The sequence below is a fragment of the Oculina patagonica genome, chromosome 13 (genome assembly GCF_052425735.1).
Source record: "Oculina patagonica isolate OP01 chromosome 13, crgOcupat, whole genome shotgun sequence".
Taxonomy (NCBI): Eukaryota; Metazoa; Cnidaria; class Anthozoa; order Scleractinia; family Oculinidae; genus Oculina; species Oculina patagonica.
Genome location: NC_135770.1, coordinates 17878380 through 17948871, shown reverse-complemented (window position 1 = coordinate 17948871; position 70492 = coordinate 17878380). Strand labels below are relative to the sequence as shown.

The 70492-nt window shown below is 39.7% G+C and overlaps 7 protein-coding genes and 2 long non-coding RNA genes across 12 annotated transcripts in view; 5 read left to right on the top strand and 4 right to left on the bottom strand.

The window, feature by feature from the left end:
* The window catches only part of LOC144635774 (uncharacterized), a 10192-nt gene extending 8008 nt beyond the window's left edge, over positions 1 to 2184 (bottom strand). Inside the window, exon 1 of one of the 2 annotated variants that reach the window (XM_078494858.1) lies at positions 2033 to 2184. In XM_078494858.1, coding sequence (XP_078350984.1) covers positions 2033 to 2084 — 52 coding nt within the window. In that variant the 5' untranslated portion in view covers positions 2085 to 2184. Of the gene's footprint in view, positions 1 to 138; positions 254 to 2032 lie in introns of those variants that run through there. The other variant, XM_078494859.1, reaches the window with a different exon arrangement.
* Positions 2185 to 10971: 8787 nt separating this feature from the next.
* Positions 10972 to 12187, bottom strand: LOC144636122 (putative G-protein coupled receptor 45). Its single transcript, XM_078495254.1, has one exon. It carries the CDS (start codon positions 12185 to 12187, stop codon positions 11246 to 11248), a length of 942 nt encoding a protein of 313 aa, XP_078351380.1. The 3' UTR covers positions 10972 to 11245.
* Positions 12188 to 18728: 6541 nt separating this feature from the next.
* Positions 18729 to 20145, bottom strand: LOC144635414 (adenosine receptor A2a-like). The gene has a single exon (XM_078494525.1). The coding sequence runs from the start codon at positions 19959 to 19961 to the stop codon at positions 19020 to 19022; it is 942 nt and encodes a 313-aa protein (XP_078350651.1). The 5' UTR covers positions 19962 to 20145; the 3' UTR covers positions 18729 to 19019.
* Positions 20146 to 22801: 2656 nt separating this feature from the next.
* LOC144634399 (uncharacterized) lies at positions 22802 to 24837 on the top strand. The gene is made up of 2 exons (XR_013567193.1): positions 22802 to 22897; positions 22945 to 24837. It is a non-coding gene; the product is annotated as an uncharacterized LOC144634399 (long non-coding RNA).
* Positions 24838 to 24932: 95 nt separating this feature from the next.
* Positions 24933 to 26786, bottom strand: LOC144634398 (uncharacterized). The gene is made up of 3 exons (XR_013567192.1): positions 26159 to 26786; positions 25630 to 25709; positions 24933 to 25027 (listed from the first exon to the last, which is right to left on the bottom strand). It is a non-coding gene; the product is annotated as an uncharacterized LOC144634398 (long non-coding RNA).
* A 4278-nt stretch (positions 26787 to 31064) lies between these two features.
* On the top strand, positions 31065 to 44187 carry LOC144634613 (uncharacterized). Of its 2 annotated transcripts, none has more exons than XM_078493628.1 (7): positions 31065 to 31201; positions 34524 to 34776; positions 39429 to 39514; positions 39830 to 39868; positions 40539 to 40631; positions 42624 to 42716; positions 43324 to 44187. In XM_078493628.1, exons 2-7 carry the CDS (start codon positions 34545 to 34547, stop codon positions 43951 to 43953), a joined length of 1173 nt encoding a protein of 390 aa, XP_078349754.1. In that variant the 5' UTR covers positions 31065 to 31201; positions 34524 to 34544; the 3' UTR covers positions 43954 to 44187. The 2 variants fall into 2 exon arrangements, with proteins under 2 accessions (XP_078349754.1, XP_078349755.1); XM_078493629.1 differs by lacking the exon at positions 31065 to 31201 and adding an exon at positions 31873 to 31949.
* Positions 44188 to 51569: 7382 nt separating this feature from the next.
* On the top strand, positions 51570 to 53614 carry LOC144634652 (adenosine receptor A3-like). The gene has a single exon (XM_078493674.1). It carries the CDS (start codon positions 52568 to 52570, stop codon positions 53519 to 53521), a length of 954 nt encoding a protein of 317 aa, XP_078349800.1. The 5' UTR covers positions 51570 to 52567; the 3' UTR covers positions 53522 to 53614.
* Positions 53615 to 57732: 4118 nt separating this feature from the next.
* On the top strand, positions 57733 to 59469 carry LOC144635513 (melanocyte-stimulating hormone receptor-like). Its single transcript, XM_078494612.1, has one exon. The coding sequence runs from the start codon at positions 57733 to 57735 to the stop codon at positions 58675 to 58677; it is 945 nt and encodes a 314-aa protein (XP_078350738.1). The 3' UTR covers positions 58678 to 59469.
* Positions 59470 to 60162: 693 nt separating this feature from the next.
* LOC144634714 (uncharacterized) lies at positions 60163 to 64462 on the top strand. 2 transcript variants are annotated; one of them, XM_078493751.1, is made up of 3 exons: positions 60163 to 60260; positions 62701 to 62963; positions 63501 to 64462. In XM_078493751.1, the coding sequence occupies exons 1-3, from the start codon at positions 60209 to 60211 to the stop codon at positions 63594 to 63596; spliced, it is 411 nt and encodes a 136-aa protein (XP_078349877.1). In that variant the 5' UTR covers positions 60163 to 60208; the 3' UTR covers positions 63597 to 64462. The 2 variants fall into 2 exon arrangements, with proteins under 2 accessions (XP_078349877.1, XP_078349878.1); XM_078493752.1 differs by having other exon boundaries at positions 62701 to 62968; positions 63495 to 64462.
* Positions 64463 to 70492: the final 6030 nt, after the last annotated feature.

The window sequence follows — 70492 nt, the reverse complement described above, 5'->3', positions numbered from 1 at the left end:
GTCAGGTACCAAAACAATCAAAGCTCTTATATTTTAAACCAAGAACAAAGCTACTATAACAACATGGCCGACCACGAGGAACGTGTTGTCTGAGATGCCCTGCGACCGCAGGAAGTTCAATACTTCATGTAAGCGTACTCGTTACAGAAACCTTTCATTATGTTTGCTTCTCAAACTGACGGTTGCAACATGTACTTACTTCAGCAAAACAGCCTCCACAACTTGCAAAGGCTTTGAAAGCGAGCGTCTATATAGCAGATATTAACCAGTAAGGTTTCACCATAAACATAGTTGGCAAATCAAGGCACGCCAGCGTCACAAACAGAAACACAGATTACTAATAAAAAAACTCGCGATGCAATTTCCAGAAAACGAAACTGGCGAAGGCAACGGGATTCCTTTCACACAAATGCTTGGCTTCTCAATCGGAGAAAGCCAAAATTAATACTGATCAATTATGACTTCGTACAAAGAGCAGTAAGGCATCTTCACTGGAAACGTCACAAATGAAATAGCTTTTCAATGAAAAGTTTCACTATTCTGAATAGAAAATGTGAATCTTTTCATTGGTTAAAATAATCACGCGACTATCATATGTTATCACAAGACAGTCTTATGACGTTGGACACAATAGCAAAGTGATGACTCATTTTCCTTGGGGAAAGTCCCTTGATTGACCTCCTTTTTTTCCAAGAATATCACGCAACGAAATTCGAGTCTGATGTCATATGGTTCTCCAATATAAATTTCCAAATATGAATTCCAATATAGTTTTCAAAAAAATGAACTCGAAAAATGATTTATAATTTTTTATTCCAAATCTCAATATTCAGAGCTGAAATCCACTCACTGCAAAATGATCTCGTATTTTTTATCAAATATAAAATGCGCTTGTATTTCTGAGAATTTAGTCAAACAATGGATTCTAAGAAAAGTTTCACTATTCTGAATAGAAAATGTGAATCTTTTTATTGGTTAAAATAATCACGCGACTATCATATGTTATCACAAGACAGTCTTATGACCTTGAACACAATAGCAAAGTGATGACTCATTTTCCTTGGGGAAAGTCCCTTGATTGACCTCCTTTTTTTCCAAGAATATCACGCAACGAAATTCGAGTCTGATGTCATATGGTTCTCCAATATAAATTTCCAAATATGAATTCCAATATAGTTTTCAAAAAAATAAATTTGAAAAATGATTTATAATTTTGTATTCCAAATCTCAATATTCAGAGCTGAAATCCACTCACTGCAAAATGATCTCGTATTTTTTATCAAATATAAAATGCGCTTGTATTTCTGAGAATTTAGTCGCACGATGGATTCTACGAATTGACTCAAAATAGATTTCAAAAAATGAAAGTTGGGGAGTTTGAGATCATTCGATAAAATGCGCTGCTATTTCTAAGTATCTTTTCTAAGAATGTGTTCTGATATGAAAAATGATTTAACTCAATATTGAAAAATGCACTGGTATTTTAAATCGAATATAATAATGCGTTTGTACCCCCAACTCCTATACTACTGTTGAACTTCATCCCAAGACGGTGAAATTCAATGTCGTGTTATACATGACATATATTTACCAGTGTATATTATCTACCTCAACCGTAAGACTGATTTTCGATGGATCTGCTATTTGGTCATTTCACGTGTCGATTTCATCAATAACAGCATCTATTTCTAGCTGTTGGGAGATTTTTGTTAACGAAATCGTTTAATAAAAAGGCAAATAAACGATCGTAACCTCGATTAAGGGCGATTGATTAATATTGATTTCATACCCAATTTTCCATTTTGGCGACGATTTTTCTTAAAATGAATCATGTTTCGGCCAGACGCTGAACTAAGTCCATTGATCTTAACTGCACACTTATTTTGGACAATTTTTAAGTTCGGAATTTGATGATGGCTCTCGAGTTGGTCGACTTGATCGGCTTTCACAGCAACCACTTTGTCGGAATATTAAGCAGATTTTAACCTGCTTAACTGCAATTGATTGGAGTAAAACAAACCCATAAACTTACCAGTCGAAAGAACTGCAGAAAAAACGAGAACGCTCAGCAGGAAACCTTTCATTATGTTTGCTTCTCAAATTGATGGTTGTAACTTGTATTTTCTTCAGCAAAGCAGCGATCACAACAGGCAAAGGCTTTGAAAATGAGCGTATATATAACAGATATTAACCAATAAGGTTTAACCATAAAAATAATTAGCCAATCAAGGCACGCCAGCGTCAGAAACGTAAACAAAGGTGCCCCAAGGTGAGCCTTCTCGCAGGCTACCAACTGAATAAACAAACACGCGAGCGATGCAATAGCGAAGCAAAGTGATGACACATTTTTCTGGGGAAAAGTCCCCTGATTGACTTCCTTTTTTTCCAAGAATATCACGCAACAAAATTCGAGTCTGATTTCATATGGTTTTCCAATATAAATTTCCAAATATGAATTCCAATATAGTTTTCAAAAAAATGAATTCGAAAAATGATTTATAACTTTGTATTCCAAATCTCAATATTCAGAGCTGAAATCCACTCACTGCAAAATGATCTCGTATTTTTTATCAAATATAAAATGCGCTTGTATTTCTGAGAATTTAGTCACACAATGGATTCCAAGAAAAGTTTCACTATTCTGAATAGAAAATGTGAATCTTTTAATTGGTTAAAATAATCACGCGACTATCATATGTTATCACAAGACAGTCTTATGACCTTGTGTGATATAAATGTGTCAAATAAGACTCTACCCTCCCTAGCTAGTCATTATGTGCTGCTGTATGTCACGTGACGAAGCACGAGGAATAAACACATTTCACTTGTCAGCCATCTTGACTGTTCTGTTATTTTACATGGTGTCAGAAAGAGCAGCGAAATCCCATGCCGAATCAAGCCATCTGGCTGTCAGTTGGCCGAATTTAGTACGCAGGATTCCAGTCGATTGTGTTTGTTCTACGACAGACGTGAAATACAACGACAATGGCGAAATACAAGAGTCCGGAGATGTCGTGGACCGTGCAAGACTTGCATCAAGAATGGCGTCGTTTCAGTAGACAAGCCAAGTGCATCTTCGAAGGTCCGTTGCACGACAAAGACGAAAGCGTCAAAGTCAGCTACCTCAAGCTGTGGGTCGGCGATAAAGGGTTGGATGTATTCGAAGGATTTGCGTTCGCTAAACCCGAAGACGCGGCAAAATTGGCCGTGGTAGTGAAGAAATTTGAAGAGTACTGCGCGCCACGAAAAAACCACGTCATGGCTGCCTTGAAGTTCAGTGAAAGACGCCAGGGAGACAATGAGAGTTTCGAATCGTTTGTGACAGATCTTAAAAATTCTAGTAAAGGATTGTGGCTACCAAGAAGAGGAGCGAATGGTGCGAGATGCGATCGTTTTCCGTTGTAAACATCCCAAAGTGCGAGAGAAGTGCCTCGACTTAGCCGACGAGTTGACATGCGAGAAAGCCATTGAAATCGGTCGAAATCACGAAACGAATCTTAGCAGTCTGAAAAAGCTCGCCAGCGACGAAGATCCAACCGTAAATGCACTTCGTAAAGATAAACGCCCACCGTGGAATCGTCGACAGCGCTCCGACAAAAACAAAAGGAAGCCACCTACAGAGGAGATCGATGACACGAAGGACTGTGAATCGAAACCCAGGAAACCGACAGATAAATGCGGACGTTGTGGTTATGACAAAGCTCACAAGAAATGTCCAGCAATGGGACAGCAGTGCGGATATTGCAAGAAGGTGAATCATTATGCAAAATTCTGTATGACAAAACAAGTGCACAAGCTACAAGAAGCAGTGGATTCTGAGCAAGAAACGGAAGAGGACTCGGACCAAGAAGAAAGCGAAGAGGATCCATCTCTGTTTGTGTACTCGGTTGAGTCAAGCTGTGTTACTGAAGATGAGCAATTTTACGAAGAAGTTGAAGTAGAGGGTACTCGAGTTCGCTTCCAGCTGGATAGCGGTGCAAAAGCCAATGTCATGTCACTGAAGACTTTCAACAGCCTCAAGTTTAAACCCCCTCCACGTCTGAAGAAAACAAACACTGTGTTAATCTCCTTTTCCAAACACAAGCTGAAACCTTGTGGAGAAGTGGTGTTAAACACAAGATACAAGGATAGGGTCGTAGATGTCAAGTTCTTTATTGTGGACCCTGAAGTGGAGTCAGTCCTTAGCGGAAACACCTGCGTCAATCTTGGCCTGCTGAAGAGAGTTTATCACTTGACCACCCCAAAACCACCAGAGAGGAGAGTGGAGTTAGATGACTACCCAGAATTGTTCAAAGGCTTAGGATGCTTGCCTGGCACGTATCACATCCAGCTGGCTGAAGGTGCTACCCCTGTTGTACATGCTCCGAGAAAGGTTCCAGTGCCTCAGAGAGAGAAAGTTATTGAAGAACTAAAAAGGATGGAAAAGCTGGGAGTTATTGTGCGACAAGAGGAACCAACTGAATGGGTCAACTCGCTTGTTGTAGTTCAGAAGCCCAACGGTGCAGTGAGACTGTGTATTGATCCTAGAGATCTAAATGCTGCCATGAAGAGGTCCCACTACCCAATGAAGACCGTTGATGAAGTAGCCACCCGCCTTCAAGGTGCCAATACTTTCAGCATTCTAGATGCAAAAAGTGGCTTTTGGCAGTTGAAGTTAGATGAAGAGTCTTCATGTCTTTGTACCTTTAACACCCCAATTGGTCGATACAGGTTCACAAGACTACCCTTTGGTGTGAAATGTGCCCCAGAGATCTTCCAAAGGACCATGGACCAAATGGTCGAAGACCTGGATGGTGTCGAAGTCATTATGGATGATGTGATCATCGCTGGAGATGAGTCTACACACGATGAGCGATTACAGAAATTTCTAGAAAGAGCATCAAGAAAGGGTTTAAAGCTCAACAAAGAAAAATGCAAGATTCGTCAGAAAGAAGTACCATATGTAGGACATCTCCTTACTGCAGAGGGCCTGAAGATTGATCCCCAGATCGAAGATAAAAGCAATCCAGGAAATGCCAGAACCAGAAAGCAAGGAAGATGTGAAACGGCTTCTTGGCTTTATACAGTTTCTGAGCCGGTATCTACCCGGGTTATCCACCGTGGATGCTCCTTTGAGAGAGCTCGAGAAGTCAGATGTATTGTTCCACTGGGATCATCCGCAGAAAGAGAGCTTTAAGAAGATCAAGGAACTTGTGTCACAAGCTCCGGTGCTACAATATTACGATGTCACAAAGCCAGTGACCATTCAGTGTGATGCAAGCGGAAAGGGGCTTGGAGCAGTGTTGTTACAAGACAACAAACCCGTGTGTTATGCATCCCGTGCACTAACTGACACAGAAACGAGGTATGCACCAATTGAATCTGAAATGTTAGCAGTTGTCTTTGCCTGTCGCAAGTTCCATCAGTACATCTATGGCAGAAGTGTGGTAGTTGAGACGGATCACAAGCCACTGCAGGCGATAAGTTCCAAACCATTGTCACAAGTACCGCTGAGACTTCAGAAAATGATCCTCAATGTGCGTGGGTATGATGTGGAGATACGATACATCCCTGGTTGTAGACAAGTCCTGGCTGACACCTTGAGTCGAGCATCTGTGCAGGATGATGACTGCAAAGCTTATGAAGAATTCCAAGAAATAAATGTGGTTCTGTCAGTCTCGGATGAAAGATGTGAAGAGTTCCAGAATGAGACCAAGAGAGACCCAGAGCTACTGTCAGTTCTTACCATGGTGCAAAATGGATGGCCAGACACGAAAACCGAAGTCCCCACAGAGGCAAGACCCTACTGGACATTCCGAGATGAACTTGCCGCAGCAGACGGACTGCTTTTCAAAGGGACACGCCTTATTGTACCAAAGGTACTAAGACCTGAAATGCTCCGCCAGATCCACAAGAGTCATCTTGGAATAGCCAAATGCAGACAGCGAGCCAGAGAAGTACTATTTTGGCCGGGAATGTCAGTGGAAATTGAGCAAATGGTCACCAATTGTAGTGTGTGGGCTGACTATGCCAAGAAACAGCCCTCAGAACCATTTAAGCCCTCCGTGCCACCATCACTTCCTTGGAAGAAGATAGGAACCGACCTATTTGAATTTCGTGGAGAACATTATTTACTTTCTGTGTGCTACCGTAGCAAATTCCTTGAAGTTGCAAAACTGGAATCTTTAAGAAGTGGTGCTGTGATAGAGGAGTTGAAAAGGCAGTTTGGAGTCCATGGGATCCCAGCAGAAGTTGTCTCGGATAATGGCTCCCAGTTCAGCAGTATGGAGTTCCAGGATTTTGCCAAAGATTATGGCTTTAAGCATACTACCACCTCACCGCATTACCCACAGGCTAATGGGGAAGTAGAGAGAGCAGTTCAAACTGTCAAGAAGTTGTGGCGAAAGAATGATGACAAGCATCTGGCTTTGTTGGATTATCGAACAACACCATTACCAGACATTGAGCTGTCTCCAGCACAACTACTCATGGGTCGTCGGCTGAGGAATAAGTTGCCCATGAAAGAAAGTTTACTCCAGCCTGCAAGCAACGACCAGTACAAAGTCTCCAGGTATCTAGAGAAGACCAAAGAAATTCAGAAAAAGTACCATGACCGTCACGCAAGCAAGGACCTGAAGGAACTTCAGCCCGGAACCAAAGTGCGCATGCAGCCTTGGACGGCTGCCAAGGAATGGAAGCCAGCTACTGTAGTCCAACATCACCACACACCAAGATCCTATGTAGTTCAAGGTGAAAATGGCAGGAAGTATCGCCGCAACAGGCAGCATTTAAGAGTTTGCCCAGCTCCAGGACATGCTAGCTTGGATGCAGAACTATCTTTGGCAGCAGACCATACTGTAGTCCAGAATAAGGAGCTACCCAGAGGGGAACCAGACCAAACCACAATTGCACCTGCACCGCCAGATATTACATCCCCTGAGCCGCATCCAGAACCAACAAAGGAGAACAGTGCAGGTCCATATGTCACCCGCAGTGGCAGACCAGTAGTAAAACCCAACCGGCTTGATCTATTGACTGGTCTGAGATAGGAAAGACTCTGTTTAGTTGTTCATTTATTTTACTTTAAGCCAAGGACAGTGACATTATTTTCTTTTTCGTATTTTCTTTACAGTTTTTTCATTTTGTAACTATTTTTATTTACAACAGTTATATTTCTTTCATTTAAAGGGAAGGATGTGATATAAATGTGTCAAATAAGACTCTACCCTCCCTAGCTAGTCATTATGTGCTGCTGTATGTCACGTGACGAAGCACGAGGAATAAACACATTTCACTTGTCAGCCATCTTGACTGCTCTGTTATTTTACACCTTGAACACAATAGCAAAGTGATGACACATTTTTTTCTGGGGAAAGTCCCCTGATTGACTTCCTTTTTTTCCAAGAATATCACGCAACGAAATTCGAGTCTGATTTCATATGGTTTTCCAATATAAATTTCCAAATATGAATTCCAACATAGTTTTCAAAAAAATGAATTCGAAAAATGATTTATAATTTTGTATTCCAAATCTCAATATTCAGAGCTTAAATCCACTCATTGCAAAATGATCTCGTATTTTTTTTTTATCAAATATAAAATGCGCTTGTATTTCTGAGAATTTAGTCACACAATGGATTCTAAGAATTGACTCAAAATAGATTTCAAAAAATGGAAGTTGGGGAGTTTGAGAACATTCGATAAAAATGCGTTGCTATTTCTAAGTATCTTTTCTAAGAATGTGATCTGAGGCGAGCGAGTGACGTCATGACTCAGACAAGACTCAGACAAACAAACCAGAATGGCGGACGATTTTCCTTTAACACTTTCTAAAATAAAACTTAATTTAAACGAAAACTTCCCCTAGTTTCCTTCTATTTCTCTCAAAACACGCTGATGTTTTCTGAGCCTCGTTGGGGGCATAATCATTTGCGTTCTATTTTTAGCCCATTGGATACTGAATTAAAAAAACTCTTTTTGTTGTCCCATTTCAGACCGCCTGGTGCTATATACCCTTGAGAATAATTGCTTTCAACTTCAAACAAATTCACGTGAAAATGAGTGAATTTCCAGATGGAAGAAAGAGCAACTATCTGGAGAATATCACCTGATCTGAAATGGGCAATTTACATACGTAGCTAAAAAGTTCTGATAACGCTTCGCAGGACACTTTCATATTAGAGACATTTAGCTACAGGCTTTTTACTTTAACGGCAAACCGCAATCGGCAGTTTAAGGTTAGTTGTTTGGCGTTTGAGGTATATTGAACTCTATTGGTTTAGCTGGACGTTCTTCAATCTCGAGCAAATTCGCGTAGAAAACAAGTTAACTTAAAGGAAATATGACTTGTCAAATTCTAAAATTCAAAATTACTAATGATCCGGCCTAACACCGATTTCTTTATCGACGGTTGTTAAAGGCGGCACGAAGAAAAGCACACAAACTGCTCGTCAAGATCCACGGCAAAATCAAAATTTATTTTTCTTTTCACGATATACAATTCTCTCAAAAACTGCTCTGTTTTGTTACGGTATCTGTGAAGAAGTAGCTTACCTTAACGCTCACATCCTTCTTGAAATTTGACCGGTTCGCCTTCAAAACATTCGTCCCTTGCACTGAAAGTTTTCTGAAAAATATACGGTGAGATTCCGAGAATTTACTTGCGAGCTTTCCGCCGCCATATTGGATTTGCGACATATACAAGTGCTTGTTTTTCAAAAGAAGAGAAAATGCTCAATCTGCACCCTTTCAACTTGAATTTTTTCTCTGTGTCTAGAAAAATGACTACTTCGGATATCTATAGCGTCAATACGTAAGATAACTAAAAATAAAAGAGAAGAAACCTTGAGGGAAATCACCAACGTGAAAAGCTACCTCTTGCCGTCGAAAACGTGTGACCTCGCTATTCCTAGAAAACGAAACTGGCAAACTGCAACATGATTTCTTTCACAAAAACGCTTCACTTCTCGATCGAAGAAAGCTGGTTAAAAATTAAATTAAGTTTCCCAGACAAAGAGGGTCAAAAAAATTGTGTTCTGCTTTTCTGTTCAAATTTTAACACAAAAGGAAATTAAATGGTGCGGTAACACCATCATCATTTCCTTTTAAGGGTGAAAATCATACCACTCGTGACATAAAATTGCCAACTACATGTACTCGCCGACCGCTAAATTACTTGCGTGAAGCAAGCAGCAATTTGGTCCTGTAATAAAGAAAAGACAATAACAGAACCGTAAAAAACAGCAATTTGCGCACAAAAGAAGTGACTTCGGTAGACCAGTGCTAGAAAAAAAAGCACATGGATGTCCACTGCGCATCCTAAATCTTCCATTCGCGCATAACCACAATTCTTTGCACCTTTTATCGTTTCGTAAGGAAAGTGACTGAATGCCGCTATTATGTGATTTTTTGTCAACTAGAGAGCTTTCTCGTTCGTTCAAAAAAAAACACAAAAAACCAATACTAAACATTTTCTGCATTTCACTGCCTGCCTCCTACCTTTCCTTTCTTATGACCTTCATAGCCCCTAACTTTTAAAAGTTTTAGTCGCGCTAAACTGGGAAGTTTGTGTGTGGAGCTGAACCTGTGTTTTATTCTTTAAGCCATATTGACTATTTCCTCTCTTTTGCTCCTAAGTCCGTGAGGACGAACGCGACAGCGAGCGCGATATACGAGCGGCGAAGACGCGAGTTGCAAATAGCGCGAACGTCGGATAAAGAACGTCGTCTGATGATTTGTTCTGATAATAAGCAACTTTTTAACGAAATTTACAATCGATTATGGATTTGAAATTGTGGCAATCTTTCCAGAAGCAGTAGTACCCGTGATAATAAATAATACCCGTGAGTGGCAATGCCTGTTTCCCGCCAAGAAGGGAGTCGTAAATCGCTGTTGTATGGACTGAATAAGCAATTAAAACAACCTCTTTTTTTAAAAACCATCCGTTTGGTGAACATCCTTCTATGATTTATTTGTTTAGAGGTTTACCGGTGCAAACAAAACCACACGGGATGTCGAGCCGTCAGGCCAGTGACTACAAACGTTTGGAGTCTCCTCCAACATTCCAGGTGGGTTTATTGAGCCGGTGAACCCATAGAATTTGTGGCATTTGCTTTTATGGAATAATCATGGAAAATGTTTGTCAAAGAAAATGATAATAAGCAACTTTTTAACGAAATTTACAATCGATTATGGATTTGAAATTGTGGCAATCTTTCCAGAAGCAGTAGTACCCGTGATAATAAATAATACCCGTGAGTGGCAATGCCTGTTTCCCGCCAAGAAGGGAGTCGTAAATCGCTGTTGTATGGACTGAATAAGCAATTAAAACAACCTCTTTTTTAAAAACCATCCGTTTGGTGAACATCCTTCTATGATTTATTTGTTTAGAGGTTTACCGGTGCAAACAAAACCACACGGGATGTCGAGCCGTCAGGCCAGTGACTACAAACGTTTGGAGTCTCCTCCAACATTCCAGGTGGGTTTATTGAGCCGGTGAACCCATAGAATTTGTGGCATTTGCTTTTATGGAATAATCATGGAAAATGTTTGTCAAAGAATAGAACGATTCTCATAAAAACACCTGTAAACTAAGGACACAGAGTCAACAAATTTAATAAGATGTTCCTTTTGGGCAAAACAACGACTGTACGTGCCATCGAAAAGGTCAAGAAAGTTCTGTTAACAAACCCAAACAGACAACATGTCGTTCAATACAGCAGGTGATAATCTTAATTATTTCATGATTGGCACATTTTCTTTTGTTATTCAACAACCTTTATTTAACTTTTAAAAGAAAGACTATGTTGTTTACGGTCGGAGCCGAGGTACCGCTAATTAGACAGCTTTTGTCCTGCTGGAAACGGGCTTTATATAATGGTCCCTCATGAATAATATCATAAAATAAGTCAGATAAATACCTCGAACGTCGGCATTAATCCATATACATCCCGAGGGCCGTAAATACCTCCGTTCTCGGTATTTATCTCTTACTTAAAATACAGAATATTTTGCTCACTAACATTTTCTACCTTGCTTCTAAAGTGTTGTTTCTTCGTGTTGTAACATATATGTCATGAAAATAATGGCGTCCAAACAAACGATTTTTTTAGTATTTCATTTATCATTGGTGTATTTCGCTGTAACCCTACCAGTCCTTAGTTAATGTGTGTTAATCTAAGGCACTAATTTCCATCAAATGTCTTTCTTAATTTTTTTAGCTCATTCTACTTTGTTAGGCAAAACAGATGTATAAATCGACAATAAACTAACTCGATAAACAGCAAAGTGCTTCTCTGATTGTCTGCTTTACTGCTTGTCTTACTTCGCTGATTTTCCAGCAGTAAAGAAACGGGTTTAATGATGAGTTTAAGTACACCAAAGTTGTTGTCATGAACAAAGCAAGATTATTTGATGAAGATAGCTTCCTATAGCTGAAAGCTCCAACTAAAATATGTGGTAAATAACATACAATTAATGTCAACTGTACCCACAGTGCACTTGACACTGCCTTTCTGTATCGCGCTATGTTCAGTGGAATTGCTTGGCTCGGTTGTTGTTGTTGTTGAAAATGATTTTGTACTTGAATCTGATGATGCCGTAGGGTTAGGAAAATCATTGAGTACGAGACGATTGACGTTACAATACAACATGAAGTAACTATACGACCATACCACCTGATTATTTGGTGATTTCCAAGATACGATGTTCCAGCGACAAAGGAAAGAACCCAAAAGGTAACTACAATCACATATGTTCCCTTCATAGTTACAATTTGTCTGTATCTCTGCCGTAACAACAGAGCGAGAAGTCTGTCCACGCTTATTGCAGTCACTATAAGCAAACTCACGGAACATAGGATATAACTTGCTATGTAATCTGTGGCTAGTGTGCGGCGACAAAGATCCCTGTTTTCATGAGCTAGCGACATCAGCGAGATAGCATAGACGGGCTGTGCAATAAGACCAACGCAGAGATCAGTTGTTGCCAGACAACGAAGCAACAGTTTGGACGGCGGATGAAGGGAAGTCTCCTTTCGAAGAGCCACAAGGATAAGAGCATTTCCAAGCAAGGCAGTAATTGATAGAAAAATGTTGAATGATGAAATATATATCACTTGTTCTTGTATTCCACTGGTGTAACTGGCCGAGCATCTTACTTGTTCACGTGTCTCAGTGTGTTTTCCACTTCCAGTAAAGTTAGCCATCATTTGTTATTGTTATGCACTAAAAGTGTCTATAGAATCCACCAGGGATAACACAAGCGGACTGAAGCTTTATGCTCTGAATTAACTTGGTGGTTTCATAACAGTGAATAATACTTCCACCTTCAGAGCTGCCTTTTATGTCTTGATACATGTCAAAATTGTCATTCTACTACAAATTAACTTCCTAAAATGATTTGAAGGAAGACGGGTGCTTTACGACGGAAGCATTGCTCAAGGCCATTTGTTTATTCGATTTAATAAATAACGGAAAGAAATAGATGATTTGAATCTAGGAATATGACAAATTTTTCGAGTGTCATCATAAGGTTGAGAATAGACTTGCGTAGGTTTTTTTGGTAGAAACGGTTATTTGCCGTCGCGAAGCTTTGCAATAAATTGAAAAACAAAGCCCCCCCCCCCCCTTTTGCATTTTTACTTTCGTGAGTGGCTTACAACTCAGCTCCCTTTTGGTTTGGTGAGGTGGGCGTGTTCGGTAGCACAACATTATCGAACTTATTTTTTATTATTTAGATATAATTTAATGTTACTAAATTTGGCAGCGAAAATGTGAATTTGAAAAGTTTGAATTGCTGCCCCTTCAAATATTTGCCTAACGACCTATAGTTATTGCTTATGTGCGGGGGAACTTTTGTGTCTGAGTCAGCTCAATGAGAGTTACTTCAGGAAAATTAAAATTATTCACGACTAAGAAAATTTGAGGGTTTTCCAACACTGTCAACTAGATTTCCATCTAAAAAAGAGGCAGTCCGAATCGATCGATTCGTCGAATGGATAACTTTATCCACGATCCAAAAAGTGGACTTGACGATCGAACAATCGCATCTCATTAGAGGGACTTGGAAATGTTTTAAGATATACTTGTGGCAGGGCCCCCCGTGAACGTTTGTCGATTCGGTCGATTAATCAAATGGATAATTTTATTCACGATGCGACAAGTGGAGTTGTCGATCGGAGAATTGCATCTCATTAGCGGGACATGCCGGTGTCACAGCGGATATGGATCCTCATCGCGGATTTGGACCTCTTCCCTACCAAACAAGTTTTGTTTTCATCACGTTTAGTAAATTATTTCCATTTGCAAGCTTTTCTTTCAACATTCCCTCGATTCACAACGCAAAATTCGTTACTAAAGATGAAGACGAATGCATATTTCGTTACAATTCTGCCATGTTTATGAAAGTTATTTTTTTTATGCCTGGTTGAAGTCCAGCTCCGATTGGTTCACGACCGCGTTTAAGACGTTCTGGGGAGAGGGAGCGTGTGACGTCAAATCCAGAACGACGCTCAGTCAGTTCTCTTCAATTCTCTCTTTTATATCGAAGACTTTCTGGGTGCTTTCTGCAGCCAAATTCTTATGATTGGGGCCCCGAAATCACCTCAATTCTACAGAATATGAGAATGAGAATGTTTTTCTTCTCATCTGATTTGCGGATGAGTTTTGACTGGGAATGAATAGTGTAACTATTTTATACCTGCCATAGAAAATACGCCTTCTAAATTTCGTCGAGAATACAACCGCAGCGCAACGGCTTTCCTGTATTCTGATTGGCTGTATTTTCTATGGCATGGTATAAATCAGAGTAAACCTGTTTCGGGGTGACAAGTGAATCTAGTAAGATTCCAGTCTCTGTCAAAACACCCAGTCTTGACACCGAGTTTTATAGTTAAGGCGATGTTTCATGGGAATGCAGAGAATAACGCCTCGATTGACTTGAAATCTTAGGCAGACTAGCGTGGAGTGCCAGCGACAGATAGTACGAAGACATACGAATGAATCGAGTGGCCGATCGAGGATGCTATACAAATAACAACCACTGTAGGTACAAAACCAACAAGAGATCAAGAGATGCCAGACTAGTAATTTAAACGGCGGATGGATGAAGGTAAGGGATCCTTTCGAAGGGCAACCAGGATCAGAGCATTTCCATTGAATGCAGTAACGGACAGAAAAATGTCGACAGTTGAAATATTCACAGACTGTTTGTTAATTTCATCTACCAAACTAGCCGAGCATAGCTGTTGTTCACGTGTTTCAGTCCGTTTTTCACCTCCAGTAAAGTTTTCCATCGCCATTGTTCTGCACTAAGGGTATCTACACAATACACCTAGCATAACTAAATTGAACTAAAGTTTCATGCTTTTATTAGTTTTCATGGTGGTTTCGTGACAATGAATAAAATCTCCTCCTTCAGAGCTGTTTCATTATGTTTTGAAACATGTCGAACGCGATGTTATTGCAAAGTAACTTACCGAAATTATTCGAAGAAAGATTGCAGATGTCTTACGACAGAAGCGTTTGCTTTAGACCAGAATTTCATTTGATTAAGCAACGAAAAAAAAAAGAAATTTGAACGGAGGAATAAGAAAACTTTGTCGAGGGTGATAATTCGGTTGAGAGCATTCTTGAATAGGTTCAAGACTCAAGTACATAAGATTAGCGTATTGCAAGAGTTTATTTCTTTGGTATAATTAAACGGTTATTTGTCGTGAAATGCCGAGTTTGTTTTGTTATATATGTTCTTTTTTTGGAATTTCATTTTGTTATACTTCTTGTTTCATTCTTTCACCCGCTGTGATTATTCAAGACTGCAACCAGTCTCTATGTTGCCCTTGTATGATATTTTACAGACTACTTATTCAGTCCAAAAAACACGTTTTCTTTTTTTTTTTTTTTTTTTTTTTTTTTCCCTCTTCTTTTCCTCTTCCGGGTTTTTAACCCCCCCCCCCCCCCCCCCCCCCCCCCCCCCCCCCCCCCCCCCCATTACATATAAAACATCCACTATATAAAAAAACAAAAACTCTCTCACCCGGGGGGCTCGGTATGGAGGGTTACCCTCCTACCAGGGACAACTCTCCTCCATATAAACAGGCCCTAAGACTCACTTTATGGCAGAAAAACAGTTTACTCCCGGGAACACAGCTCACTGCATGTCCCCTGGGTGCCAGAGGGTTTTTTTTTTCTTTTTTTGCGGGAAAGACACTATTTGGCTTCGCCGCTCTTTGTCGCCGCAAAAAAAAACCCTCTGGCACCCAGGGTACACTGCATGGGCACGCTTCAAAAATAATACTCAGGGGAAGGGAAAGGGAAAGAAGAAATTGCAGTTCCGCCTTTTCTCGAATTCGCCCCCACTAACTGCCCTGTTTCCAGTTAATCTAAACAATTCAAAAACATAAAAATTCAGTTCAGAACATGCCCTGGGTTTCCGAGGATGACAGGGACGCAGTTTCGACAACTTTATGCTAGATGCTCCATTATTTGGCAATACAACGACTAATCGTGCCGTCAAAAAGGATCTAGAAAGATCTGTTTTCTCATTAAGCAATCACTTAAATAGGTAGCATGTCGTTTAATACAGCAAGTGGAATAAACGAGAACTTCTGCAATATTCGCTGTTCAGCCGGAAATCAGAAATAAACAATTTGTATAATACTGAAAATAGTGGCGTCCAAACAAATACATTTTTCGTATCTCCTTTATCATTCGGTTATTTCAATTGTTACACTGGCTGCGGTCACATCAAGGCTACTAACTATAATACGTATTTTTTCTTGTTTGCTTTAACTATAGATAGAAAATTTACGCTTCGGTGATCCAAAACAATCCAGACTAAGTAAGGGTTATTTAGAACGAGGGAATATGCGATTTATTCACCCAGGGCGCAGCCCGAGGTGAATAAATCACATATTCCCGAGGTGCCTAAAAATAACCGGCTTATTTTTCACATGGGCGAGGTATCAACAGTGGCTTAAAACAATAATAATACGCTGAAGAAAAACAAATGTTTTTTTTCTCGACACACACTTAACAACGGGAGAAAGGTTCCGAAAAGACGCACTGGGGTTTCCACTTTGTTAAATTTTATAATAAACAGGTTATTTTTTCGTTTTTGATATGCCGATCAAAACAATCAATATGCGTGCCAAACTAGCTTTACAAAAGATTAAAGATTCCGAAAGTACGCATTGGGATTTTGTAATTGCCTAATAGTACCGACAACTTTGTAACCACCTTTTTTCACCAATTAACTGCAAAGTTGGTAGAAGTGAGTGAGTCTGCGAAGGAAAGTTCTAATTTTTCGACAAATCCAGGCAATAACTTGGAGCCTGCTATCCTCTAAGAATCGGGAAGAGGTCTACGAAAACGCTCAGTTTAATTAGCATTGAGGAGGCGACAAAAGGGTTGTTTAGCTTTAACCAGGTGGAAACAAATGGGAAGAAAACGTCGAAGAGGCTAGAGAGATCATCGTTGACGATGAGAAATTAAAAGAGCTGCCGGCCAGGAAGAGTGAAGGATCCCGAAGAAGACAAAAAAGGTAACCTTTAGGCGTTTGAATGTTTGGAGTGTGTTAGCAACCGAACAGAATAAACTGCTTCGGAATTCTGAAAAAGCAAACGTCGAGGCACGAGTTCCGGAACGCATTTCTCATGTTTTCAATTGAGCAATTGCTCAGTAGTATTTAAAATAAAATGTAACAACAGTCAAGGTAAAATGAATGTAACGTTATTAAAGTAAAGTTGTGGTTTTGTTTGTAATGCGAGGCTTGTGGATTTGCTACTAGGGGAATATTATCGTAATATTTCCCTAGGGGGTTATCAACTCTAATATTCCCCTGGTGGAATATTAGAATATTAGCCCCGCTCTCCCCTGTTACAATCAAAGCCGCTCCCAGCTTTTCAGACAGTTGTTAATTAACGGGGTTTATTCAATTACCAGCCTGGAAGAACAAAGGAAAACGAGCCATGTGAAAAATAACTAAAGTTCTACCCAAGCAGGGTTCATGGGTTAGTGTTAAGTTTACAAACGATCACCCAATCAGAATGTGACTTTTCTTTTCGCACGATGAGATGATGAAATGAGATGAACATATATAAATATGCAAAATATAAATTATGCGTGAAGCAAGGGGAAAAGGAAAAACAACAAACAAAACAATTACATATAGCAATATAAAATGTAAAATATACGGCGGATATAGCCACTGTAGGCACCAATAAAGCTTGAATTATTCGGCGTCTAGCATCCGTTAAAAGTTTCACCTTATACTTCTTTAAAATTTTCTACGATGCTTTGCTGCACGGAAATAAGAAATAAGAAGTGGTAAACTGCGGTGGTGTGACCTTAGAGTCGACCGAAAGCACCAACTACAGCTAGGTGTGACGTCACTTAACTTGAGACTGATATCAGTCCGTAGCAAATGCGTATTGTGAACTTAAGGACCAATTTCCATAAAATATCTTTCTAAATTCTGTTACCTCTACTTTGGCAGGAAAAAAGGTGTATAACTCGACAATAAACTAACTCGATAAACAGCAAAGTGCGTCTCTGATTGTCTGCTTTACTGCTTGTTTTACTTCGCTGATCTTCCAGCAGTAAAGGAACGGGTTTAATGACGAGTTTAAGTACACTAGAGTTGCTGTTATGAACAAAGCAAGATTTTTCGATGGAGATAGCCTGTTATAGCTGAAAGCTCCAACTATACCATACGGTAAATAACACGCAACTAATGTCAACTGCACCCACAGTGCACTGGACACTGCCTTTCTGTATCGCGCTATGTTCAGTGGAACTGCTTGGCTCGGTTGTTGTTGTTTCTGAACAGGATCTTGTACTTGAGTCTGATGATGCCGTAGGGTAAGAAAAATCTTTAAATACGAGACAATCGAGGTTACCACACAAAATAAAATAATTATACGACCAACCCAGATGGTTATTTGGTGATCAACAAGGTAAGATAGCTGCAGCAACAGAAGAAACCACCCAAAAGCTAACTACAATCACATTTGTTCGCTTCATAGTTACTACTTGTCTGTATCTCAGTCGCAACAACAGGGCGAGAAGTCTGTCCACGCTTATTGCAGTCAGTGTAAGCAAAGACACAGAACATAGAAGATAACTTGTTATGTAAGCTGCGGCTAGTGTGTGGTGACAAAGATCTCTGTTGTCGTGAGCTAGTGACATCAGCGAGATAGTCACCAAGACTACAACAATACTCTTTCGAAAAAGCCAATCAAGTGGAAAATGGTTTACTATTGCGCGAATTTTAAAACTGAGCTTTTAAGCCTGGTTTTCACAAGCGACACAAGCACAAGCACAATAATAACAGCTTTTATTTCTCCGTGAAAACGGCTTCGACTCAAGCAAAAGCACAAGCGCATTGTATTTGGATGTTTGCGGAAAGCATAAGGATCAAAATTTGTCTATTTTGCGCGATCGCGCTTGTGCTATGATCACAGTTTACTCCCGGGAACACAGCTCACTGCATGGGCACACTTCAAAAAAAATTATCAGGGAAAGAAGAAACTGCAGTTTTGCCTTTCCTTCGGGCCCCCACTAACTGCCCTGTTTCCAATCGTTAATCTAAACAATTCAAAACTATAAACATTCAGTTCAGAACATGCCATGGGTTTCCTAGGATGACAGGGACGCATTTTTGACAAATTATATTGGATGCTCCATTATTTGGCAATACAACGACTAAACGTGCCATCAAAAAGGTCTAGAAAGTTCTGTTTTCTCATTAAGCAAACGCTTTAATAATTAGCATGTTGTTTACACAGCAGGTGAAATATACAAGAGTTTCGCAATATTTGCTGTTCAGCTGGGAAACAGAAATGAGTAATTTGAATAATATTGAAAATGTTGGCGTCCAAACAAATACATTTTTCGTGTCTCATTTATCATTCGGCTATTTCAATCAGTCTGTAAATAATGCGTATTGTAAACTAAGGCACCAATTTCCATTAAGTATCTTTTTCAATTTTGTAAGCTCTACTTTGGCAGGTCTCCGAGGCAGAGGTATAAATCGGCAATGAACTAAGTCGATAAACAGCAAAATGCGTCTCTAATTGTCTGCTTTACTGCTTGTTTTACTTCGCTGATCTTCCAGCAGTAAAGAAACGGGTTTAATGATGAGTTTAAGTACACTAGAGTTGCTGTTATGAACAAAGCAAGATTTTTCGATGGAGATAGTGTGTTATAGCTGAAAGCTCCAACTATACCATACGGTAAATAACACGCAACTAATGTCAACTGCACCCACAGTGCACTGGACACTGCCTTTCTGTATCGCGCTATGTTCAGTGGAATTGCTTGGCTCGGTTGTTGTTGTCGAACATTGTCTTGTAGTTGAGTTTGATGATGACGTAGGCTAAGGAAAATCTTTGCGTACGAGGCAATCGAAGTTACTACACAAAATAAAATGCCTAAACGGCCGTACCAGATGGTTATCTGATGATTTTCAAGGTAAGTTACCGCACCGATAGAAGAAACAACCCAAAAGCTAACTACAATCACATTTGTTCGCTTCAAACTAACAACTTGTCTGTATCTCTGCCGTAACAACAGGGCAAGAAGTCTGTCCACGCTTATTGCAGTCAGTGTAAGTAAAGACACAGAACATAGGAGATAACTTGCTATGTAAGCTGCAGCTAGCATGTGGCGACAAAGATCCCTTTTTTCGTGAGCTAGCGACATCAGCGAGATAGCATAGACGGGCTGTTGAATAAGACCAACGCAGAGATCAGTTGTTGCCAGACAACGAAGCAACAGTTTGGACGGCGGATGAAGAGAAGTCTCCTTTCGAAGGGCCACTAGGATCAGAGCATTTCCAAGAAATGCAGTTATGGAAAGAAAAATGTTGAATGATGAAATATATAGCAACTGTTCCTGTATTCCCTCCGTTAAACTAGCTGAGCAAAGCTTGTGTTCTAGTGTTTCAATCTTGTTTCCACCTCTAGTAACGTTTGCAGTTACCATTCTTCTGTACTAAGGAGATTTACACAATTCAACCAGGATCACTCAATCGGACTGATGTTTTTTATGCTCTGAATTTACATGTCGGTTTCACCACAGTGAATGATCACTACCTTCGTAGTTGCCTTTCGTATCTTGAAACATGACAACCGTCATGCACATGTTATCGCATGTTAATTACCCGAAGCTATTATCTAACAGGTGATTATGATAACAAATGAACATGCTTCACAGGATGTTTATATATATATATATATATATTTTTTTTTTGCTTTATTTATTAGGAGAATATGAAACACTTCTCCTGACCATACTTAACACGGTTTGCCACAGTTCACCACATTGATTTCAGAACCTGAATCTACTTTAAATTGGAAACGCTTTTATAAGAGTTGGTTCATTTAGTAATATTAAAGGTTCTTCATGAATCAATAATGAGGCGAAATTTGCATGATAAAGAAAAGAAGATCGACAATGCTATTAACCTGTCAAATCAACAACTAATAAAGGCCCATTTACACAGGCGATTGTTTGTGGTGTTGTTTGGGGCGATTTACTCGGCGATTCAAAATCACGCGTGTAAACAAACTAGCGGCGATTTCGTGGCGATTTATTTTATCTTTTGATGTAATTTCAAAACATTTGATACCTCACCTTTTTCGGATATTTTGCTTGTTTACAAGTAAAATAGATGATATGATGCTTCACGAGCAAATGTTTGATAGTTTAGCCACCTCTGCAAATAGAGCAAGCGCAGGCTGGTAAACGCAACCAATCAGGCAGAAACTGAATCTAAATGACGTCGCTTCATAACTTCAGCAGGAAAACGCACACCCCATGTCGTGTGCGACCAACACAGTGTTGGACGAAATTGTTTGATCGTTTAGCGATTTGGAATTCCCGCGTAAAACACCGCAAAAATCGCAGCAAAAAGCGTCTGTGTAAACGGGTCTTTAATGTTGCTTAAAAAAGAGCAAGGAAGCTCTGGTAAGTTATTAAAGCTGATTTCTAATTAATCCATACTGCGAAGTCATGCGGTTCGCTTTGCATTCTTGTTTTGAATTCGTTGAGACGTCACAGTTCGGTAATTGTCTACATGAACGTTTTGAGTCCACTATTACTGGTCGTTTCGTCGGTTTGGCATACCGTCGACGTTCTTCTTGTTTTGCCTTGGCGTTAATGATTAAGAAAATGTAGTTTTTTCCCAGATATATCGTATCAAGAAAGTTGGCTCTACTTCGATAACAATAGACTTTGTTTTCCAAACTGAAAATGATGGGGTAAACTTGATTTTCAGAACAAGCCACCACCATTATGCAAATGTTTATCTCTTTGAACCTCGCATTTAATTATTTATTCTCAATTTACCCTTGATAATGGCGTCATGATGTCGCCGAAACGTCGGGCAATAATATCGTTTGTGTTTACCTGTTTGTGTATAACCAAATCACTGTTAATACGAAGTTTAGTTTAAATAAATTAATTTTGTTCGAGCTTTCACTTCTGCTTTGTCGTCGTTTAACACTTCTAGAAACGTCACTTACACGGTATGAACTTTTTCTGCTGAGAAAATTTGCGACTGAAAGACGGAATAAACTCACAGCAATAAGAAATAAACTCTCATCTGACAGAACATCACGGCAAGGGATTAGAATTAGACTTTTTACGGTCAAAGAAAATCAACTTACGGCAATAGATAATCAGTAAATCCATGGCATAATAAAACCAACTCAAGGGGAACAAAATAAAATGAACTGACATGCAAGCTTAAGCTTAAATGTACTACATATTAAAGCGACTGAAAGCGGCAAAGTATTTACGGATAGATCTAAACCTTGCCGATCGAATCTATCGAAACTACGTTCAGAAAGTAAGAAGAACATGAAATTTTCTGTCATAAAATCAGGCTCAGCAATTCAATACAGGTTGTTACCTTGCATCAGGGTCCTGTCTCTTTCTTCAGAGGACTTGTTTTATGCAGTGGCAAGCTTCGTTTCAACACTAACATTTGCTAAAGTTATTGTATTATTAATGATGACAACCGTAGATTCCGTCCGCAAACAACAGAAACAAGCAAACTGGAATTGCATAGAAATATCATTCGCAATTGTCTCGTGTCTCTACGTAAATCTTTTTTTGTTTTCCACAAATTCACGGAATATAGATGACTTTTAAGGACATCGTGCGAGAAATATTTCATTATAACGAAAGTTCTCTGTCGCTCCTCTTACTACTCACGGATTCATTCACCCTACACAGTGAACACCGTGCAACAAAGTTCCCCGCGTTTTCATACCATAATTTCGTTTAGATCTAACTGAAACGTCCACATTATTCAGTCGATAGAAGATAAGGTCAATTGCTTGTTTTACGGTTACAAAAAATGCGATCAGAGACCAATAAAATTAAAATTTAACCGTGTAGCGATCAAACGAGACCCACGTTTTTTGCGTAAAGGCGCATCGATGTTTCGATACACTCACACATGAAAAAAAGACAAACAAAATAGAGCAGTTGGATAATAAACCTCTCAGATGTTTTGCTGTCTATATTTTGTCTTGCCCTACGAGCATTATTTGCTGTTTTTAATTTCGTTAATCCGTGCGTAGGTACGTACGTACGTACGCGACTCCCAAAATTTTTCGGTTCAATGGATTCCCATTTGCTTACCTATGGAAGCTCCGCTCGCGCGCACCTTCGGCGCGCACGGGAGCTTCGCTATAAAAGTTAAAAATAAAAGGATATAACAATATAAGAGATATTTAGTAAACAAAGCCCTTCAGGCGGCTGGTATATTGGAGGATAATGCTCGAGGTTGAAAGATTGTCCGAAAAATGAACAGAATTTGTTATCCCTAGATTTAATACAGTCACATATGGCAAACATACGATCAGATACGTTGGGCCTAAGATATGGAACATAATACCAAAGGACATTAGGTGTTTACCAACACTGTCATCTTTTAAGAAAAACATTCGTAAGCTAGACTTAGATATTTTAATGAATGATAATTGCTGCGCTAATTGTATTCTATGTAGTTCTTAATGTAAGTTCTTAGCTTGTATTTTAACTGTATATATTGAAAATATTTTATCTTGTATTTTAACTTGTATATATTGTAAATATTTTAACCAATTTTAACCGATTTTAGCATTTATTAGGATATTTCGATTTTGTTTTTTTTTTCTTTTACTTTAAAGTGTCCCCATTTAGTGGTTTTATTACTGCTATTTTAGTTTTTGACACTCAAATAAAGGTTTTATTATTATTATTATTATTATTATTATTATTATTATTATTATTATTATTATTACAAGTAAAACCGGTAAAAACAATATATAATTATATATTCCATAGAAAACAGGAAAATGTGAAAAGGTTAAAAAATAGATTAGTCTGAATAAATCTGCAGCTTACAGTACTTTTATAAGTAAATGCCTACATTGTGCGGTTCCAGAAAATTTGATACTCACCCCAAGGATGGTCAATGGAAATTCCGAAGGGGAGGGAGGGCGCAATAGCCCAAATTTTTAAAATAAAGTATGAAGCTAAACTGAAAGTTCCAGGGGGTCGGAAGGGTCCAATCTTGGGGTAGGTATGGATATTTTTGGAACCACACATTATAATTAAACTGCCATTAAGGTCTGGACACACTAGGCGACACGTCGCTGCAACACGCCGCGGCGACAGTCGCCTAGTGTGACATGCGACAAACTGTGTCGCTGCAACAGAATTTTGTCCCTGCGACGTGTTGCACGAATTCAAACTGGTTTGAGAGCGCGTCATGTATTTTCGCCATATTGAATATGGAAAACTAGTTTGCATTCCCCCTCTTCCAAATTAGCTGTTTGTGCACCAAACAAACACCTTGTTGCAGCGACTTAGTTGTAAGCAGTACACATGGAGCGACTTGTCGCCGCGACCTGTCAAGTCGCATAAGTTGTCCCGACCTTTACACTATTGAAGACACTTAAGCCTGTGCTAGAGTAAATTTATGGTCTGCGATAATAATTTCGTAAATTCTCTGTAATTTCATTATTTTTATTGAAACAAAGGAGCAATTGTAGAATACCCCGCCATTATTCATCTGCTCCCGTGGTCCACAGTCCGCAGTGAAATTTTGTTGTTAAGTTATATTTCACTCATAACGCAGTCCGCAGTCATGCAGTCCATTGATCAAAATTGGATTTAATTGTTATAATTGCCTGCCACCGCGGTCCACAGTCCCATAGTGTTTTATTTGAAAATAATACAAAGTCTGCTAATCGCCTGCCACCAGGGCCCGTAGTCCCGTAGTCGATTCTAAGAAATGCTAGTAAATGTTATAATCGCCTGCCACCCTGGTCCGCAGTCCCGTAGTGGATTTAAGAACAGTAGATATCCTGAACACAATATAAAGGCTAACCGCAAGCAACCAAATCGCAGTCCGTAGTGTACCCAGAATTCTACATGTTAACAATATATAGTGTTGCCCTTACAAATATAGATAGCTAACCGTGAACAGGCTAACCAAAGTGCATTTTAGGCTAACCGAAATGAATAAGTAGGCCTCTCTAAACACAAAACATTCTGTCCCATATGTTCACTATGGGACTGCGGACCACGGTGGCAGACAAGAAATGCGTGACTACGCAGTGGCAGGCAATCTAAACACCAAACTTTTTGTGACGGACCGTGGACCGTGGACTGCGGTGACATTAAAATCAGTTCAGCATGAAATAATTTTTGATATTTGTATGGTGACTGCGGACTGCGGTGGCAGTCATTTCAGTTATGCAAAAAAGTGCCGGGGTAATCTACAATCATGCCAAAACAAAATAGTTTTGTCATGAACCCAGAATGGTTTCAAAACTTACATGTAATAAAGTGTCAGTATTCACATGTAGCCTTATTGGGTTCTGGGATGTTCATATTACATATAAAATAGCTATAAATGTCACTAAAGTATATTCAGGTTTAAACTGGCAACATGTGGGAATCAATCATGTGACAATTTTATTACATTAACACAATGTGTATTTTTGAGTTCATTTTGACTAAGAGAAATGTCATTGCACTCTTCAAGTCACCTGTAAATAGAAACAAAACAAACAAAAACTGTTTATTTTGATGAAATTGCTATTTTTCCAGCATGCAGACTGTATATTGAATGGCCTTTTTCAGTGTGTGAAAAAAAAAAACTGACTGCTTTCATGTTGGGCTAGTGGATTCAATAATTTTTTCCACTTGCTAGATAGCCAAATGACATTTATGGATTTTTATTTGTTGTTGTTGATCTTTCCAGAGAAACATGGGACTTTGGGCAAGCATATAATGGTTTACACCTTGCACAGTCTACCTGGGTCAGGCCAGGAAGAAATCAATTTTCTTTGCACCCTTCCTTTCATTAATCATAATTTTGCAGAAAAAAATGTCAGTCTTCATCTGAATTTTTTACATTGCTAGCTGTAGTTTAAAATGCTACTGAAGGCCATCCAACAACTGAAAATACATGCCTTAAAAAAATGTCAAACAGCTTTTTTATAACATAGGCAAATGTCTGGTCAAAAAGTAGATCTTTTAAAAATGTCTCAGGTAGTGAATGTGTGAAGAGAGGAGGATGGAAATTGCTGAGATTGGCTGAAGAGATCAATAACTGCCTGAACTTGTTATAATCCATAGTTTAACTCACCAGCAATTCAGAAAGTCCTCAGTTCAGAATTCTGTAAATCCTGTTTACAAATTAGACATTCTAATAATCCCACAAATTACCTGTATACAACAAAATGCAAAAGAAACGTCAATCTATGTCTGGCAATACAATACACATCATGGAAAGATAGAAATTTAAACTTCAGAAATGTTCTCATTTATTTCTTTGCGGCCGGAAATTACCGCATGGTCAATATTTTGACAAACATTTCCTCACGTATAAATAATAAAAGGATGCGATTCTTATTAAATTGAAGTAGCTTAACATTCAGATGACAAATATAAATAACAATTAAGTTACATGCCTCGACGAACTGAGTGACATTACTATGACACTATCGCCTCAAAATCTACAAGATCTTTTCGGCTTTAATTCCAGTGAGCTAAGACCAGCTTAGTTTTAGTACGATTCTATCTTTAGCACTTTTATTAATCTTCACATAAACGCCGAAGACATAAGCTTAAGCCAGTCTTCAAAATGAAATTATAGTACAATGAGAAACGCTTACCTGAAGTCTCTGTTAGAAATGTTTGTGCGAAAAGCTTCCACCGTTCCTCCTCATTCCATATTCTTCTCCAGTATCGGGAATACAAATAAAGGATATCGAATACCCTTTGTTTCGGGACTCGTGATCGCGTCAAGAAGAAAGAACATTGACAAAACTATCCTATAGAACTCGAAATTGCAAAATCAAAACACTAGATCGACGCCATTTTGAAAATGCGCCCGCAATACGGACCGCGGGGAATCCGCAAGCAGGGGGGACTAGGGGGGACACAGCTTAAACTCTCCCCAAGCGCCACTCCTTTGTCTGAAAGAAATTACATTCAACCTCGCTCAAAGCAATTACAATGAAAAGAAACTGATCACGCTATAATAAAGAGCATACACTCAAGCCTTTGGCAAAATTTTCTTTTATTTCAAATGCAAATGGTCGTTGAGTAGGAAGCCAACAAACTTTTCAATTGTATTTTTTACTACCGTACTTTTTCACGAAAAAGTAATAATGGCCATTTTTCAAAACACTATTTAAAAAACTACAACTTTGCTAAAAAAGATCCTAAGAGAGAGGTTCTAGTAAAGTTTTCAAGCGAATTTAAAAATGTGATCCGTTCTGGTCACGTGACCGATGACGTCATAACAATGGGATTAATTAAGAACTACTTTACATATAATTATCTACCAACATGTAATTTCTTATTACCTCGCATTTAATGCAACGCCAGATACGCACTTGTACCCAGACTCCCATTTTTTGAAAATTGTGCATAGCTACCTTAATTTTGATATTTTGTTCGGTACCTGGGCAGTCCGAAATGCCTCACACCAATGTGCTTCAAGCTGCAATGACTGCTTTTTTAGTAATAAACTATTTTCGTCACAGTGAGCAAAAACGAACTTCTGAGCAAAGTCACGTGACTAATGACGTCATCAACCTACGACTTATACAATAAGTAGTTTATGGTAAGAGTTATTTCTATACGACGTACTACTCCTGCTGACTTCAAACTGACCAAGTTATTTGGCATTGACGATTTTTCAGTTGCAAAGGATTTTGGGAAGGTTTTTATTATAATTATATATTGTTTTTATAATTATTATTATTGTTGGCCGTGAAGCGAAGCTTCGAGGGCAACTGTGAAATTTTGAGGACAATCTTTCAGCCAAGGGCATTATCTTCCAATATACCAGCAAGTCAGATAGCGGTTTATTTATTTTATAACCTTCCGATTAATTTTTACAACGCGCTTTATCGCCAGTAAATTAGAAAACACCTACACTTATAATCACGGCGTAACTGCGGTTGAAATGGATGCAAGTTGATTAGTTGATGTGATATTTTTAACACTGTGATTTGGATAAAAAGTTAGAACTAAAAAAGTGACTTTTCTCGCTTGTTTTGTACTTCTCTAACAAATCGGGCAACGGATATGAAATTGGACGCGGTATATTTAGTAAATAAACCCCTTCAGGCGGTTGGTATATTGGAGGATAATGCCCGAGGCTGCTAGATTGTCGAAAAATGAACAGTTGGCCGAGAAGCAAAGCTTCGAGGGCAACTGTGAAATTTTGAGCACAATCTTTCAGCCAAGGGCATTATCCTCCAATATATCAGCAAGCCAGAAAGGGGTTTATTTATTTTATAACCCTCGGATTAATTTCTACAACGCACTTTATCGCCAGTAAATTTACGTAATAAACCTGGCGTAACTGTGGTTGAAACAAATGTAAATTGATTGTTTACGTGACTTTTTAACTCTGTGATTTAATTAAAAGTTAGAATTAAATAAGGAGACTTCATTCGTTTGTTTTGTGCTTGCCTACAAAATCGCGCGACGGATATTAAATCGGACGGGGTATATTGGCTGATACCCGTCGTCCGATTTTGTACCACGTGATGCGTTTTGTCCAATAAGCACGCGCGAAAATTAATCGGTGGGTTATAATGTCTGATACCCGCGTCCGATTGATTACAACGTGATGCGTTTTGCCCAATAAGCGCGCGCAAAAATTAATCGGTGGGTTATGAGTGTAAATACCTTGCAGAGGGACTGGTAAACTGTACAAACGCAAAGGAAAACCATCGAATGCATCTATCTATGTCTCTATCTATGTCTGTTTAGAAATAAAATCGATGGAGAAACAATCAGGATATTAAACTGCAAGACTTAATATAGTCACTGTTTTGTATTTTTGCATTCTCCGGCAAGACCGGTCGAAATAACTTATGCTGACAAATATATATTTGGCAATGACTGAAAAACAGTAACATTGATTCGTTGTTTATTGCAACGGTTATTGGATTCGGCGGTAAGAAAGTCGATAACAAAAACAAAAGCTCGTTTAAATAACGCCCACCTGCGCTAACGATCCGTCGTGTTTTTGGTAATTAAGCTGTCACTAAAGCTATTTTAGTCAATAAATCGCCACTCTCGTGGCCAAATTATTCCATCTTGGTTATCTCACTTTTAATCTGGGTTGTCTTCCGATAAACAACTGGCGGCTAACAATTAAAAGTTCTCGTAGGCATCTACATAAATAATAGCCTCGGAAGAGTTTTGTAAATGGAGATTAGCGTTAATAAATAACATTTTTTCCTTTGATAAAATAATAGACATTAAAAGCATCGATAATTTTAAAGTAAAATGAAACGGTACCGCTGGAAGTATTATTTCCGAAACCCAAATTACTAAGATTATATTGTCATTAATAATATACATCAAAAAATTTCTCGAATCTGATTGGCTTTGAGAAATGCAGTTTTAGTAAATTCGAAGCAGAAATGAGGAAATTCAGTGCAAAAAAAAGAAATTAAAAAACAAACGCGGCATCCTGATTGGTTGATAAACAAAGGCAACCACAGAGAGCCAATCAAACGCTTCCACGCGATTTGAATGGCGCGAAGTTTGGATCTGCTTCGAGATGATGCGAGTAAAAAAATGGCTGGCGTTTTGAGCACAGTAGAGGACCAGAAGACAGCTCGAAATACCATAGGACTGAAAAGCACTGGTTTTTGGTTCTCGTTTTGGAATAAATGGTTTCCTAAGAAGGAAATTGACGACGAAATCGAAATTACAAGCCGACTAAGCTTCACGCTTTGCTTGAGCAAATTTATTTACGCCGAATTCAAAAACAACAAACACATTTTCGAAGATTATGGACCAGATAGCCTCAAAGTTATGCTAACATCGCTTGAAAGACACTGTACTTAGAGAAAAGACCTTCTAGGCTTTCTGTTGTACGAGACAGAGAATTGTTTCGTCCAAGGAAGTGTTGAAATGAAAAGCAAAACAGATTCACTTGGCTGACCGTCGAGTTGAAAGCGCTCAAGCAAAGCTTGACAAGTAGAAGCAGAAGAGAAAATCTCTGGAAGAGGTAAAACCCAGAATCTTTTATGCAGACATTTCGTTTGACTGTTTAGCCAGATTTTTCGACTAAAAAACTTTTATAACATTAAGGAACCTGTACGTTGTTTGGGCTTTGACCTTGTTTTGAATAAACGCATGATGATATTTGCCGAGTTCGAATAAATTGTTTTTGAACGAGATTTGCGTGTGTTGTTTTCTCGCAATTTTTTATACATATTATTAATAAGTAATCACATGAATTTTCTCGTGCAATTTAGGATAAATAAGCGCTGGTAAATTTTTCAAAGACTACAAATTGCACTCGCCATACGGGCTCGTGCAATTTTGCTAGCCTTTGAAAAATTTACTCGTGCTTATTTCTCCCAAATTGCACTCGAAATCATGTGATTACCTATACAAAAATATGTGGTGACACAAAATTTCTGCCGGTTCAAGCAAGTTTTTCCATGTTTCGCGAAAACGTTGCCGAAAATAAAGATTACAGCAAAATTGTCTTCCGTGAAAATTTTCTCCACAGTGGAAATATCAGTATACATCAGAATCATCTTACATTTGCATAAGAAAAAATGTGTAAAAGCTCAATTAAATGTCTCCGTTCGATTTTTTTTTTGAGAATATCATTGTGCAGGAAACGAAAATGCTTACGATAATTTGGGGGATAATGGATCAAATGAAACAAAGTAGTCAACCACTCTAAAACAAGATTGTAATATATTGACACTTATTTTTAAACGTTTTACACCCGCATGAAGTTCCACCTGTATTTTGACGGTTACTCAAATAAAAACGTTTTGTAATTGCAATTGAAAAAGACTTTCCCTGCAAGAAATTTTTAAACGCGGCAAACTTTGCCAATCACAAAAATTAGTTCCGCAAAATACAAAAACATGGGCAATCCGCAAAATTAAACTGCCGCAAAAATTGAGTGACACACGGTAAATGAAAATGTTACATGGTAAAAGAATCATTTGCACGGTAAATGTTTTCAACATGCAGTTGACGTATCCTTCCTCTTTTCAAAAATACTACAAAATGAAGCCTTGTTGTACTCACTATTAAATCATCCACGTTACACTTTTTAGATTGTAAAATAAATGTTAAATATTCAGTAACTTCGCCTTTTGCGTTAAAGTTTTCTTGCAATCAAACGCTTGGCTCTCAAAATGAATAGACGTCGTACCGTGAGTGAGATAAACTTTCTGTGAGGAAAAAAATATTGGACAGCAAACAGCTGTTGTATAATGGCCCCAACGTCAACGAATAATTTGCATTTGGGTATATTCAGTAACCAATAGCTAATTATATCGTCAATCACATTGAGAAAGCTACAAGTTGACTGTCCTTTTTGTGATCAACAATTGATATCTTCCACCTTAAAACCTATCGAAAAAAGGAGCGTTGAGTGGCTTAAACCATCTGGCGTAGTATTGCGACCCCCTTAAGGTTTTGCTTACCCGCCAGCCGTCAATATATTTCGTGGTATTGCTGTCTCACATGTCTGGCCTGTGACTTGATCTAAAATTGAAACTGACGTTGCAGTGCTGAATTGGGTTCCGCTCACGTACACAATAAATCGGCGGTAACTTTTATCTCTTGCCGTTTGCACAGTTCGGACAAATTTTACTGTACACTAATTCATCTCTACGGATTAGCGGGAGCTTGGTGAAGACAAAGAAAAGCAGGTAATTGTTTGGAATTACTTCAAAACAGTCAGTTTGTAAGCGCGCTTGCTGGCGATAGACAAGGTAATCCTATCTTTCGGAACAAGTTTAAAATTAATTTTGGTCAAGCTGCGCAGTTTTGTCTTTGCTCAGAACTCCGGAAAAAACTCGTTTTGATACATGATATGGACTTCTTTTAGTTTCTGTGAAAAAAACACTCTGTTTAAAGTCGAAATTTAATTTAGACGGAATCCGCCAGGACTTCGAGTATTATATTACTTGGACAAAATTATGTAAACACTATTAAATCTTATGGCAAACTTCTGTGTTACTGTTTCAAATTAAAAAAAAAATCATTTCTAACAACACTAAACATCGAAAAAGAATTTCGATGTTCCACTGAATTCCACTGAACCGCTTTAAAAACAGGTACGTGTGAGATTTCACCTACAGCTTGTGAACTTTAAAATTCATTTTCTCAGTAACTCTGTTACTCGATTTCTGTCCAACTTAGGTGCGTTTCTTTGGAAAAATCCAAATCCGGATTCTTGTTTTCAAAAACGGATTTTGTGTTTCGTCACTTTAATCAGTCCGAAAATGGATTAATCAGGGATTAGTGATCTGAAAACTCCACTCTCAGACTGGATATACATCAGACCAAATCTAAATCCGGATTTTTAGGATTCGTGATCCGTGCGTTTCTTTGGGAAAGGATTCGAAAAAAGTGCATTGGTCTTGCGGTATTAGCTGTAAAAACACTGTCAATACGGTAAGTTTTCTAGCGTCTATTTTGATTAACTTACAAACTGATTCATTTTAAAAGTTAAAGGTAGCTGGATCAGTGTGGAGTGCCAATTTAAACTGGATGCAAGCTTTCTAGAACAGTCACTGTATGCCTTCGGAAGCTGTATTCTTCTAAAATCTTCACAAGTGTAGTTCGCATTGATCGTGTTTCCGCAGAATTCTTCACTATCAGGTGCGTTCTCGCCACATAATGCTTCAAGCTACAGAAGAACTGCTTCGGCAAGTGATTTTTCCGAATGCTTTTGTATGCTGAAATAATTTTGGCTAGGATTCCTTCGATATAAGACGATAAATTCGTACTGACATTTTATGTTCTGTGCGAACAGCGTTTACAGCTGTGTTTATGAGGTTGTCTTGGCAAAAATCCATTTTCGGATCCTTCGTTTCTTTGGTAGCAAAGTATCTAGCGTGATTCAAGATTAAAAATCCAATTTTGGATTGTCCCAAAGAAACGCATCCTAAAAGTAATATTTCTCGATTTCCTGATGTATTCTGTCTTAACTCGTTCAACAAAACGTCAATTAACTGCGGTATTGCCGTCTCAAAATCGCAATTAGTTTATAAAATAACCTCCAGTTTAATTGTCAGCTTTCTTCAGTTTTTCTTTCTATTTGAAATGCCAAAAAAACACGAGCTTCACGGTGTTAATCGTTTTTTAGAGAAACAAATTATTCTACGGGCCGGGCTTGCACTGGCTGAGACTGCAGCGACTCAATACAAAACAACAAAACGATAAGATATTTTTCTTTCATAATCAGTTAGTGAATAAACGAACGCTAACAAGTTAAGACGATCTTATCATCAACAATTCATCTTTCGCTGACTAAGGTACAGTAAATTTTCACTGTCTCAGATAACTCGAACAATGAATATGGAAGCCGTTCGAATTTGCGAACTGAAATTTCATCTCATGCAGCCGTTTTTGAGCTTTCTAAGTGGTACTCGGCTATCTCTTCACTCCTTAACTAGAACTGAGATAAAACGTCAGCCTTTCAAAATCAGAGAATAATTTAGACGAAATTTAGTACGTCCAGACCTTTTTTGTCCCAAAACAGTGTGTTGCCATGCATATGAAATACTAAGCATACCTTTTCAGAATACAACGGATTTGTTTTGCAGTAGGCATTCTTAATGTGATTTTTCGCTACTTAAACTTTAACCCGTTTAGTACCGTGAAAATATTTGCTGTTTTACAATAATTTTTCGTCGAGACGGTAGACATGATAGACAATGTTCGTAAGGAAAACTAAATTATCAACTTTTCCATTGCGGTCGTTCGAGATTTGTCACGATTTTGTTAGTCTTTTTTCTGATGTGCAAATTCTTTTCCAAATTAAAGGATACCCAAGAAACAATAGTTTTGTAAGGTGTGAAGAATTTGGAAGCGTAAGCAAATCACTTCGCCAGAAAATTCTTTTTCTCGCGCGGGTTTTGATGTTTTCTTTACATTTCCACCGGCCCGGCAATGTTATAAAACAATTGGTTCATGCTTTAGCGTGCACTATTTAAACAAAAGAGTGTTTGTGTCGAGAAACTATCGGCTGAAAGTTGCCCCACGGAAATTTAATGCTCTTAAAATAGTTTTAAGAACATTAAATTTCCAAGGGACAACGTTAACTATCAAACTGATAGTTCCGAGACAGAAACCCTCTATCGTTTTTATTGTTCACCGCTAAATTTTCTTTCGCGCGCCCATTCAAAAACGAACATCGTGAATAAGTTTTTACTTTTTAGAATCAAAGACTCAATTAAAAGCCGAAATTTTGTAAATGAAACAAAACCAGACAATAAACCCACTAAAATAATGCAGTAAATTTGGTGGGGTTTTTGGTCTGTAGGGCCCGCTTGTTTACAACAAATTTTACGGACGGCCACTATAATCCGGGTATTTTTCTCGGACGGGCACTATGGGCTGAAAGTGCCCTCCACGGATGAACACTATCGCGTCAAGTGATAAATTTAAACCAATCAAAATTGGAGAAAATTTAGTGGTAAAATTAGCAACAAAATGACCTGGAGGGGAATGGAAAAAGGTTCGAGTTAGCGGGAGGTTCGAGTTATTGAGGGTTCGAGTTATCGGGATTCAACCGTTTAACGAGTTGTGGTGCACTTGAGAAGTCTTGAGATCACTCAAGAAGCTGAAGTTGCTCTCAGCTATCGCCTCGAGCCACTCTTACGGTTTTTTCGTGCTCTCCAAACTTACCGCGTGTACTGTACAGTGTACTATCTCCATAGTGCACGCATGAGCATGAACCAATTGTTTTAAAATTGGTGGTTATTAAAACGTCTTTTTCGAATGTTTTCGATAACTCGTATGGAATGGAACAGTATCGAACTTTTAGTCATAATCCATTAACAGAGTAGTAAACCGCTCAAGAACAAGGCATTATTGCAATAAATTGACATTAACGTTGACACTTTTCAACATCTGTTAGCTGAGTCATTGCACCAGGTGACAGGTACGTAATCCCATACATAAGCTATATGGGCATGTGCCGCTGTAAAAGGTAAGATTTTGAAGCAGTAACGTTTGGAATAGGAATTCTTCATAAACCTGGCCATGGAAGATGATAAAGGGACTTCTGTCAAAACCAAGCCCCTGAACCAGGAAAAACAAGGAGGGAACGCCACAGAGAAGGAAGTTAGCCGGGCAAACGCTGCACAAGGATCAAATCGAACCTTGTTGGTGCTGGTAATCATTATGTGCTTAATTTCTCTCGCGGTTCTTCTGCTGACATTATTGATGCTGTTCGGGAAAATCGGAGATGGATGTGACTGCTCCTTAGAAGAAGGTATAAATGACATTAAAAGTACTTACAAGTTTATGTAAAGTTATTTAAATCATTTCTGTATTTCTTTGCCGGCGGATATCAGTCACTGCCTTTAAATGTAGGTAGGCGGGATGATTGCAATAAGCCAGAATAAGCTTCAGATTTTTTATCGGGAATTGCTTTGTTTTCGAGTTGGCTCAACAATTCCCTAATTCACAGCAAGGCACGCGGCAGCAAAAATCATTGCACTGAAAAATATTGCACTACCTTGAAATTCATATGAAAGAAGTTTGATACAAAATTGTTGCATAATTTTCGAAAAATGTTGCAAAATGCAATTTTGGAGTTTTGAGCAGGTTTTTGAGCATTTTATAATGATTACAGAACGAAAAACGGTGTTCGTCGATGAATGCGTCGATTTTAACGTGTAGTCTGTCGAGTTCAATTTTTGTTCCTTGAAATTTGTACACTTTTTATTTATCATCATCATTTTCATTTTTATCTTTTATTATAATATAGATAGGAGTCTACGCGCGCTCTGATTGGCTAAAAACCTATGTTTTATAAAACATAGAAAAATCATGTTTTATTGTTTTTAGTCAGCTTTTCTCGAGCGCTTCGCGCGTCGTTGACTGGCTATAACCACTCGTATACAACAAAGGCGAATGGAATAATTGTTTTATTAAATTCCTTTTTAAGTATAAATCCACTAGACATTTCATTTTGATGTAAACGAAGTGAGGCGGGAAAAATTGTGGCGCGGTGTTCACTCCAGTTTGAGTTGAATGAAATTCGCAAGGAAAGCGAGCGATAGAGTTTTCTTTCGAAGATTTTCTTCGACAATCTCCTCTTTAATCGTCTATTCATGCTGGAACTTGATTTTGACAACAATTAAGGTTTACGGGAAGATCCGAAGCAATAGCTTTTTTGGAAATTATATGCCTTGTTCAAGTCGAACGAAGCAAGGGACGGATGTCATCGAGACTACTATATTATGCTGAGACGAGATTGCACTCAGAGTCGGTGAAGTTTATTGAAGTTCAAAAGACAAGATCAAGATTGAAAGGTAACAAACTTACCTGAAATGCTTAGCCTTATTTTACGTCGAACACTGAATGAAATTGTGTCAGTTTTCTGGTCTTCCCGTAAACTATTTTTTGCTTTTCATCTTCGTTTACTCGCTCTTGTTGTACATATTTTTAATTAAATTTTTCACTCGCGGTGTCTAAAATCTATATCATAAAGCAAATATAGAAGACTAAGCCATGTTTTATTCGGTCATAAAACACTCCGGGCATTTGAGAACACTCAAGAAATGTAGAAAACATTCGCCTGCGGCTCATGTTTTCTACATTTCCCTCGTGTTCTCAAATGCCCGTCGTGTTTTATGACAGTATAAAACATGGCTTAGGCTTCTTTATTTGTTAATCAAAAACCCTTTACCCCTTTTTAGTACAGAATTCACTATTGTGATGGTTTGGTGGGCTGTCGTCTGCTAAACCCCTAAAGCTGTAAAGCGCTAAAGCACTATAGTGTAAACTTTTAATTGCCTAATTAATTAATTAATATCAATTAATTATTCCTTGTGGAGGGGGTGGGGGTGGGGAGCACCTGACCGTACACCCCAGGTAAAACGTGGAACATATCTAGGTTACTTTCATATGAAGATTTCAAAGGTATATATTTGTCTCAGAAAACTCTTTGCTCTCTTTGTCGTACTATTCTTTCTAGAGCAAAGTACTTTGCGCCAAACGTATAGTCTATTTACGATACTTACAATTGAAGAGCTCAAAGGTATATATTTGTTTTAGAAAGCACTATGCTCTCCTTGTGGTACTATTTTTTCTGGAACAAAATACTTTGGCTATACGCATGCGCAGATTAATGTGCGTCTCGAACATCGCGTGTTTCTTCCTGCGAAAGGATTCCTGTGGACTCAATGGCGCCAAGTTAAAACCGCAATTTAATTGAATTAGACACTAATGCGCTTACGGCAGTTCATGTGAACTAATTCTTGATATGGCAACGCTGTTTCTTAGAAAAGGTGATCTAGCAACTATAATCATTGACAAAACCTTGGCGCAGTTGCTGTTTTGTCTAACTTGGAACACGAAAAAGTTAAGTAATTTCCCCTCTCCCCCTTTGCAATGTTGCGTAGCATGCAAAAAAATAATGCTTTCAATTGCTGGTTACTTTTGTTCACAAACTGAAACGCACTGCACGGGAAGTTTTGTCATATTGTACTATCCAACATTGAAACGGGGGAATGGGGGTGGGTGGGCCAACGACTTTTGTCCCTGATTGTAGCATGATTCAGAAAAAACATTTCTTACATTAATTAATAATATCTGATCTGTGTTATAATCGATGTTGCCCTGTTTGCAGAAAATAAATCACGTTACCATGTCAACACGTTACATACGTTTTCGATAAAAACAAGAGAATCAAGTTACACATGTTTTCGATAAAAACAAAAGTATCATGTAACATAGGTTTGTTCAGAACAGGAAAAGTATCTCGTTTGCTGTTTCAATATCAAACTGAAATTCAAACTAACGAAAATTAAAATATCAGGGACGTGTTTAGAAATCTTGTATCAAAGCCTAACGACGTGTGTTTTTCAATGCGGTAGGATCCTTGTAGAACCCGTGGCGTAGCTTAACATTCAGATGACAAATATAAATTACAATTACATGCCTCGACGAACTGAGTGAAATTAATTACTATGATACTATCGCCTCAAAATCTACAAGATCTATTTTTTTTTATCTCCGAGCTCGGCTTTAATTCCAGTTAGCTAAGTTTTAGCACGATTCTATCTTTAGCACTTTTATAAATCTTCACATAAACGCCGAAGACATAAGCTTAAGCCAGTCTTCAAAATAAAATTATAGTACAATGAGAAACGCTTACCTCAGGTCACTCTAAGTTTCTGTTAGAAATGTTTGCGATAAGCTTTCACCGTTTCTTCTCATTTCATATTCTTCTTTATCGGGATACAAATAAAGGATATTGCATACCCTTTTTTGGGGGGACTCGTGATCGCGTCAAGAAGAAAGAACATTAACAAAACTATCCTACATAACTCAAAATCACTACATTAGATCGCCATCGACGCCATTTTGAAAATTCTCTTGTCATGAGCCCGAAATACGGAGCACGGGGAATCCGCTAGCAGGGAGGGGAAGGGGGCCGCAGCTTAACTTCTCCCCAGGCGCCACTCCTTTCGTCTGAAACAAAATAAAATCCATCCTCGCCAAAAGCAATTAAAATGAAAAGAAACTGACAACGCTATCATAAGAGAATACACTCAAGCCTTTGGCAAAATTTTCTTTTATTTCGAATGCAAATGGTTGTTGAGTAGGAAGCCAACAAACTTTTCAATTGTATTTTTTACTGTCGTACTTTTGCAGGAAAAAGTCATAATGGCCATTTATTAAAAACACTTTTAAAAAACTACAACTTCGCTCAAAAAGATCCTAAAAGAGAGGTTCTAGTAAAGTTTTCAAGCGAATTTAAAAATGTGATCCGTTCTGGTCAGGTGACCGATGACGTCATAACAATGGGATTGATTAAAATTTACTTAACATATAAGTATCTACCAACATATAATTTCTTTTTACCTCACATTTAATGCAACGCCAGATACGCACTTGTACCCAGACGCCCGTTTTTTGAAAATTGTACATAGCTCCCTTAATATTTATATTTTGTTCGGTACCTGGGCAGTCCGAAATGCCTCACACCAATGTGCTTCAAACTGCAATACTACTTACTTACTTACTTAGGCCCATCGCTCCAGGTGGAGCATAGGCCATTGACAACAGCTCGCCAGCGAGCTCGACCTTGGGCTTTCCGCACAACATCTTGCCAAGCGAAACCCATTAACTTTAGCTCTGCTTCCGTGTCGCGACGCCAGCTGTTTTTGGGGCGACCTCTCCTTCTTTTCCCCTGGGGGTTCCAAGTCAAGGACTGGCGCGTGATGTTGTTTGGTTCTTTCCGGAGGGTATGGCCAATCCAGCCCCATTTTCTCTTTAGAATCTGCCTGCCAATTGGTTCTTGATCTCCTCGCTGCCATAGCTCCTCGTTGCGAACTGCAATGACTGCTTTTTCATTAACAAACTAATTTCGTCACAGTAAGTAAAAACGAACTTCTGAGCAAAGTCACGTGACTAATGAAGTCATCGACCTACGACTAATAGAAGAAGTAGTTTATGGTAAGAGTTATTTCTATACGACGTACTACTCCTGCTGACTTCAAACTGACCAAGTTATTTGCCATTGACGATTTTTCAGTTGCAAAGGATTTTGGGAAGGTTTTTATTATAATTATATATTGTTTTTATAGTTATAATTATTATATTTATCATCTTGCCGTGTTAAAAGTACTGATGTGAGTGGATTTAACTCGGTGATATTTCTGCGGTCTTTATGACATCCGAATACACTAATAAAAGACTAGATAAATAAATTTTGTTTCTGCCTCTTATTTGATAGTTATTATTTAACATAGGTTTGAGTTTTGCTGTGCCGTTAGTTTCAAGATCAATTTGGCTGAAAGGAATTCAGGACCTCTAGTACGTCAATTTGTTAAATAAATGTAGAAAGACGGGTTTTAAAACGCGCACCCTAACAGGTCGTCTTCTTACGGTTAAGTCTCTTTCTATTTTTAGCTTCTTCAAACTCCCCTAAAAGTCTGGCAACGGATTCAGCCCTTAAGGAGAATATCACAAACCTTCAATTGGATTTGGTCAGTTTGGTAAGAATAGTGATTAAAATATACTAACCAATTTTTCCGTTATAATCATAGCATACAATCACAAATGGATAAATTGCTCTTGACAGAAAAGAATGGGACAGTAAGCCCTAATATGACTTTTGCAAGCTAGCTATAGCTAGTTTTGCTTTCATGAAACTTTGATAGTTGTGCAGTTTGCAGGTTTTTGACTCCACAAAATGCCCTTACTGCAAAAGTACAAATCTGCATTTTGTGCCCGACAGCGTGAAATGTGGGGGGGGGGGGGGTACCATCCCTTTTATAGTAGAACTTCTTGTTCCTTTTCTTTGTTTACAGATAAAACGCATTGAAGACCTCGAAAAATTTGAAATTAAGGTACAATTTTCATGATAGCTATATCTATTTGAAGAGCATCCTTTACTTTCCTTATAAAATGCGATTTGTCGTAGTTAGGTTTGCCTTTACCAACTGGCTGACCGACTTGCCGACCCTACACAAAATCAAGATTCACTCACTTTTTAAAGTACTGACAGCCCCTTACTAATAATCGCCTTGAGTGTAAAAGTCAGCGTAGTACCTGAACGTGCCCTCTTGTCTTGTTCACCGCATAAAGCCTGAAACTGGGATCTTGGTGTCCCGCGCGAAGCTTGGAGCAAAAGCAGACAAGAGAGCGCATTCGGTGTCGTCAATAATAGGAGCAGACTCCAGTCCTAAAAGAGCAAGAATGCAAAGGGAGTAGGCTGTGTGCAGTGCGAATGTGACTTAATAAACAAAGCACAATACTGATTTTCAGTTATGAAGAAGTATATACAGCCTAGTAAAATAATCGCAATATTTGAAACTTCTTGTCAAACTTCCCTGGAAAAATTAAGGGATTACTACAACAATATGCCAGTTGAATATCACATGCTCCAAAGACTGATCCAGAACATGTATACCAAAGAGTCGTTGTACTCACTTGCCATTTATTTATAATACATTCATAGCAATCTAGTTTTGTGTGTGTTCGTGACTTACTGAGTTTTCTGATTTCCATCAATTACAGACAGAGGCTGGGTACAATGCTCTTCGAAATTATCTTAACATGACAAGGAGCGAGCTGTTGCTGATCACGGATAACATAACTCTCCCATTAAGGGTTCGTTAACAAGTCTTTTTTGATGTACCTGTTTGTCTGTTTAATTTGTTTGTTTGCTAGTTTTTTTGCCTAGCAGTTTTCAGAGAGAAATTTGTCAGGCATTTACATTTATAATTGTCCCAGTGCTCAATTAAGGTCAGGACGTATTTTGTCCTTGTTATCTGTCATCCATACATGACAAATATTAAGAGGGTCCTGCTCTTAGAATCGCCTGTACATATCAAGTATCGATTTTCTCACTTTGTCGACTCCCTCGTCTGGTCCCGGCCTGCCTCCAACTTTCCATCCAGAGTTCTCGTCCCTTGACAATATCCAACACTCCCCCCCATACACACTTTCCCACCAATCTTTCTCCCTTCCATCTCCTCCACTCCTCTACCCCCCCTTCCCCCTCCCATCTAACCACCTCCCTCCCCCTCCTCCCTCTGTCCATACTGTCCCTCTTCTCCCTCTCTTTCTCCCTCTCCCTACATAGAATCACTTCTCTTATCTTAGTCCCCTTCCCTCTCCTCTCTCCTGCTTTCTCCTTCTCCCTCCCCTAGCTTCTCTCCCACACCCTCTCCCCCCCCCTCCCCTCGCGACTCTCCCCTCACCCCCTCTCCTCCGCAATCTAGCCCTCATTTCCTTCTCCTCTTTCGGCGCTTCCCCTTCCTCTCTCCTCCCCTCCGCTCCTGTGCTTCTCCCTCCTCGGCGTCCGTCCTCCTCACGCTCCCGGGGTCGGCCTTTCGGTCGGGGGTCTTTTGTCGGGGCGGGGGGCCCCCCCCCCCCGGTTCGTTGGCCCCGCTCTCTGGGGCCTTGCTCTTTCTCTTCTCCCTCCTGTCCGGGGTGGCTGGCCGGGGCGCCCTCCCGCTTCCGGGGGGCCTGCGGCCTTGTCTGCTGCGCTCGCGGGCTTTGGGGGGGGCGGCACCCTTGCCGGCGCCTCGGGCCGCCCGCGCTGGGCCCCGTCGCGCCAGGGCGCGGCCATCCCGTCGTGCCGCGGCTGTGGCACGGCGTTGGTGTGCGCGCACGGGGTTTCGGGCGGCTGCGTCATGTCGTCTTCTGGAGGCTCAGAGCAGCGAGGCGGGGGCGCGCTCTGGGCGGCATCCTGGCATTTTGTTTCTGGGGTCGTGCGAGTCTGTTGGCCTCGCTTGCGTGGTGGTCCCCACCTCTGTGTGTGGCGTTGGGCATGTGGGGCTTCTGTGTTGTGTAGCCGTGTGGGCTTCTGTTGGGGGTCTCCCGCGGCAGATATTGGGGGGGAGGATGAATTCCTGTGTCGCACCTCGGGACTGGGGGGCGGGGGTGCTCTTCTTCTTGCGCTTTTTTTTTTTTTGGTCGCTTTCCCCCCCCTCCTTCGGCGGGCCGTGGGTCGTGTGTTGCGTCTCGCGCCTTCGGCTGCTTTGTTGTCTTTGGGATCTTTTGCGGGGATGCCTGGTCCTTTCTGTGCGGCTGGGGTCTTCCCTCGTTTGTTCGGTGAGTCTTTGTTCGCGCCTTCCTTGCTGCTCGGGACTTCGTGTGCACTGGCGGCGTATTTGCAGATTTTGTCTGGCGTTCTGGATGATCTCCTTGCGCGAATTTTTTTTTTCCCTTCTGGTGGGCTTCGGCGGCCATCGGGTCGTCTCGAGTTCGCATCTCAGAGTAGTGTGCCTTTATCCTGTCGTGATTTTCTTGCTTTCGGCGATCCTAAGCAGGACCCTCTTAAGTTTCCCAAAATTAGTCTGACGCCGTGCAAAGAGCTGTATAAACAGAGTTCATCTAGCCGTAAAAATTATGTTGAATTGACAATTTGTTAAAAAATGAAACAATTCCCCTGCTCGGTGTTGCAGAATATTGTCCGATTTTAGCCCACTCGGCCTACGTCCTCGTCGACTAAGAATTAGGCGATATTCCGGGCGATCTCGCAGAATATTAGTTGAATTTTTGTTGTTAAAAACAATACAACCATTTTTAAAAAGTACTTCTTTTTATGTAAATTGATTTTCCTTTCTGGTAAGTTCTTTTTTTTTTTCATTTTAGTTAGAATACCTTGATGCTGTTTTGACTCGGTTAAGGTCCGCCTTGAACAGGACAAACACTGACGTTGCAGAACTTAAAAGTACTCAGGCAAAGGTAAAGAGATTTTCTCATTCTTTTAATTTAATCAAGAATCAGGTGGCGTTTACTTTTTAATTCGTGATAGTTTTCACTTTTCATCGTAAGGACAGAATTGACACATAATTACTCCATGAGTGCACATTGGATATGAAATGATAAAGAAAAGAGGCGTGTAACCCCAAGCTGGTTAGAACAATCTCATAACCAACAAACGCTCTCTTCAATATCACTTTAATGGATCTTTTGAAATCATAATTTGTCGCTAAATTAATTAAATCTCCCCTTCTCTATAAAGCCCTCCCTCTCTAGTAAGCACCCCTCCCTTCTTTGTTCCAGTATACCATTTAAATAAGCAAGCGCTCATTGAGGTTTCAGTGACAATTAGACGGGGAACTGAAAGCAGACTATTCCACACAAGTTTCTTCTTTCATTTTCACACTTCGGACTCGTGCTGAAACCAGGATTTCGCTTACGTCGTTCGGATAAAATGTTTGCCATTTTATGGTAAATTACGAAAAAAGAAGAGGGAAAAACTTCTTTTCCGATCTTTTTTTGCATCTTTTCTGGATGAAACTTTGTACTAATGTCTATTAAACCAAATCTAAACAATCTTATTTTGAAGGAGAAAGTAATTTACCATCAGACCATGACTCCTTCTTGGCTTGAGGCGCATGCGTCCTACATCAACAGTTATCGTTTGAACACCACTGAACAGCTCACGTTCACCGCAGGTCCAAAAGAAGTTCGCGCCGCTCTCCTCAAAGTACCCATGATTCCTGCTAATGTCTTGCACAATTCCACCCAGGTGACAGTTAAAATTGTGGTTTCCAATGATGTCGATATCGGAACAAAAGAGGACAGCGATCCCAAGTTTGGGATGTCTGACGGAATAAGCTTTGTTGGCTTTACGACTGTGGATATAGCCGATATAGCCGATGTTGTAAGACCCCCCTGTTTTGGAACTGAAGGGTCCTCTGGTACCACTTTAAAAGGAATAAGCTGGATCAGTAGTACCTCTCCCACACCAAGCGACACTTTATTTCCCGGCCAGTTTGTCATCACTCTCAAGTTGGATGCAAATGAAAACTGGGGATCGTGCTACACTGCGCATGACGGAGGCTTCGTGAAGACTGCTGGCTTTAAGAACCGACTGGTGCTCAGCAATAGACTCTCTCTTGAGGTTTATAAAGGGGGAAAGGGGGAGAGGGTCGGGATCAAGTTCATTGAAGTCACTGTTGTAGAAGATGTTTAGTGTGAACAATGAGCTTGTCAAGATCTATTAAACCGCTAGCTCAGTGTGCACACAATCGTAAGCAGTGTGGCAATTAAGGAAAACTATTTATTTGTGGTTAAACTAAATAGAAAATAAACTGATAAACTGCAGCAGTTAATACTACAGGTTCGAATTCAGTGTAAGGTTAAGAGATAAGTCCTTAAGGATGTCATGCTATTATATCATGTTGTTTTTAATGCAGTTTTTGTTACATTTGCTTGCTGAAATAAAACCAGTGTTACAAAAATGTGAAGCGCATGACGAATTTTCTCGTTACACCTTTGAATCATTTACCACACAGCACGCCATTCGGAAAATGACGTTCGTCCCCTACCCCCTTAAAAAGTAGCTATCTGCTACAGGCATATCAGCAAAGTAGCAGATTCCTGAAAGAAACTGCCCTCAAACTTGACTTTTATTTCTGCCAAACTACTGAAAATGTTAGGAACAGATACTTGACCCTGCATTTCACCCGTTTTCAAACATAGATATAATATATTCATCATTCCGCAAGAGATAAGAAATATGATAATGCCGTGAGAACTAACGTCTTTTAAATCCCGCACTGCTAGGAGGATGTTTGTAAAAATTTAATCTTCCACAAGGCTAATTTGTCCGCGCTGTTATTTAAGGTTATGTTAAAGCGTTTAACCCTCGGACGTGCAAGTGGACGCCACCTTCTCGGTTCGAATTTTCTTGCAATTCTGTAAAGGGGATTTACTCTTACTTTCAATAAGTCTTTATACATACTCTCTTTCGGTTCAAATCACTGACTTGATTATACACTGCCTGCCAAACACGCAAAATAACTCTTATTATATAAACTACAGTGAAATACCAGAATTTCGCTCGCTGAAAAAAAACATATGTTCACACGTAAGAATAACATGTTTTATCATATGACCCGTACGGACCCGCGCGCAAATTCCTTGGAAAACCATATGAAAAAATTTAAAAATGGTTTAAACAGATCTGAAAACATAAAAGGATACTCTAAATTTTCGATCGCCTTCTGCGATCTTCTTCAGAGAGTGATGGATTTTGCAAGGTTCGCAGAATTCTAATAAGTTGCATTGACGTTATTGTTCGTTGCCCCCCTGGGGAGCAACTAGCGATGCGTAAACCCTTGGGAAGGGCACTCTTTCGTTTATAGTGTTTTTGTCGAGGAAAGAATGTAAAGACTCCAGAAACAGTCTTTTGTTCTTGCTGCTTACACCTGTTTCAAGAATTTCGGCGTAACTTGGATGTATGTCGTGGCCAATTTCTGCATGATGTTTAATCGCGGAGTTGATATTTCCGTTTGTTCCGGGCTTGTGTTCGGCCCCTCGCGATTTCCAGCTTCTTTTGCTTTCCCCAACATATGCAAATGAGCATGTCCTGCAAGTCACTTTGTATACAGTTCCTTTCAACCGCTCTTTATTCGGTCGGTCCTTGGGCTTTTTGAAGATATTTCCTAACGTTCGTTCTGGTTTAAACGCTGTCGTGATGTTTTCGCGGCTCAAAATCCGTCGAACGCGCTCCGACACTCCTTTCACATACGGGGTGGACGTGTATGCCTTCGGATTCTCCTGGGTTCCTGGTTGCGTTTTTTGTTTTGTTTTATTCGCCAGCTGACTTGATGAAGCTCTCGGGATAACCGGTAGCTTTTAAGTCATTAATAACGCGTTGTTTCTCGTTTTGTCTTTGCACGGTTGATGATGGAATGCACTTAGCTCGGTCCATTAGAGTCTTAACGACAGCTCTCTTGCTTTGCCGGCGCTGGGCTGTGTGAATGGAAGTCTAAATACTTGCTGGTATGTGTGGTCTTGCGGTATACACCCACCTCGATCCTACCATCCTCATTAACGGTGTTGTTGGTGTCCAGGAAGGCTATGCTGTTTTTGCCCATTGTTGTTCTAGGCATCTCCACTGTAAACTGAATGTTGGCGTTTATCGAGTTTAAGTGGCTGTGAAAAGTTTCAACACCGTCCCTCTTAATGCACGCATTCGAATCATCGACATAGCGGCGCCACCACTTTGGGTTGAACGGGCGAAGTTTCTAACGCTTTCTCTTCAACTTCTTGCATTACAAGCTCTGCGATCACCGCACTGACTGGCGATCCCATAGCACATCCCGATACCTGGTGGTATTGGGTTCCCTCGAATACAAAATAACTGTTGTGCAGCAAAAAGGAGAGTAGATCCAGGACCTGGCCTTTAGTCAGCTGTGTATGACTTCTCCAATCGTCAGATCCCTCGAGTTTTCGCTGAACGATATCTATAGCCATGTCGATTGGTATGGAGGTGAATAGTGAAACCACGTCAAACGATACGACCAGCTCGTTATCAGCCACTTCCTGTCAGTTACAAACTCTGCAAACTGTTTAGCGTTCTTGACAGAATATTCGGTTTCATTCAGGAGGTGCTTCAGAAGGGAGGCCAGATACTTTGATAGTTCGTAGGTTGGCGCGCCAATACAGCTGTTTATGGGCCTCAGTGGTATTCGCGTTTCTGTGTTTTCCGGGAGAGTGAAATGATCGTTCATTTGTTTAAGTTCCACTTTGTGGATCTTAGGCAAACCGTAAAACGACGCTGGTGTGGAATCAGAGGGGCGTAGTTTCCAGTACTCTGTTTCACTGAGGTTCCCAAGTTCCCACGCCCCTCTGATTCCACACCAGCGGAGTGTGAAAGTGCTACGCTAGGTATAAACAGTGCTACGCTAGATGTAAACTAATGTGCAATGAAGTGAAACAAGGAGGCCAGACATGCAAATTAGTCGGGAACGCGTCTGTCAAGCGTCGAATAACTTTTTTGAGGTATTACTTCCTTAGCTACCATCAAGAACAAACGCGATGGTAAAGTTTTCGCGTGATGTTAATATTAATTTTTTCCTAGCTGCCATTTTTTGTCGGCATGTGTGCACTGAAGTGTAACATAAATACTGTAGTTTAGGGAGGATGCTTAGTTTTGGAGACACACGATTTTGGTGGCGTTTGAAGAAGGGGCAGCAGCTGTTTCCAGTACCTGCTAAAATTTCAAAGGGCTTTGCGTGGCGTTTTTAAAGCAATGGGTGCTCACCATTTAACCAAAAATCCAGAAAGTTTGGTTGGAAAACAAATAGGACTGTAATTTTCCGAAAAATCCGTTAAGAAATTGTGGACTACGTTGGAGGTAGTCATTTCATTTTGGTTAGTACGAACCGTCGGAAAATTCTGTACCATTTGTTCATTTCTTCCGCATCCATTCTCTCATCAAGGGAAAACGATAATCGGAAACTACATTATACATTAATACTCTTTATAAATTCTGACGCTGACTTATTTGAGCGTAAACAACGCTCATAATGTACTCAAGACGTTTCGACCGAGAATCTTCGGTCTTCTTCGGTTGTTATCATCTTGGCATAAAAAACGGCTTTTTAACGGTTTCACATTTGTACGCGCGCGCGAGTGACTAATACAAATACACGCGAACACTGCGCGAGACTATGAACATTATGTAAGTGACTTATATACATCAGGGATGTCTATGTGTTCATTTCCCGCATTCTGGTCCCTCTGCGAATGCCACGCTTCTAGAAAAAGCCTCTTGTGGTAATCGCCTGACTTGTCCACCACCGCTGCATGATTGAAATCCATATCATGGCCAAACGTGTTCGCGTGTTGCGCGATCTTAGAGTTTTTGTCGCAAACACGGACTGCTCTTTGATGTTCTTTAATTCGAGTAGCTAACGCTCTGTCCGTTTGTCCATAATAGGTAAAATTGCAGTCAAGGCAGTTAACTCTGTAAACTACACATCTAGACTGGAATGCTGTGAGTTTGTCCTTCGGTCTGGGGACACGTGTGCGTAACGTGTTAAGTGGTTTAAAGCCAACTTTGACCCCGTTGTTGCGTAGAACTTTTGAGATTCTTTCAGTTATGCCTTTCACGTAGGGTAGAACAACAAACGATGTTGCGGCATCATTTGGAGTGTCGCTGCTGTCTGAGACACGACGATTAGCTTTGCGATGAGAATCACAACTCTTGATAAACGGCATTGGATAGTTATTGTTCATCAAGACTTTAACCACATGCTCTTTTTCTTTGCGTTTCCCTGCGCTTGTTGATGGGATATTTTCCGCTCTCTCAAGGAGTGTATTCACCACTGATCTCTTGTGTTGAGTTGGGTGATGCGAGTTGAAATCTAGATATTTGTCAGTGTGCGTTGGCTTTCGGTAGACGTTAACCTGTATGCGCCCGTTCACTCTAGTTGTTGCGGTGTCTAAAAATGAAAGGCCGTCGTCACCTTCGACCTCACTAGTGAATTGTTTGTGCGGGTTAACAGAGTTAAGGTGGTCATGAAACTCTTGCACATACTCCTTTTTAGGCATACGTGGCTGTCATCGACATACCTGTACCACCATCGTGGAGGATGCAGGGCTGTTGAAATCGCTCGGTTCTTTACAAACTCCATCACTAGATAACATCCATCACTTACATAATCCATCACTTACATAATGTTCATAATGATGGAGTTCTACAAACTCCATCAATAGTATGTGCAAGAGTTTCATTGTGAACTTATTTTCTATGTTGATCAGTAAAAATCCTTAGTACGACATGGGGTTTGTTATCAAGTTCGTTAGTACGTTAATACTGCAAGGTGTATAACCTCAGAGAATTTTTATCAAGTGTGTTTTGTTTTATTAGCGTTTTATACTCTAAGGTCTTGGTATGGGAGATCAAAATTAAGGCAAATTTCTGTTATTATCTGATTGCTTGGCACAGATTAGTACGATACTGAATTGGTTAGGAAATGTAAACAAACATTAAATTGAATGAGAGTAGAAAGGGAGGGACAGGTGGGGGTGAAAGGCTAAGGAGATGGAAAGGGAGGGATAATTAAAATCCATGTTTGGTTATATCACGCAACCTTTGACTTCTGCTGTTTTCTCACAAGAACAAAACTTAAGGTGGGGTTCTACCTGAATTTGGATGGAACTTTAAGAGATTTAAAGAAGGGATTGAAGAAAAGAATGGAAACACCTACAAACAGTTGACCTCCTCGCAAGAGCACTCCGGGTCGTCAGGAGACTGTTTGGTGTCCGTCCACCAATTTTTAACTTCAAATTCAAATTTTAAAATCACATTAAATCTCCAATATTTCTTATTTGTCTAAATTTTACTAATCCTTTGAGAAAAACTATCGCCTCCCAGACATCCCCCAAAATCGTCAAAAAATTAACAAAATACTGCAAAACAAATATATATGGGATAGGTAAAGCTTTTTTGGATTCATTGAAACGCGGCTGAAATGGTTTCAGTGGTTTCCAGCACTTATACTTTGTGTCAGTACTTCTATTTTTCACCAGTTGATATTACAGTAATGGTATGAAACAAATACCTAATCATTGGTCAATAAGTTGTGATCATTTTCTTGACAATAGTAGTTACCTGATTAGGGGTTGTATACTGTTCCATTAAAGTGTAAGGGCTGGAAAATACTGAATGCGTCAGCCACCTAAAGCGTTGGAAAATTGGTCTTCAGGTAAAAAAAACCCGCCTTTATTAAGTATTGCGAAAAGGCTGCACTTTGTTAAGTGTTACAAATTTATATTTTCTAGACGTCTAGTTCAATCGTTTATTTGTATTGTGCGTAATATATTTTTATAAATTGAGACCATTATGTCATTGAGTAATAATGCAATCTTGAAAACATTCCAGATTTTCATTATTAAATAGAAACACGAAAAATTCAAATTTGGGAAAACAAGCCTTTCAAAATGACGTTGCCATGATGATTTCAAGTTACTGGCACAATAACTAATCCTACCAAATTATTGCGAGATAAATTTTAGATAAACGCGCAAAGTTTGGCAGCGTTTGGTTGAATCTTGAAAAAGTTATAAGCGTCCAAAGTCAGCGCGCACCTCAAAAGCCCTTCCCCCCCCCCCCCCCCCGCCCCTGGCCTGAATAGGTTTTATAAGTGACTGTTTTTCCAGTGATTTTTACTGTACTGTACCCTGCCTTTCAAGTCAAAACAGATAGCTAATTATTAAGCGCCCGATTTTAAGCTTCTCAAGCTTCTCAAGCTTCTTGTTCTTTATAATTCAGCGAACAAATTCCAGTCATATTTGACAGGTATGAAGACGCAAAACACAGCTCGAAACGTGCAAATATAATTCACCATTGTGAATTACTGATGAAACAGTTGTCGTTTTGTAAGAAACTTGCTTAAGGTTTTTGACGATTTCTTAATGCTAGACGAGTGAATATTCCAGAACTTTCTTGTACACAGAAAGTTTTAAAATTGAGTAAGATTATCACCTGTTGTATTAAACAAACCGTTTTGTATTAGAGTCCTTTATTTAATAACTAAACAACGCTTTATTGAACTTTTTTAAACAACAATTTTAGTCGTTGTTTTGACAGGTTACTAGCATTGTGGATCTTTTCTCCTTTATCATGTAAATCACGCCTCATTGCTGATTCATAAGGAACCTTTTAACATATATTATTTAAGGTCGCGCAGGACCCTTGCTCATTAATATATTCATTAGCCAAATTTCTTGTTGGAGTGCTGTCTTGTAAAGCTTTAATTCACTACATTTTGAATATCGATTCCTCTAAAATTTAATAAGTATACCCAGGGATGATGGAATTACATCATGATTGTCCTTTTACTGAGAGATGACCGTTGTCTGTGATGTTACAAGCCCTTAAAAGTTTAACTGAAGATAATGCGATTTTGTGTCCAAGTTTTCAGCTAGCACAGCGCACCAAATTAAATGATTATATAGCCTAGTGATAAGTCGTAACTTCTTTTGTGTTCCCACTAGAACGAAATTTTCGATTTCAAAAACTGCTACAAGTTAATGGCTTCTAAGAGAGTAAAAATGTGAAATCTAAACTTTGAAACATGCTATCTTCATTTTGAGAAGGAAATTTAAAAATTCGCTCTAGCCAGAACACAATAGAGTACACCAAGTTTATGTTCCTCGCGAATCAACTCTTGAAATTCTATATCGGCGGGGAAAACTTGGACACAAAATTGCAGGTTTTGAGGCTTCCGAAGACCTTCCGAGTCGATGTTTACAACAACGTGTGCTTTATTTAAAGCTGTGAATCTAATTATGATAATTCGCTATGTTCCAGTGCACGGGATGCGAGGCTGAGAACAATACCGTGTAATTACTTGTACAAAGAACTCTGAGAAAAAAAATTCTCATGAATATTTCGTTTGTTGTCGGCTTCAGTCGTCGCAGTTCGTGCATACTCTTTAAATAAATACATACATAATGATTTCAAGGGTCCTGCGCGACCTTAACGGAACCAACTTCTGTAACAGTTTCTCCAACCTGAAGTAGATTCTGGTTCTGAAGCTGTGGCGAATTGAAACCGTGTTATTTATGGCCTGGAGTAGTGATACCCGTTATACACCAAGAAATTAAAAATTCTATAAAGTAACCTCCATCACGGCGTCGCCATAGCCACTTGTCTGATAATTGATATCACCCAATATGTTTGATCTATTATGTTTAAGCATCAATTAAGCAGCGCATTCTACAATGATTTAATGCCAAATATAGTCAATAAATTCTGAATGGAAACTCACTTCCCGAGGAAAAGAGAGATACAATAGATAGGTTCAATTGTTGTTGATCGTTTTGAGGACCGCGAAGTTATGTTGGCTCTTGAAGCGAACAAGATGGCTTCTCGCATGCCTTTCTTCTAGAGTGCCTGCAATAATATTTTGCCATCAAGCACAGTTCATTTCCCCAGTACGCCAAGTTCCTTTCTATTAACATGAGTACAAACACTAAAATCATCTCTATTTTGACCATAAACTTGATCGGCGTTTACCCCACAGAAGGTTTATTTTCAAAAAATGCATACCGCAGCGTTTTGGAAGACGTAAAAACCTATTCCAGGCGCTGATTTGCCTGTTCCACAGAAATAAACGGTCAGTAAAACAACGCTTTACACCGTCTGATTAGTGAATCTCCCCTGACTTGAATAGCTTAATTCTCTCACCTGTTTGACTCTCAGCAAAGTCCGACACAAAAGGTCCCCCGCACGGCAGCAATAACTACATGTCATTAGGCAAAATTTGCTATATCAGACATTCAGACTTGCGCTTATGCCGAGTTTATTAGCATTGATAATTATACTGAATTTTAAATTTATTGCGCAGCACTTGCTTATCTCTTCGGGATTCTAGCAGAGAAACAAACTTCTAGCGACTGTTCAGTCTTTTGTACTGAAGTCTATAGTCAATTCAAGTCTGCGTCAGTGCTGTAAACAGTGATAGCACAATGGACGAAATTCTGATATTCCTGGGCTCAAATCACTTTTTGCGTTGTTTCGACTTCCATTAAATAGCTATCAGCTAAATAGAGTGAACAGCTGCTCTAAGGCAAACACTTCTGTCGTAAAACATCCATTTTCCTTTGAAAAATTCCGGAGTTAATTTGCAGTAGCATGACATGTTTGACATGTTTCAAGACATAAATGCAGCTCTGAAGGTGAAGCTATTATTCACTGATATAAAACAGCCATGTAAATACGGGAAATGAATCATCAGTCCGATTGAGTGATCCTGGGTGGATTCTGTAGATACCCTCAGCGCAGAACAATGGTGATATCAAACTTTACTGGAGGTGGAAAACAGAGTGAAACACTTGAACACAAGATTTGCTCGGCCAGTTTGACAGACGGAATACACGCACAGCTGATTTATATCTCAGCATTCAACATTTTTCTTTCCATAACTGCATTTCTTGGCAATGCTCTGATTCTAGTCGCCCTTCGAAAGGAGTCTTCCCTTCACCAGCCGTCCAAACTGCTGTTTCGTTGTCTGGCAACAACTGATCTTTGTGTTGGTCTAATTTCAGAGCCCTTTCACCTTATTGCTATGATATCCGCGGCTAACAAAAAATGGAATTTTTGTCGCTACGCACTTTTCACCAATCACATAGCAAGTTATCTCCTATGTTCCGTGACTTTGCTTACACTGACTGCAATAAGCGTGGACAGACTTCTGGCCCTGTTGTTAGGCCTGAGATACAGACAAGTTGTAACTCTGAAGCGAATATATGCGACTGTTGCTACCTTTTGGATTTTTTCCTTTGTCGCGGCAACATCGTATTTTGGAAATCACCAAAAACCCATCTGGTTTGGCTGCATAGTCATTTCATTTTGTGTTGTCACCTCTATCGTCTCGTACTCAAAGATTTTCCTAACCCTACGGAATCATCATTCTCAAGTACATGGCAATATTCAAGAACAACAACAACCAGGCCAAACAATTCCACTGAACATAGCGCGATACAGAAAAGCAGTGTCCAGTGCACTGTGGGTGCAGTTGACATTAGTTACGTGTTATTTACCATTTGGAATAGTCGGTGTTTTCAGTTATATTAACCTGTACTACCTGTCTCCATCGCGTGTTCTTGCTTTGAGCATAACAGCAACATTAGTGTACTTAAACTCATCGTTAAACCCGCTTCTTTACTGCTGGAAAATCAGCGAAGTAAAACAAGCAGTAAAGCAGACAATCAGAGATGCACTTTGCTGCTTATCGAGTTAGCTCATTGCTTATTTACAGCCAACTCTCTATATAAAACTGACATCGTCGGGATCGGCTCCAACTGACCAACTTAAGGCCCGTTTACAAAGGCGATTTTTGTCGCGCATTTCAATGCAATTTTTGTCGCGCCGAAGTTGCATCATGTCGCCGCGATATCGCGGCGACTTCATGCAACTTCGGCGCGATATCGCCGCGAGTTTGCACGCGTGAAAACTAGCGGCAATAAAATCGCCGCGAATCGCAGGAGTTTCGAACCTGTTCGAAACTTCGGCGCGACAAAATTTGCATTGAGTTACGCGACAAAAATCGCCTGTGTAAACGGGCCTTTAGAAAGGTGTGGGTGTTACTTACTTGCGCGTTTGGATTATTCGGTCTTACTTGGTTGGTGACTTCCATATGGAACTCACTTTATCATTGACCAGTATAATATATAGATTTAGGCAAGCCTAAAAGCGGAGCTCCCCATTTATTTAATTTTCACTGGAGCTTACAATGTTTTCATTCTAGTGAATAAGCGGCCAAAGTACTAATGTTTATAGCGGTTTATAGGTTCAAGACAAATTTAAATAGCTCGCGGTTAAACCGAATGTCAGCAGTACGACAAAAATAATAATCTTAAAGCGGGGCAAAATCATTACTCATGGCACGAAAAATTACTTTAGAGTACAGTAAATTATCTGCTTTCTAGCAATAGAAAATAGTTTCGCGATCCTGTAAAAGTTTCGCAGCAGTTTAGTAGACTCCAAAATATCTATTACATTGATATAGGATATATTCAACGTAGATCGCTGAGTCTGTCGGATTAGCTCAATCGGTAAGGTGTCAGTCTGCGGATCGGAAGGTCGTGAGTTCAAATCCCAGAGGGTCAAGTTTTTTTTTTTCTTTTTTTTTTTTTTTTTTTTTTTTTCACCCCGTAGCAATAAAATGGTTTGTTTATTATATCAACCCGATTTAGCTTTTCGATACTCCTTCATGTACGATGCTGGCTTTACAGATAGACACGAAAGTCATCGATCGATTATGACTCTCAAGTGTCCACTTTTTTGGCGGTCGATTACTTTCTACACGTAATTTTCAGCCACATTTTGTTTCATTGTTTTTCTTTTCAAACCTCTTTAAATTTTAAAGGCCGCCTTTATACGGCCTTCTTGCTTCACTATTTCTACCATCAAACTATGGCGGCCATTTTGCGCGACTCCGTACGCCGTACGCGCCCGCGAACCATGCCGCTATCCATGTTGACCATGAAAACTCATTTCGATAGTGTTCCTTCTTTCATGAGTATGGTGCTCTGCTCTGCGGCCCTGCGGGCCGCTGTAGAGCTCCGCTATTAACCTCGCGCTAGATTTTTTTGTGTTACTTTCTTTCCGGGTAGGTTTCTTTTTTCTTTCTTACTTCGAGAGTTCCTTATATGAAACTCATGTTATATGAGGGCAGCATATTGACCTTATGCTAGATTATCCTCTCTCACTTACTTGCGTTTTTGGATTATTCGGTCTTACTTGGTTGGTGAGTTCCATATGGAACCTACTTTATCATAGACCAGTATATTAACCTCGTGCCAGATTATTTTGTGTTACTTTCTTTCCGGGTGGGTTTCTTTTTTCTTTCTTACGTCGTGAGTTCCTTATGGAACTCATGTTATATGCTAGATTATCTTGTCTTCCTTTCTTGCGTGTTTGGATTATTCGGTCTTACTTGGTTGGTGAGTTCCATAAATTATGGCATGTTAAACATTTAGTAGCTGTTATTTTACTGTTATTCGACGGCAAATAACATTTCTACCAGAGAAACAAACTTCTAGCGACTATTTAGGCTTTTATATTGGAGTCTCTGGCCTACGTATAACCGAATTATCACACTCGACAAAATTCCCATATTATTGTTAGGTTCAAATCACTTCTTTTTTTTTTTCGTTTTTTATGTTGCATAAGATAACTCTAGCAAATACAATGAACAGCTGGTCAGGAGCAAACGCTTCTGTGGGGGCGGGGGGAGAATGGATATAGTTCTAACTTTAAAAATGAACATTGGAAACCAATATCTGTAAATATGTCATGGTGAGGATACTCTCCGCTGTAACAGGATCATTAAAATTTTTAGCAGCAGGTAGGGTGCCAGTGCAGCTGGAGGGGCTGTGGGAGGAGCAACGCTACTTTTGCACTGCCCCTACCTGTCCCCCCTTGCTTAGCCCACGAACAATCTGTGAATGGAACTCCCTTCCAGATAATATTGTAAATATAACGTCTGTAAATAGTTTTAAATCTAAGTTAGTTAATAGTTTTTAATATTTTATTGTACTAGTTTTATTTAGTTTTTAACATTTTTAACATTCATTTTAGTTTTTAACGGTTGGTGTGATATCTCTAGATTTTTACCGACCTAATTAAATGTAGATGTAGATGTAGACATTGTCCCATACTTCTTCTTTTCCTCTTCTGATAGATATTTCTGATCATTTTGCATGAAAATCATGGTTCATAGAAGCATTGGAATCCTCTTCACAAGAATCACCCCCAAAAACTGTCGGTCACCGAAAAACAAACATTTACCATTTGAGCTTTCACTACTTTTCCCAGAAAGGTCATAGTAGTAATAGCAAAATCTATGGATTAGCAACATAAGGTAAACCATGTGTTGAAACACAGTTCTAGGAAGATTGGAAAAAAGAATAAGGTGAAGGAAATCAACACCTACATTCCTGAATATGTCATAAATTGTCATGATCAAGCCAAAATGGTAAAATTGTCAAATAAAGTAAGCAATAAGCAATAAACCTACTATCCGGCGCACATCCACAAATAAATTTCAAGTGTTCGCAAAGCCAAATGTATGACAATAATTTTTGAACGTAACAGGCAATGGTACCAAAAATTACAAATAAATGTTCCCGAAGAGCATTTCTTTGAGTTTTCTTTCTTCAATTAAGAGTTCTTGTTTGACTTGTTATATTTCACCAAAATCAAAGCGAAAAATGGCGATAGACCAGGACATTAACACAGGAACGTGCAAATTAAATTCCAAGACATGTTAAACTTCATCCCGGCCGTTGTTAAACATTTGCTTACCTGAACTCTCATTGGTGATCACCATTGAGTTGTGAGTTCACAGTCTATTTCAAGCTCATCTCCCCAGAAAATGCTTCAAAAATTCCTTTTCGGTTCATTTTGATTCCAAGCAGAAATTTCTGCAACTTCTCCCAGGTTGAACTTCACAGCTTGCTTCTAGTTTCAGACACCAGTCTCTACCAGACAAATGTGTCCAATATTAAAAATGGCGAATTTTGAACATAGTTCTTCACTCTTTTCGTCCCGAAAAATTCGCATTCACTTGCTTCTTCCCCTGCAGTCTGACTCGTTTCAACCGTCCTTAGTGATAGTATACAACATGGAGTCATTCGTTTTCCTTTGAAATATACACAGAAAACGACACCGAAAAAAACAGGAAGAATGAGGTATAAACTGCATAATTAGATCCCCATTTAATGAAACGGACTTCCGCCCAGTCAATGACAGAAGGTTTCAGTACACTTCACACTAGCTTGAGTCTGTAAGCCGGTTTTTAAAGCAGAGTTTAGCTGATGTTTAAAATGGCCGGGTTCTAAGCCATTTACAATTTGGCTAAACCCACATCTGAACGTTGTCTACTGTTAGCAGTGTCAAGAAGGCATATTGGGCCGAGAGGAAAAACGTTTTCAAACTACTTGGAATAATCCATTTAGAAACAGATCTGGCGGCCCTTACTGTTTGTTCAACAAGGAAAACAATCAAGAATGTCACGATATCCTTATTGTGAGCCCACCAACTTAAGCAATTGGAAAAAGAAGCTTCCCCCTTAATTTCGGAAGAAAGTTGCTCTCCCATAAAACAGAGATCAATAGGAGTCAACTCATTTAAAAGCATCTCCAACTTAAAGTAGATTCTGGTTCTGAAGCTGTGGCGGTTGTGGAAACCGAGTTGTTTATGGTTTGGAGAAGTGATGCCCATGCTTCGTCAATAAGGAAGTAAAAAGACATTACACTTCCTGTAAAGCATCATTAACACCTGTTTGATAATTACTCCGAATGGTTAGTATACAATAACATGACATGTCTGACATGTTTAATAAAAGGCAGTTCTGTAGGTGGATATATCAACCACTGTTACGAAACCGCCATGTAAAATACAGCCCACCCCAGGAGACATTAGTCCCATTAGTGATCCTGCACCACAATGTTGATATCAAACTTTACTGGAGGTGGAAAACAGATTGGAAAACTTGAACAACTGATTTGTACAGCCAGTGTGACAAACGGAATACACGAGCACTTAATATACATTTCGGCATTCGACATTTTCCTATCCATAACTGCATTTCTTGGCAATGCTCTGATCCTAGTGGCCCTTCGAAAGGAGACTTCTCTTCATCCGCCGTCCAAATTGTTGTATCGTTGTCTTGCAACAACTGATCTCTGTGTTGGTCTTATTGTAGAGCCTGTTTATGTTACCTATCTGATATCCATGGCTCACGAAAAATGGAATCTTTGCCGCCATGCACTGGCCACGTGTTACGTAGTAGGCTATATGCTATGTTCCGTGACTTTGCTTACACTGACTGCAATAAGCGTGGACAGACTTCTCGCTCTGTCGTTGGGGCTGAGATACAGGCAAGTTGTAACTTTGAAGCGAACATATGTGACTGTAGCTACCTTTTGGGTTGTTTCATCTGTCGCTTCAATATCGTATCTTGCAAATCACCAAATAACCATCTGGTATGGTCATATGAATATTTTATTTTGTGTTGTAACCTCAATCTTCTCGTATTTAAAGATTTTTCTTACCCTTCGGCATCATCAGGCTCAAGTTCAAGATCATGTTCAACAACAACAACAACCGAACCAAGCAATTCCACTGAACATAGCGCGATACAGAAAGGCAGTGTCCAGTGCACTGTGGGTGCAGTTGACATTTGTTGCGTGTTATTCACCATATGGTATTATTGGAGCTTTCGCTTATAGTAACCTATCTTCATCAAACGTCCTTGCCTGGAGTATAGCAACAACTTTTGTGTTCTTAAACTCGTCGTTAAACCCGTTTCTTTACTGCTGGAAGATCAGCGAAGTAAAACAAGCAGTAAAGCAGACAATTAGAGACGCACTTTGCTGTTTATCGAGTTAGTTCATTGTCGATTTATACATTTACTTTTTCTAACAAAGTAGAGCTAACAAAATAAAGAACGTTATTTAATGAAAATTGGTACCTTAGTTTAACAAAAATTATTTAAGTACTGATATCGTTACAAATGAAATTTCCGAATGATAAAGGAGAGGCGAAAATTTTGTTTGTTTGGACGCCACCATTTCCATGGCTATATGTTACAACACGCAGAAAGAAAGCCCGCTAGAAAGTGTTACTGAAGAAAATATTCTGTTGTTTTCTTTGGTATGCGCTAACAATTTAAGGTCTATGTAATACGCAGGATATTGTACTGGTAAACAGTGTTTCAAATTTTTTAAACTCTTGTAAATTGTTGTCCTAGTTGTGTCAGTTCCGCACCTTCTGTTGGGAACCCTTAGAACGTTGAAATCGTTTCTTTAAATTCCCCTGTGAGTAGTTTATACCAAGGCTAACACTGGAGTCATTTCTAGCACACAGGAAATAAAACATAAAGTAAGAATATCATCTGCAGTATTGGAGCCCTTTTTCAGTAACTAAACAGAAATTTCCAGATCTTTTTAATGGCCTTCAAGTCTCTGTAATACGAAAGTAATGTGGATCTATTTTCAGTATTATAAATTACTCATTTCTGATTCCAGTGAATGTTGCAGAAATTCTGTTATACACAGGAAGTATTTTAATTAAGTAAGATTTTCACCTGCTGTATTAAACGACATGTTGTCTATTAAACTGTTTGTTTAATAAGTTAACAAAACGTTCTAGATCATTTTTGATGGCACGTTTAGTCGTTGTATTGCCAAATAAAGCAGCATCTAATATAAGTTGTTGACACTGAGTCCTTGGTTCCAGGTGTTCGGTTAGACGCGTGCCCAATTTGAAGTCGATGGTGGTTCTGAAGTTGCCACGAATTTCGTTCTCGGAAGCAACCGTGGTATTAATATCCCTGAGTGGTAATACCTGTTTCCCGCCAAGAAAGGATTCGTAAAAACCTGTTGTATAGATTGAATTAACATCTGAAAAACAACCTCTTGTTTACAAACCGTTTCCCGCCAAGAAAGGAGTCAAAAAACTGTTGTATGGATTGTATTGTGAAATTTGTAGTTGGGTGATTTCGCCAACCATGTAACGCCTCATGTATTTATTTAGAAGAAGTTCAAAAGTAGTTAGAAATTTTACTGCTCAACCAGATTGCAAATGTAATTGCGAAACAAGGCATTCGCTGTTTTCCAAAATTTTCCCACTGTCCTGAGCAAAACGCGTTTGAAAATTCTCAATAGGCGTTGTAAATACCTTCCTTGTTGTGACTGTTGTTTTAATGCCGGGTACATCGTTGTGACTACTTGTTCATTTTGTCTAGCGTACTTGAGTACATTATTATCCCCAGAGCCATCGTCTCTCTTTGCTGGAAGGAAATCCCTGGGGACGAGGTTGGGAATCTCGTGCTTAGGCTTCACCGGCCAAAAGACACAAATAGGCTCTGGGAACGAGAATCATTGACACGGAAGTGTTTCAGCGAAAGCAAGAAGCCAACATGAAGCGTCTCCTACTGAATTTGGTCGTGATTTTTTCAATCATTAACGCTGGTAAGCCAATTTTCTCATTTTAGCGCCGAATTGAATAACACTTAAAAGCTGTAGGACACTGCATGACTACTATACAGTGAATATGATCTGAAAAGGTTTTTTCTCCGTGTACCGTACTAAGATTTATACCATGCCATAGAAAATAAAGCCAATAAGAATACAGGAAAGCCGTTGTATATTCGACGGTATTCAACCCAACCTTCTCATCGTGCGCTGCGATCTTATTCTCGATGAAATTTAGTAAGCGTATTTTCTATGGCATGGTATAAAATAGTTACACAACACTTCCTCGTGATGAACTATGGAATATCCCACTTGTCACTTGTATTTTCTTCGTATACACACTCGCCTAAAGGCTCGTGTGTATACCGAGAAAATACAAGTCACTCGTGGGATATTCCATAGTATACCACTCGAAAGCGTTGCATAACTAGTATATATCACCATAGTGATTTAGGTATTTTCGATGCAGACACAATCTACTGAATGTCAAACATTTTCCATGATGGCGACAACTAACATTTAGAGGTAAATGAAGAATAAATTTTAGTGCTGCACCGTTTTCTTAGTGCGGAATACTTCGCTAGTTGCTATGTGACTGAAACAGATAGATTTGCAAGCTATTCACTTCTTATATTTTGCGCCACGACTTGACTTTAATATACGGTCCTTAAATACATTACTACTGAAAACAACAAAATGATGCCATAAGATGGTTTCTCTTCTTAAAATTAATACAGATATATGGATACATATATATGGATACAAAAAAGTGTCGTATTGGTCTGCTTTGACGAGATTCGTTAAACACAGCCAGAGGAAGTTTTGCGAGATAAATCTCTGTGCCAGCAAAACCACTAGACATGGCGAAGAAGTTGCTCGCGGAAATCAGCGAATAAAAAAGGTATACAACTGTCACAAACTTATTCACAGTCTCCTTGTTACGTTGGCCGCGTTTTTACGGCCGAAGTTTAATAAGAATAATACTTTACTTGACCATCATAACAAGCAAGGTTATTATTTCGTAAATCGATCCTTGTTTACAGAGTGAGAAGCATTCGCAGAACGGGCCATTTTTCGCATCTATAATTTCTAATCAAAGTTTCTTCTCTCTCAGTAAAAGACTGTGATGCGAAATTGCTAATTGAAAAAGGCACTGGAAGGAAGGGGATTGGGTTAAGGGACATATAGATTGCTTCAGAGAAAGTGTACTGAATTTTATCTAGGAGTTAAAACAAAGCTGCAAAATGCACATCGCTTTGTAAACGAAATTTCCTATTATAAAACCTCAAAAGAAAAAGTACTGGCGCCAAAATCTTCTAAACATATTGCCTTTTTTGAAGCAAAACTTTTGGTATCGCATTGAGGAAACGTCGTCACAAGCGAATAAACTAAAAGCGCTGGAGAATTTTGAAAAAAATTGCGAAAAGGAGTCGGTAAATAAAACAATAATTACGACGTAAATGTTAATACAAAAATGCAATCGTTTACTTTGCCATGGTGTTTCCAAGAATTCTTAAACAGTATTCTTAGAAACTCCGAATATGCGTTGTAACTTCCGAAGAAAGTCTCGTCTTCGCTTTCACTTATCTTTGCTCCGCTCTTAAAAAATGGTTTTTATTATTATAATATCACTTTCTTTATTTTTTAGGTTTTGTTCAGCGTGTTTCTGTTGGCTTACTCTTCCATAAAGTTTCTAAAGACAAAGTTTTGTAAAGGAACAAAGGGTAGCCATGTTCTCGAAACATAAACTGCCGTCGAGAGCAAACTTACCGTTCATTGGAAAAAATTGAATTCTCGCGCTCTGATTGGTCAGTCGTTCTACTGTGGATGCTGATCTATTTTTTACATGTTAAGCAAGTTATACTCGAAGCTGATTGGACATGTCGCTTTTTCACATGGAAAATTTACTTGAGTTTTGTCCTTGTCCTTCTTTCAGTGCCTTTGAAAGAACTGTTTGTCGATCGTAATCTTAATCTTTATCATTCGAAACTATCATTGGTTATTTTTGTCTTTAACTTCTTTGTTGTTTTTCTATGTTAGACGACTATCATTTTGAGGTTTCCTTCAATTTTAAAGTAATCAGAAAAATGACTTAAAAAAAATTACTTGGCGACTTTGCTCCTTTAAGGTCATACGAGTCTTTCGGAACATTTTCCGGAATTATCCGAAAATTTATGAAGATTGCCGAGGAAGATCTGAAGATGTTTCGACTTAATATTCAGCATTCAGCATTGATTTTTCTCAGTGAGAGAAATCCTAAATTCGCTCTTGTTTAGACCAAAACGGGCCAACAACCATACCCTTTGGTGCGACATACTTATATATTAAGGGGGTACTACGTCATAAAGAAAGAAAAGGCTCTGAAGAAAGGGCTCTGAAAGTTGCAACCAAGGGAGAAAAGTAATAAAGTTGACTTGCATTTCTTTATTACTCGCAGGTAGCAGTATCTCATGTTACAACTGTGAGGGCCTTGAAAGCGTTTGTAACAAGAACGCCTTGATATTACACCACGACAGGTACTTGCGTGTTTGTGGAGGGAATACAGACAGATGTATGAGAGTGTGGCAGAAAACAGATGATTATGAGCCGTATGTTCAAAACATATGCTCCAACGAGAGACTGTGCGATAAACTGGAGAAAGCCTGCAAACAACTCGAAAAGGAAGGGTATGAATGTGCTGTCGCCTGCTGCCACGGAGAGGTAGGCTTTTATAGATTGTGCTAGCATAATTTTTGGCATAATTGGAGCTAAAAAGCATAATTTGTGAAACGAGCACTGCCACGGCATAATTAGCAATTTTTAGCACTTTTTGGAGCATAAATTCATAAAATGTAGTAAATATGGTGTACTTTCTACAGAAATAAATGAAATTTAGGTAGTTTGTTCTTGCAATGCGTGTTTTAGCTATACAATTGTGATTGTTAAGTCGTTGGAGGCATTTTACAAACGGTTTAGAGATGCGAGCAGCTAATTTGGACAGCTGACGGCCGTGATAAACTGCCATAAACACAAATAAATTTACAACAACAGTTTATTTAAAAAACATCATAATTTGGTGTCGTTATTGCGCACCTCTATGTATAGAATCTACGTCATTTTGTGAGCATAATTTCGGAAATCAGAAGCATAATTTGGTAATTCTGGCATAATTTTTGCATAATTTGGCAAAATTTTGAGCACTGCTAGTAGAATAATATGCCACTTTTAGGAGCACAATCTATAAAAGCCTACGGAGAGGCTTGCCACTTGGCAAGCCTCGATGTGTTCTTCAGTCCGTACCTTTTCATCGTCTGCATTGTTGTTGGTGTGATTCAAACCCTTCAATTCACTTGACTAACTTCAGTTTAGTATCACCCAACTAGTGGGCTATTGCAAATCCTGCATTTTGATTGGCTACAACACTAGAGGACTATTAGTAATAGCCATCGAGTAGCAATCGAGCGTGACGCTTTCTTTCGCTTTATTTCGAAATAAATGTTTTTTTAACTTGCATTTGCTAACTTTATTGCTTTTTCTGTCCGACTAGCTGGGTGATACTAAAAAAATTAGACCCTTCGCCCTTAAGGGCCACGGGTCAATAGCCTATTCGGCTTCGCCTTATGGGCTATTGACCCGTACGGGACTAATAATTATTGTTAATTAGCCACATACTGTCGATTGGGAACTTATAAAAGTCGACGAGAGTGTCATCGACTATTAGCCGGAGATTTCGTTCTGTAAATGTAACAATCTGAATGCTAGTATGGTCAGTATGGATGTTACTTATTTGATTGTTGAGATAATCTTACTCAATAGTAATTTAACTCTGATCTGATTTCAAAGTGAAATATGATTTCTCTTCAAAAACTTGGATGTAAATACAGTAATAATTTCCAGATTTGTGGCTTTTAGGTCACTAAAATTAAATGTCATTCAAGAAGACGACACTGAAGATAATTTTGCAGAAGTGATAAATAGTCGCTATCAGTATAAAGTAAACCAGTTGTAAAAAATAAGGCGAGTTATTACGTTGTTTACGCGCGCCGAACAATTTCTAGCTTCAAGATCTCAACTTTAAAACAGATCTTTAAATCGTGCCAGTGTTACCTTGTCGTTGAGACAAGGTAACTCTCTTTTGCCGGACCGGTAGCCATTATCACCGTTTTACCTTTCCCTTTAGCATTGTTAATAGAGCACAGAAAAATGGTATGAAGCTCGGCAAACTTCAAAGGAGCAAGCAAGATGCAAATCAGTGTTGGAATGTTAACAACTGTACACAATCTTAAAACACTTTGCATAAGTTACGTAACAGAGACGTTTTATTGGTTAGTTGCTTAGATAGATATTATGTTTTGCATGGTCAGAACCAAAAAAATGTAAACTTAACAAAGAACGTCAAGCTATTTACTATTATTATTGCTATTTTCATTGGTATGTTCGCACCAAAATGGCCTCACGCGCTACATAAATTAGCACATTTCCACTCTTGAGACATTCGTTATTCCTCTGGGTATTTATTTTAGTATTTATACGCCCTCCCGACTTGAGATCGTTCTCATTTGCGTTCATGCCCCGAAAGGTTTCTTTAGAGGACTCCTTTTTTGCTTCTCACTCGAACGTTTCCGTCGCTGAGCAATTTAATTACCTTCATGGCCGAAGTTCCTGTACCTATTCCCGCGGACGTTTTGGAAGCCGCTCGTCCTGTTGTGCCCGCCGCGGCAGAAGCTCCTGCTGCCGTTGTTGCCGAAGCTCCTGTTGCTCGTGCTGCTGGCGAAAATCCTGCTCCACCCGCCGAAGAGGTAAGCTGGTTTCGTTTTTCTTCATATCGTTGTTGGCTGCTTTGCTGTATGGTTTTGTTAAATTTTGTAGCAAAAGGAAAGCTTGTTTTCCGTGGCTTTCTACTTTCTAGGCGTGTGTCGCCTTCTAGTTTACATTTACGGCGTGTGTCGCCTACAAATTCAGTATTTCATGGCGTGTGTCGCCTTCAAGCTAGTTTTATGGCGTGTGTCGCCTTTAAGTTAGTTTTATGGCGTGTGTCGCCTTCAAGTTAGTTTTATGGCGTGTGTCGCCTTCAAGTTTGTTTTTTGGCGTGTGTCGCCTTCAAGTTTGTTTTTTGGCGTGTGTCGCCTTCAAGTTTGTTTCATGGCGTGTGTCGCCTTCAAGTTAGTTTTATGGCGTGTGTCGCCTTCAAGTTAGTTTCATGGCCTGTGTCACCTAAATATAGTTTTCTTGCGTGTGTCGCCTTCAAATCTGTTCTCATGGCATTTCTCGCCTTCTAGCTAGTTTTTATGGCGTGTGTCGCCTTCTAGTTAGTTTTCATGGCGTATGTCGTCCTTAATTCAGGCTAGTTTTTATGCGTGTGCCTCCGTCGAATATGGTTTTATAGGGTGTCGTTCCTTAGGTTAGTTTTCATCGCGTTTTTCGCCTTTTTAAAGCCTTTTTCGCTTGTTTTGTTTTCAAGCTAGCTTTCTTTGCATTTTTCGCCTTTCAAGTAGGTTTTATGGCGTGTGTCGCCTCTCCAGTTTGTTTTCATATTAACAAATGTCTATTCTGCATGTCTTGTTTTCGGTCTTCTTTTGGTGTCGTTCGTCAACTTTCAAATTAGTTTTTGTGATGTGCCGCCTTTTTTCTATTGTTTTCTTGCCGCGCGCGTCCCCAAGGAGGCGTCGCCTATCATCCAGGTGTTTTGGCGTCACTGTTTTGGCAAATCAGACTTGTTTTACATGTTGCCCAAGTCTCGAAAGTTTCGCGTCGCGTCGCCTTTGAGCTATTTTTTCTCTGCGTATGTCCCGTTTTGCGATAAAATGGCGCAATAATTTTTCTGGTTGAATGATTAATTTCCTGGCCGGCGTTTGCCACCTCTGGTAGTTGTCATTGTTTGTATTATATTTTGCACAATGTATTTTATCCTTTGGGAAATTTGTCCGGTCTCACTACGTGTTGTTTGTATTGTGGACTATTTGTTTATATTCTTTTTTGTTATATTTTTCTCGCACGTTACTTGCTGTCGGGCCTTGCCACTTCGTAGTTAGCGCGTTATTTTCCAAGGTGATAAAGTTTATCACAAGGAAATGTACAAGGAGTATTTTGTTGTCCGGCGTGTTAATGGCCGACTTATTTATTCCACGTTTACCTATTTGCTGCTCTTGTTCTTGCTATAGTTTTGTTGTAATTCATCAAGAAAATTTCTGCAGAGTTACGCGTGCAGCGCCGTCTGTTTTCATTACTATTGTAAAATGTTCAATTATGGTCTATGTTTTCTTGTGGGTTAACTTTGTTTTACTCACCCGCCTTTAATTAATTTTTATCCTTTTCTTAGCCTGAGATGACTGTACGAGAGTTACAGAACGAACTTTTAGAGCTTAAGAGAAACACCGCGACTGGCTCTGTCGCGGCGGCCCTCCTTTCCCTGCAACAAGAGCTTTCTAAGCCGCGTGCCGTGTTTGATCCCTATAAAGCACTCGCGGGATTGGAAACACTTGTTGACTTGGCCCGTGACAAAGCTGATGATAAGACAAAGCGTTTCAGTACTATTCTCCGCCAGTGCCGTCCCCTCCTCGGCAACCCGCAGTTCCAAAGCATCTTGTTGAAGTTGGTGGGAGACAAGGAAGACATTGAAGTTGCTAAAGCCATCCAAAAGTCCTTGCGTCCTCCTGGGTCGCCTTGGTACAATCGGCCTTATGTCGCTCCACAGGCACCGAGGCCAGATTTTTCCCGCAGGCCTCCTAATTCCCGGTATGGTCCGCGTCCGCTGCAGCCAACCTGCTTCAATTGTCGCCAGAGGGGCCATATTGCTCGATTTTGTCCTAATAATTAAACTCTTGTAGAGTTTCTTTCTTTTGCAATAAATATTGATGGTCTTGGCTGAAATGTATTGTATTTTTGTATTTTTAATTTTTTTTTTTTTTTTTTTTTTTTTCGCTTTTGGTTTCTTCCGCTATCAATTTGGTCGATCTGGGACGGGTTTTCTAAACAATACCCGATACTCTGTCTATGACGGGGTCCCTGGATCGGCCTGGTTGGTGGCTCCCCTTTTCCACATTTATTTGTTTTCGTGGTCATTTACTTCCCGTTTTTTCTTTTCACCTTGCTCGCTCAGGCGTCGTCACAGCCGTTTTATCTCTTGTTTAAAAATACCCAAGAATCTGTTAGATCTACTCCTATTTGGTGCAATTGGAAAGAAAGGGGAGCCCTCCAACTGGGCCGGTCCACTCCCGTCCATCCAGATGGTGGCTTCCGGAAAGGTCCACGCTTCACCAGATTTGCTCCGTTTTCGCGACCCCTCGTTTTTTATCCCGGGATTCATCCATCGTTGACTTCCTATTTGGTCTGCGATTCTTCATGATTCCCCCAGCAGTTCGGCATTTCTTGGAGTTTGGTGTGGATGTAAGAGAGTTTTTCGTCGAGTTTAAGGGTTCTTTCCAAGGTCGATTTTATCACAGCCCTTCACCTCCCAGTGCCTATTTTCCAAACAGTAGAAGTTGTCAAGACTTTTCCGAGTTTATCTCGGAAACTATTCTAGAAAGGGTAGCCAATGGATCCCTGTCAGTCTGGGGTAAAGAAGGAGAAGTATCACCACCCTACTTGGTCATGCCAATAACCGTCGAACCATCTAAACCCCGTATGTGCCATGATGAGAGATTCCTAAATCTTTGGATCAAAGATCTCCCTTTCTCTTTGGATCTCATCACTGACCTCCCTCGTTATGTACACAAGGAGGATTATCAAACAACTTGCGATGATAAAAGTGGCTATGACCATGTCCGACTCACAGCAGATAGCAGGACCTACTTTGGCCTACAGTGGAATGGCTGGTATTTTGTTTTCAACACACTCCCCTTTGGATGGAAAGCTAGTGCGTACCTGTATCATTCTATCGGTTTGATCGCTACCAGCTACATTCGTTCTCATGGTGTCCCGTGTTCCCAATATATCGACGACCGTCATTTTGGGCAACTTCAAATTCAGCAAAACGTCCCTCTCTGTTCTTGGTCTGATTTTCAACGCGCTCAAGCAGCCCTTTATATCGCTTGTTACATCCTCATCGATCTCGGCTACTTTATTGGCCTTAAAAAGTCGTCCCTTATCCCTACACAAACGCCGATCTTTCTTGGTTATGTCATTGACTCTATTAAAACCGCGTTTTTGATGCCCCTCGATAAGAAAGTTAAATTTGCTTCCCTCAGAGAGGATTTACTTAGCCACAAGACGGTATCTCTGAAATCCCTGCAGAAGTTTGTTGGCAAGATAAATTCATTCACTCTCGTCGTCCCTGCCGCCAGGTTATATTCTCGCGTGGCCTGTCACGCTATGTCAAAGGCACTCAAGTCGCCAAGAGCAATCCCTGTTTCACACGACTTAAGGAAAGAGTTTGAACACTGGCGTTTCCTGGATTCCTGGTCCGGTTTCTTGCCATGGAAAGATGAGAAACATTTCCAATTAAATGCTTTCTCTGATGCTTCAGGCTCTGGTTGGGGCGGTGTCCTGCGCTTGCCTGGCCAACCTCAACAAAAATTTAATGGTCACTGGGAACTTACTGAGATTGATATTCCCATCGTTGTTAAGGAAGCTCTGGCTCTCTTGTTTGTTTTGCGAAGAGTGGCTCATCTCATCTCAAACGCTAGGGTTGATTGCTTTGTGGATAGTGCTCCCCTGATTGCTTGCTGGAAAAAAGATGGTTCTCGCAATTCCCACATTAACAACATTCTTAAAGAAGTCTTCCACTTGACGTTATCTGCTAATTTGCACGTCATCTTACACTTTGTCCCTTCTCAAGAAAATCCAGCTGATTCTCCTTCCCGCATTCCCTTAGATCGGGAATGCATGCTGAGCCCAGCATCTTGGCAATCCATTCAGTTGTTTGCTGTGTATTGTTCAGTTGTTGTTTGTTTTGTATTGGTTTATAAAAGCATTTAAGTCCATTCGTCTTTGCATTTCTTTCACCTCTCCTTAGTCCTTCGCAAGTGTTCCACGCATTTGGAAACCTGCCTCCTTGTGCCCTGATTGCTGTTACGCCAATGACTTTGGCTTTAACTTCTGCCAATATTGTGGGTATCAAGCCGCTCCAATTTCGTGTTCTACTAGTACCTCCAGAGTTTCCCTTGATCTGCCTGCCATCGATCGGAGAATCTCCTCACTTCAATCAGTCAGAGCTGCCAAACCTTATGAAAAACAGAAGTGCAGGTTGCAGTTAGAACTAGAGTCCTTTCTGTCCTCCCTTCCAAGCCCCAAGACCCTTACCTCTGCCTCCCCAAGAGACGTCATTAGATTTCTCGTGTGGAAAGATTCTAAGGGGAAGACCAAGATTCACACACCAAGCTGTCCTAAGTTCGGCTCTCATTCCAAACAGAAATGTAGCTGCCCCTCCAGATTGGCCGCTGGTACGGTTGATAGCACGATTGGAAAATTGCGTTCCATTTTTAATTCCATTGGCCGATCAGGCGATTGGTCGGGGATATCCCCTGTTAACCCTGCAGCTCATCCGTCCGTCAAAGAATACCTGACCTCCATCTCCGAGGAACAAGCAAAAGCAAGGGTTTCTCCTCGCCAAGCCGTGCCATTTTTCTTCGACAAGTTCATTAAACTGTGTACTTATCTTCGCAACCGAGCATTTTTACCATCTATATCCCCGCTGGAAAGATACATCGTCAGTCGTGATTTAGCTTTCTTCTGTCTGGATTTCTACTCTGGTGACAGAGCTTCTGATCTTGGTCATGTTTATACTAAAGAGGTTCTCCTACTCCCTGATAAGCAAGGTTTATTGTTTCATCACAAGTTTGGAAAAACGCTCCGCGGAAAAGACTCTAATGTTTTCGCTGTTAAAGCATGTCCCCATGACGGTGTGGTTTGCCCCGTCATAAATCTCTCCACGTACGTCAAGTTGGCTGATCTTATGAACATCAATCTTCGAGAAGGCTTTTTGTTCCGCGCTACCGAACCGAAGGGCGGCGTATCTTCCAAGCCTTTCGCGGGATCAACTGTAGCTAACCGTCTGCGCCTCCACCTTACGACTCTTAATATTAATGAGGGTGAAACTATGCACAGTTTTAGGAGTGGCTGTTCCATAACCCTGTCCCTTCTTGGGGCGTCAGATGATCAAGTAGCTAGACAAGTCGGTTGGAAAAGCATTCAAACAGCACAATATTATTCCCAAGTACCGAAAGTCATGGATCTGTCTCTTCCAGCTTCTCTTCTCGCTCAAGGCTCAGTCAAAGGGACGAATAATGTTTGTCACGCAGAATCGCTAGGGG

Bases quoted from the DNA above. Each gene is read 5' to 3' on its own strand.
- LOC144636122 (XM_078495254.1), bottom strand. From the start codon at position 12,187: ATGATGGCTAACTTTACTGGAAGTGGAAAACACACTGAGACACGTGAA.
- LOC144635414 (XM_078494525.1), bottom strand. From the start codon at position 19,961: ATGGTAACTGCAAACGTTACTAGAGGTGGAAACAAGATTGAAACACTA.
- LOC144634613 (XM_078493628.1), top strand. From the start codon at position 34,545: ATGGAAGATGATAAAGGGACTTCTGTCAAAACCAAGCCCCTGAACCAG. The intron at 39,515-39,829 runs GTAAGAATAGTG...CTTTGTTTACAG, and splicing joins AATTGGATTTGGTCAGTTTG to ATAAAACGCATTGAAGACCT. The intron at 39,869-40,538 runs GTACAATTTTCA...CATCAATTACAG, and splicing joins TCGAAAAATTTGAAATTAAG to ACAGAGGCTGGGTACAATGC.
- LOC144634652 (XM_078493674.1), top strand. From the start codon at position 52,568: ATGGTGATATCAAACTTTACTGGAGGTGGAAAACAGAGTGAAACACTT.
- LOC144635513 (XM_078494612.1), top strand. From the start codon at position 57,733: ATGTTGATATCAAACTTTACTGGAGGTGGAAAACAGATTGGAAAACTT.
- LOC144634714 (XM_078493751.1), top strand. From the start codon at position 60,209: ATGAAGCGTCTCCTACTGAATTTGGTCGTGATTTTTTCAATCATTAAC. The intron at 60,261-62,700 runs GTAAGCCAATTT...TATTACTCGCAG, and splicing joins TTTTTCAATCATTAACGCTG to GTAGCAGTATCTCATGTTAC. The intron at 62,964-63,500 runs GTAGGCTTTTAT...GCCTACGGAGAG, and splicing joins TCGCCTGCTGCCACGGAGAG to GCTTGCCACTTGGCAAGCCT.